The sequence below is a fragment of the Ciconia boyciana genome, chromosome 10, assembly GCF_034638445.1.
Source record: "Ciconia boyciana chromosome 10, ASM3463844v1, whole genome shotgun sequence".
NCBI classification, from domain to species: domain Eukaryota; kingdom Metazoa; phylum Chordata; class Aves; order Ciconiiformes; family Ciconiidae; genus Ciconia; species Ciconia boyciana.
In genome coordinates, this window is record NC_132943.1 from 21,083,266 (window position 1) to 21,155,354 (window position 72,089).

Here is a 72,089-nt window from a genome sequence, read left to right on the forward strand (position 1 = left end):
AAGGACTCATTCTTTTGTACAGCTTCAGCCACAAGGAGGAAAGCAGGAAGCACCTCATTCAATATCCTCTCAATTTTTTCAGCCAACTTGCTTACCCTAGTTAATGCTCTTTCCTCTGCTCCTTCTCTTTCCCCAAGTAGGTAGCTGGCATAATAGAAGGGGAAGCTGAAATACATTTGTGAAAAGTGGTGTTTCAACTTAGCTCAGAGCAAGAAGAAAGCAAGAATGGGAAGTTGTACATCTGCATCAACGCATCTCCCTGAGAACTAGAGAAATGCTTCCAGGACTGTGCTCTGCTAAGGAAGTTCCGAGGTCACAGTCTAATTTTCACACCATCAGAGGCACACCTGCTATTTTGGATAAAGAACAACAATTTTTACTTAGACTTATCCTCCACAGCGAGATCCTAGCTGTGCAAGTTCAGTGGTGATGCCAATACAAACACCTTCCTTGGGTCTCACTCTAGAAAAGGCTGATGCTCCAGCTCTACTGCCTACTATGGCCAGGGCTAGAAACATGCACTGCGCTTCACATAACTGATGCCTAAAGAATACTACATAGAGCTTGGCATTTGAAAATAAAGGCACTCTAATTTATAAACAGAACAGAAAAAAAAAGGGCAACACAACAGGTACATGACAACCTCCCCTCATGCTTTCCCCTCACCACCTCAAGCTCCCAATCTTAAAAAATTAACAATTTCACTCACTGTTCATGCTGACCTCAATTTGATGCATAACATGCCTCCTCCAAGCACACACCTACTAGTCAAGCGCAGAGCACCCATATTTATGAAGGGCAGCTCATTAACTCTGACAGTCTCCAGCCGGTGGGGCTCATCAGCCCCACCTGACAGGCAACTCCTCCCTCTCCAGGAGGCAAAGGGCACAGTAGCAGCTCCTGGGCTGCTCGTACCCTGCTGTGCACAGGGCCCCCAGGAGAAGCTGGGGCAGGCCCTCACCTTCCTTCAAGCCTCGTCCACAGCAGCTCACTCCCATGGGGTGCTGGGGGCCATTGGCCATGGTCTTCAGTGGCAGTGCCCCAGGCAGGCCGGAGACAGAGCTGGAAGGAGAGGGAGAGAAAAGTGAGCTTCGGCTCTCCCTGCTGCAGAGCGCAGAGCCTTAGGGGTGCTGCCTACCGCCTACCCTACCTGCCCTACTGGCACCGGCGCAGAGGGATGGCAGCACACAGCTCACCCCTAAGCCTCCCCCACGCCCCCAGCCTGTTCCAGCTCCGGGTGCATAGCCAGGTCTTGTCACCTGCTGTACCCTCTCACAGAGGCGTTACAAAACACCTAACACACCTCGTGTGCCCGCGTACGAGCAGATGCCAAAAGCTGCGCCCCTCCACCAGCGCTGGCTAGCGCCAGCCGTGCGGGCTGCCTCCACGCCACAGCTGGTGCTCGCCGCCTTTGCTCTCCAGGCCGCTCCTACGCTGCCATGAGGGTTCGCTTCTCTCAGGGAGGTTGAAAGCAAAAAGCCAGGCCCCAGGGCCACCCCTCTGCTCCACCTACTCCCTAATGGCAATAAAGTAATTTATTTTCTTTCCTCCATGGGAGGGGAGGTCAGGCCTGTCTCCTCCAGAGCTCACCCCGGGCTCCAGAGGGTCCCACCTGCCCCCACCCCCAAATCTGCCTAACTGCTGCCTTGGGCACAGCTGTGAGGACACAGGCTCTTCCCACCACCCACCTCACGTGCACGCACACCACCTCGAAAAACTGGTGTAGGGGACAGCCCCTTCCAGAAACTTTGCCTGGCATTTGCCACGCTGCCCGGCAGTTCCCTGGTGGCATTAATGTACCCGCGCAGTTCCCATGAAAAGCCCGCGGCTACTCGCACGCCTAAAATCCAGCACATGCTTAAATGTTGTTGAAACCGCATCTTGATACGTTTTAGTTTTTAACGGTAAAGTTTAGGGGAATAATCTGTATTATCGGCATTAATCACATAAAGTTCTGTTTTGAAAATATGACTCACTAGTGGATAGAGTTTTCCCAACTTGCTTAAAAGATTAATAAAATAATCAACTTTGCAGAGGGGAAAAAAACCACAAACTATTCCTGTAAGGAAATCACTTTATTGCCTATACATGTGAATGAGCTGTTTTAATACTCAGGTTCGCTGCCTCCTCTGCATTTAATCTCTTCTCTTTTATGTCCTACTCTGATTTTTTTTAAAAGACTTTCAGGCTTTTTTAAAATTAATTATACAAATCATTAGTATTAAAAAGGTAATATAATGGTTTCAAGAACAAGCTTCACAGACTATCTGCATATTTAATCATCTCTGCTAATAAATTTTTAATCACTCATTGAGTTCAGGTTCTTGTCTTGAAGCTTAACTTGATAACAAACCTAGCAACTGGTAGAACTAATTGGTACAGAGTAAGTGAATAATTTATAAGAGGAAAAAGCACTGGGTGTTCTGGAGGTGTGCAGAGACCACAAGTCACAGCTATTTCTGGGAGGAAGCAGGAAAACAGCGGCTGATGACAGGAATTTCGTGATACACTGCTGACATCCAGAGGCCAACAGTCAACACTGTTCACATATGTGAACCAGGCTGTAAAGCGTGCTGTAAAGCCTGATTCATTAAGTTTTAAATATTCATGCATTTCATTAAAGTTAACATTAATTGCACTACCATACACATTGATTATGCATAGACCATAAGTGTTTAACCTCTGAAAGCTTGCAAGTATATTCAAGTAATGGGGTATGTCCCATCTTCGATGATTTCAGTGAAAGCTTCAGCTATGAAGTTGAAATTAGAAACAGAATGCATTACAGTGCTAAAGAAACAGTAGTTTGAAATAATCAGAACCGTAATAAAAATAATTATTTTACTAACCAAACAGAAACGCTGATGTAAGCTGTGAGTTGCTTTGTATTTTTCTAAACCAAAGTAATAAAGGTAACAAAAATTATGTGTAAGATTTCTTACTGAAAAATGCTAGACTGATTTGCAAGCTACATCTATTAAATACGTTTAAACAGTTAAATTAATCGGTGGCTGAGTGGCTTCTATTTAGATGAAGATGACTGGCTTTAAACAAGTAACAACAAAAAAGGGCTATTCTCTTGAAATAAGCTGATTTATGTCTTAAAATTAGACACCCAAACCCACTTACACTACAGAATAATTCTACCCCCAGGGAAGCACAAAATGCTACATTTCTTAAAGCAGGATGTAACAGACAACATTTGACAGAAATTCAATTATCCTTGAAAGATCCCACTTGTAGTTAGTTACATACGTAATCCTCTTTTATTTAATGGGTTAAAGCTCTCTTTCAAAACATTTAGTTTGATGAACTGAAGACTTGCTACATGTCAAAAAATTCATTAAGTGACTTAATAAGATTGTTAAGTAAAAACACTCAGAACTTAAAAAAATGTCATTTAATGCTGCCTGTGCAACCTTAATTCTGGCCGTGTATGTATATGCATTATGAAACACCAGCGAATTAACTTTTAATCTCCTTTGAGCCAAAAAGATTTTAAGATTGGAAACTAAGGCACAAAGGGCATGCCAACAAATAGAATGCTGAGCTTTAGAGCAATCTCTGAACTAGCTCACAGCTTGCAGAGCATACCCCTGCAGGGCTAATTACCCCAGATAGAAAGATGGGCTTGTACAGTTAGACTGCTTCTGGTACCTCTGCATGGCAAGCTCAGTTCTCTCTTCCTGGCACTGCACTGCACTACAGAGACACACTCACAGAAGTATAAAATTTTAAATTTGAAGAAAGTATGAAGCATTTTTCAAGTATCATGCTTCAAACCTAGGTGCTTTGACACTGATTTTCCATCAAGAAGTTCAAGACTTTAGATTCTGACCTCCTCAAAATAAAGGTAAAAACATATCACTTCCTTACATATTAAAAAAAAGCCCTCTGCAAACAATACCAATTTCAATTATTCTTTTTTTTTTTTTTTTTAAATCAGTCCTTAAATCCTCTGTGAGGTAGACATAATATTGTCCACATTTTGTAGAGAAGGCAAACCGTTGGAGACAGATAGACTGGTTTGCCCAAAATAGTACTGATTTCTCCCTGAGCTGTTAACAACTCCTGATTAGCCAATTTTCTTTGTGAAGGTGGGCACCAGAGAAGTGTAGTATTCCTAATTAGAAGCGACAGTTAACACACTGAAATTCTGTTTAACACCCTCAAAGAACTTTATGGTCAGACATATCCTGGATGGTATCATAAAAAACCTTGCCATTTTTCTGACAAGAAAATACCGGTTGCTAGCAAGGATCTTGCAAGTCATATATCAACTACCTGTAGCATTTAGCATGTTTTAAAGTAGTCTGGGATAGCAAATAGTTTTGGTTTGGGGGGGGGTTGTTTGTTTGTTTTTACACATTAAGACTACCTCCTTCATGCTTCTTTCTTCAGTAATATTTAAACAAAAAGGTAGCCTGTTAAGTCATTTAAACACCAAAATAGATTTGATTAGTTTTACTGGTTTGGTTTTTATGGCATAGTCATGAACAACCATACAGTTCAGGAAAGGTATGCACATTCGTAAAAAAACCCGATTTTGTATTCCCAGCAAGATTCAGTTTAGATTTTAATTAAGAGAGCTGTCAAAATGCAGGAGGCAACACTTTACAGAGTAAGAATGCTTTGAATCCTTGCCAGTTAGAAACTTTCAAATGTCCAAAACCCATGCTCATTAAGCAATACTTTGTTTTACTTGGGGGTTTTTGATGTTGGTTTGTTGTTTGGGGTTGTTTTTTTTTTTTTCAATTTCACTTGTGAAAAAAAACCTGAAAAAGCAGGCAAAGATTCTTGATGTCTCTCCACCACATGACATAATCCCCACATTCTCTTTTCTTTTCTGACAGGCCCAAAGGTGACAGGTACTCACCGAGCAGTTAGCTTCTCTACCAAGCATGCTAGCAAATACATAAATACAAATAAAAATTATGGCAAAGCTTTCACATGTCCAAGTAGAAATGGACTACAGTAGACAATTAATTTCTTTTGTCAGAAGATGATCAAAACAACAGGGATGCAGAGGAGAATGTTTCTCCTTATTCTATACCAATCTCTGAAATAATACTAGGCCTGAGAAGTAATCACATTATTAAACTAAATCTGAAGAGGTTTTAATTAAAACGATGTTTTTGTAATTACTATTGAAATTATATTCAAGGTTTAAGAGTTAAATGTATTAGACTGTGAAGAGTTTTCGAAGGCATTCCTAATGTAATGAGCTTAGGCACCACATATGTTGCATCTTTGGTACACGTTATGAAGAGCTGCTTTTTTAATGAGCTTTAAAAACTGTATTTGCATACCAGAGGAAAAGGTCAGTGATGTGTGGATCAAGTCAGTAAATTAAGTATCACAGTATTATGTTATTATGATTGCTTTCCACAGACACACAATAACAAAACCATAGGCTATAGTTACCATTCTAATGCTTCCATCTACATGACCTTGTCGGCTTACGCACACTGGCGCTGCTGTGCCCCGGGTCCCATCTTACTCCGTCCCTGGCCCAGGCCTCCTTCACCTTCTCCCCCCACCAGCTCCTACAGCAGAACAGCTGGTATGTCTGAGAGTCAGAGAATCAAAGCAAGCACAGGAAGGAGGGGCCAGATTCAGTGTGATGGCCCATCTCCAAGCACTACCTTGCACTCCAGCCCTTGCCCCGAGTAAAGATACCCAGGGCCAGGTCCTGAACCCTCATAACAAGATCAAACCCATTGGACAGCAAAGCATCAGGACAAGGACACCTCTTTCAATCCCAGCCCCATTCCACTCAAATCTGTGTTCAAGGATGCAGCAGCAGTATCATCTCTCTCTTTCCAAACACAGATACCAAAAGTATTTCTAATGCTATGGTCCAAAATTTGACCCTGTCTACCTTAACAGCTCTTTTCGGTTGGAATGGTAGATGTTTGGTAATCTCTAAAGACTGGTTGACTGATAACTATATAGAAATTTTTATTCTGTGACAAATAATAAAATAAGCTAGGAACTGATTGCAAATACATTCTCACCAGGTTTTCAGCAAAAAGTAAAGTTCACTGGATTTACCTTTATTTCCAAGTATTGTAAATATTTGTAAATATTGTAAATTTGTACATATTATAACGTTACCTTTATTTTTTAAGGGCAATTGAAGTTGATTCCATCCCCAACTCTGCAACAATCCACAGTACTTAACAGGTGTCTCTCTCGCTCTCTCTGTGTTAGAAACTAAAGCACGTTATGCACTACATGATACTTTATGCATGTTTATACATATCACAGCCAAGTAAGTGACACTCCAGCTCTGTATAAAGATGTAGATTTAGTCAATAGAGAAAAAAATCCTTTAAAATATTACAACAGTAATAGCACAACTCAATACAACTCATCAGTTATAAGTAGTTTTAATGATTTTTCACTTTTTGTATATGATAATCCTCAAAGTAGCATTCAAAAATATAGTGCAAAATATTTATTCATTTTATTTACAAATAAAATGTGCAGTTCAGCTTCTTATCCTCATCACAGTAAATGTTATTCTTCTATGAGATGAATAGAAATTCAGAAACATTTGAAGAGACAAAAAGTTCATTTTAAACCTAAGAACAAAGATCTTTCCTTCAGTTATATTTTTGTAGAAGTTACACAATATTAGTTTTTTAAAAATTGTTTTCAGTTGAAAAAAAAAAAATGAAATTCCAAGACAACACTAAAGAATTACATAGGAAAGAATGTTTTTTTAAAACCATAAAGTTAATTTTGCTGTGACAATCACAATGCAAATTTCTTATCTACATAGAATATAAATTCTTTTGCAGCTAAAACATAGAATCTTTACAATGTAATGCTTTTTCCCTTCTCACTCTACAAATTGCCTTTAGGGGAAAAAGTATTCTAGTATCTTCCTTTCCCTCTCATGAAACAACAGATGCTTTGGTTAAAGAGCAATTCGTGCGCAATAGTGTTTTAACTTGCAAGGCAGTACTCCTTTATTAAGTTGGTAGAATTCCACTAGCTGGATGAGATCAGTAAATCTGGTATGACCATCATCAAGGGTATAGAATAGCTTCCCATCATCTTCCAACTGTAAAAATGGAAAAACAAGATAGAATAAAATCCTCTTTTGCTATGGTATTTCTTCCCAATTGAAATACTTGTTTGAGAAGTGTTCTTGTAGACCAAGGTAGTCATAATTTTATGACTACTGAGAGAAGGAAAAATACAGCGATCACTCACAGCAAGATCAAAAATAAACAACAGAAAAATAATGCATTCTTTAACTTCCCCTTTAAGTTAGGTACATGCCTAAAAGGAAAGAAAAGTCAAGTAAGTATAGGGATATTCTTTCTGCACTAACAATATTGCTTTACGCCTTTGCTTTGGAATGATAGCTGGAGTTAATATGAACACTGATTTTTCACAGAGTGACAAGAAACAACCAAGTTTCAACTTACTCATGGATTTCAACCTTTACTCCATTCGTATTCTGTGTAACTGCTACATCACGTATTTTGTCACTTATTTTGTAAGGTGCAATGAGGCTACCCACTAGTGCACTGGTGTACTTGCTATACAAGAAACTGCCCATCACAAAAGTAACATGCTTGATGTACTAGTATGTTCTTTGTTGTAGGGGAAAGAACTGCTGCAGCTCCAAACGCGTGTATTAGCATAGATATAGAGAAGAAAGAAGAAACCGCAAAACATACCTTGAAATACATACGTTACTTTTGACTTTTGGATGCTTAAAAATTTACAACCAGTATTTCCCTATTCTAGGTTACTGAACATCAGCTCTTGCACAATTTGTATTGCATTGGTGACTATATACTTTCTCAATTGCTTTCCTTTACTGCTGATACATCTAATATCAAGAAGCTTCAGTGCAATAGTGACTAATTAGTATCAATGTAAATAGAGGGTAAAAAACCCTATTTAAACTATTTTTAAAAAGAAAAGGGGAAAAAAGATACTTTACAAGATTGAGAGAGTAATGAACAGAAGATCCTGAAGTAGGGCTAGTGTAGAGTAGCAGATGATGTGCTAGGGAAAGATGCAACTATTCTACTTGAGGACAGGGGAAGGGAGAAGATATAATTAGTTCTCTTACCTGTAATTAAGATTTCTCATCTGAAGCAGCTGTTGAACTGCTTATGACTCCTGATTATTCTACCCCTTTCTACCATGTCTGGAAGTAGTTATTTTCCCTACTTTCTCAGACTTTGGTCAATCCAGGTCAAACGCTGCTAGTTAAGGAATTACCAATGTGTGCACATGTAAATTCCTGTGCTCCAGCCAAGAACCTGAAAATGGATTATCATCCATCGGACTTTCCTTATGCATGCAATTTTCCTGCCAACACACTGAAGACAAGGAAGAGTTGACAATTCAGATGTCTGTTGACTGGGATTTCATTTTTAGCTTATTTTTTCCCCTCCAAGTTAATCCCAAACTTTGACGTGAATACCAGACAGATTGCTAATTGTAAAGCAATCAATATTTTGCAAAGTAAAAACTCATATCAAAGTTATGTTGCTGAGGAACCTAACATCTTTCGCAAGCTAAGAAGGCTGTTATGAGAGAACATTTACTGGAAAAAGACAGTCCCAGAAATGCCTATCAATTCTTCTTCTTCTTTCGCATGGACTACAGAACAGCTAATTTCAGCATAAACTACACTGAGGTTAACTTGTATCAGTTCAGAGCATTAAGGCTGAAAAACACATTTAAGCTATCAAGTTCTCCAATTTTCAGAGTATAGGATCCCAAATGTATCCCAAAGGTTTTCTTCTCATCTTTTTACAATCAATTCCCTTCCATCCGCCTGCAATACCTGTTGCACGTTACCAATGTTAACATGATGCACCAGTTAATGTGGGGGAAGCTTGAATTGGCAGGCTGCATGCCCTATCTGAAAGGAGACATTTTAAAATGCAGTACATAACCTGAAGCAACCTAAAATGTAAGAGAAAAATAATTCACTTAGCAACTGAATGATTTTTAATTTGTAAAAAGACCTTCTAAATGCCATGTATTTACTTACATTTAGTAGGAAAGTTTATCTTCTCTTCCCAATTACTTCATTTAGAAGATCAGCAGCAACCAGAAGCAAAACCTTTACCCCCTCAAAAAATACTTTTCTGAACTCCTTATGGAGTATTGTTGTAGCAAAAACAGAGCATGCGGTAAGTCAGGGTATTGAGAATGGCATGAGGGATACTGAATGCAACTGGAAATTAAATGACAGAACGGAACTGAAATATGCCTATGTTTGGGGAACTAACAGTTTCCATATTCTCTCTTGGGATTAAGTTGTTCTCATTACAGATTTATTTTTTCTGGTAACTAGCATAGGATAAATTGCTTTACTTTAAAAACAATCAAAAAAAATTTCCTTCAAGTAAGGCAGGTTTTGCACTTCAGTGGTACAGGTCTTCTAGACCATCAGCATGGAAAAATTGACCCAAGTCTGTAGACAATCTATGTCAAAATAAAGAATCCCTGGTTCCTCCAAAGATCCTACAACAGGAGAGCAAGGTTTTAGCATGTGTGTATATGATTAATTCCTCAAATGCACTGCTTACATCTGCAGAAGAACATTAGAACTGACTAGATAATGTTTTTGAAGGGAAGAGGAGCATCATCTAGCTCAGAGGAAACTGAAGATAACTGCAGCTTCCTGCTACATCTGCTCTTAGAGAAGAGAGGATCTGTTTCCTGATAGAGAAAGAAAAAGTAGTCTCTTAAATTTGAGAGTTAAATGACATCCCAATGAAGTAGAATCATACAGTATTTGTATGGAGTTCAGAAGGTTTTCTAAACCACACAACAGTTATCCCAAAGTAAATACTAGAAGCGACCACAGTCAATAGAAGCAGAGAGATCTTGCACCTGGGATTCTGATCACAGAGCATATGCTCATGCTCGCATGGGATCCAGGGCATAGCTATCACTTTTGGGTGAAGGACTCATCCATTGTTTGTACCTAACACAACGAAAATCCTGCCCAATTCTTTTAACAAACATTGATTCACGCCTTTCCTCCTCCCAAATAATGCTTCAGTTTATTCTACAGGAACTTTTTTAGGGGAGGATATCAGCTACAAGCCCTAGGTAAGGCATACAGAAACTTGGTGAATGATCATAGCGGATCACCAGATCAGAAACAAAAAAAATGTCACTACATTCATTTCTACTGAGAAACAGAAGAATCTCCTAGAAACTTCAGTAGGAAGAAACATGGAGGCTAGAGTATTATGTGGTCTGGAAGAAAGGTTCTTGTGAAGAGAGAAGAAAAAGTCTGCTCAGTTATGTCAGGCATCTGTGGCTAAAACACATAATGCTAAAGTGTTTCTCATCTCAACAAAAGCAGCCTGTAAAGAAAACAGTATAAACCAGCTCTAGAGAGAGTGGAAGATATGGGAAAAGCTGGCCATTCTGGCAGGAGAACTGGATGATATCCTTCAATGAAAACTGATGGAAATATTATTTCAATTTAGGAAATTTCAGCTTACCTATAAGTAGCTAGACTAAATAAGGATATCAATATTCTGCTAAAATTGTCCCCCTGAAGAAGACCTGGACATGAATATATCACAATAACGTGAATCAAGAAGAGAGGTCAGCAAAACATGTTTGACTCCAAATATTGAGAGAAACTATCCTGAACAGATGAGTCAGTGAGATATACATACATGTTGTAGGCAGTCCACCTAAACAGATGACTAAAAAGAAATTGTGCACATATTGAAAAATGAAAAGGCAGTATGACCTGTATTAATACATGATTTTCATGACATCAGGGTTGCTTCTATTCCAGTTCAAATAGATTTGTCTATTTTTTCAAGATACTTTTTAGGATTTCGTAATACCAGTCAAGCTTTATAACAAATCAAACAGCAAAGCTCAAAAATGTTCAATTCTACTCAAGAATACTAATTATTTTTAGTGATACAGGTATTATGTTTACATCTTCCATATACCAGCAAAAGAAAAAAAAAATCCAGCAATATTCTAATCACAATTATTCAATTGTTTTGTTTTACAACTGTATATATAAAGTGAAAGAATTTACTTACTGGTACAATTTGAAAATGCTTTATTTTTAATCCATGACTCAATGACAATACAAATGTTTTGGGGTTACTTTGGCTATCACGTACCAGGAATACCCTAAAAGAGATTGAAAATTTTCACAGTAAGATCACTCTGGAAAGCCTTTTGTAAACATCCAGTTAAAACTGTTGTAAATTCATTACAGAAGTACTAGTGAAAAGCAAAAATAATATTAATTACCTAAGTTATGCTTTTAATCAGTGTTTCTTTGCAAATGTGTCACTGGAAACACTTTTTCTTAAATTCTTCTTCACCTTGTCTATTATGTGAAAAATATGCATTCTCAGAATGAATGACACTGTAGGCGTTAGTTTTTACACTGCACAGAATTACAATGCATCTCTTTAGACAGAAAAGTACCCCCAAAGTTTGTGCTTTGAACAAAATTTTTCTTTGGACTCTGACAGTTACCTAAATCACAAGCATTACAGGGAAAATTCAAAAGGTAGTTCAACAGGAAGTTTACAGAAAAGGTAATGCAAGACATACCAGAATGATTTTCACATCTGGCCAATATTCAGAAATGCACACTCACTTCTGCACATCGGCAAAATTCCCACTGAGCCAGAGCTACACTCCGCTCACTTTATAACATTGTTATTCAAATCACAACACTCTCAATGGCCACCAGTGTCACTGCAACTAGTTCACTGATAACTTTTGCCAGCCAGGTTATGGATAGACATAATTTTCACAGAATCACAGAATCGTATAGGTTGGAAAAGACCTTTAAGATCATCGAGTCCAACCGTATTTTACCATAATCCTGGTAGGATACTCTGCTACAGGCAAGGGATAATTACCAATAAGAGACAGCTTTCATTGAATCACTGAGTTTAGGATATCGGCAGAGAACAAGTCTGGAGGACGGAGGGAAGTACCTGATTCACAGCCTTGTAGTGGAGAGAGTCTGACCTGTTTGTACTGTGCAGGTCTGGAACAGATATAGCTAACCAATGTACCAAAGAAGGGAAATGGAGGGACAGCCATTGGCAAGCATGCTCCTCTCTCAGGACACCAAAGGAATGGACAAAACGGACTTGCAGGTATCAACCAAGTGAGCGCTAGCGGCCACCTACTTTTGCCCACCCACATACCAGGAATTAGAGCACAACTTATAGGAAAATAAAGGATTTCAGGAGAAGAAAGCAGACAAAGGCTTACAGTGGATTTTCACTGACTAACGGCATGGATCCAAACTGCTAATTTCATCCTCAAAGTTTTTAAGAGTTCTATTTTTACCAACTAAGAAAATACCTGGAATTAAGAAATTTGGAGTCCATAATCATTCAACATTTTTATCAAAATCCCCATCCAGTCTGATTTGGAGCTCTGATACTAATTCAGTTATTAAAGAAGGATAACTGCCAACTCAGCATATGGCTCGTAAAAGCACACGGCAAGTATAAGGACAAGTCAGAGTTCTCAATAGACTCGGGCTCTCCTAACAAGCTCTCTCTCACCACCTAGTGGCCTTTCACCCTCTCCAGGACATGAATGAAATTTTTCAGAGCACAGTCAGACAGACCCTTTGCATAAACTTAAATCTTTTATATGTTTGTCATTAAGGACTGGCATTTTATTTTATTCAGAAAAATGACACTATAAGAACGTACCACCTTCCAGATACCCAAAATGGGGTCTCTACACCCAAATACGGGGATCCACATTAAAGAATACACAAAGTAATCCCATTGGGTAGGAAAGAAAATGCAGGTTGATTAGGATTTATGTTCCCATTCATCAGTTCTTTTAAAGTCAATTTTCTTACTTTTTTCCTTGTTTTAACAGCAAAGATAAGCAACATTTGTCCTTCTTCATATAAAACGATCTTTACTCTTTTCTAACCTTATCACAACAGACCTACTTTAGTTGTCAAAGAACCTTTAAAAAGATCACTTTATTATGAAGAAAAGGTTGTAGTTCACAGAATCTTAGAAATCCTGGTCGGAAGGGAGCTTTTTAGACATGCTGGATGACTCCAAACAACTGCTCCCTCATAAACTTATAAGGAATTCTCTGAATGACCAGTTGTATTTTGTCATGGGCCTTTTGGTAATGCCATTATCCCATTCATCAATCAGATGCCAATCAGTTTGCAATCCTGTCAACCATTTATCACTGAAAAGCCTTCAAATGTCCTTTAGGAAGTAAAGTATGAAATCTACAATGTTGCTACATAAACTTATTTGAGAAAGTTGGTTTTACACTGGAACAGCAGACCCAAAAAACTTTATTCTTTCATAGCACACCTTAAGAATGTTGCTGTTCCTAATTCTGTTATTGGGTTATTCAAATACTGAGACTACTGTAGATCCTTTATATAATAGTTCTTTTATCTTCTATAAGCCGTCATGAACAGCATATTTTTTGGTACATATGGTATTACAGAGGTCCTACCACCTGTCATAAATGCAGGAGATCTCCCTACTTGGGATCACCTTAAAATGGTCAACGTGGATTATTTTCTCTGCCCCCTGCCCCCCGAAGCTAAAATCTTATTATTCCCACAAAAAACTTCTGTATTTCTGGTGATAATTCATTCTTTCAGCCCGTCAAAAAGCACAGCATTTGTCACATGCTGTAATGTATTCATGACTTCATTGTAACTCCTGAATATGTATCTGACAGCATATGAGCGCTCATTCTACCACGTTCTAATCAATTCTATACAGTCCACGCAAGAGTATCACCCTCACCAAAACCGCAATGCATATCTCTGAATAGATCCAAGAATATAACATAAACAACACTGTACTAAACTAATGTTAGCCAGGTATTCCTTTTCTCATTTCAAACACCATTGCTATTTACTCGTCAAATCTACGGGATTTCATTTAACTGGGTTTCATTCAGTGTACCCACTGAAATACACTGGAAGATTCATCAGCCCTAGAATGACATACTGCTCAGAAATACATGTTGGATTCACCCCCATGTCCCATCCCTCTCACGTAACAAATGCAAAAATGAATGCAGAGTAAAAAAGCAGTTTCAGGATGATTAGCCGGGCTTAAAAACAGAACCCCTGAAGTTAAATAGAAGAAAAAACACAAAAGGGGAAATCCAATTAGCCACCCTTGCTGAGTATGACTACTTTTGTCTCCCTTTCCTTCCGATCTCATTTTTTTTTTCCTAGAGCCCTTTCTGCAGATGTAGAAAACAGTGTTACAACATACTTAATTCTAAAACTGAAGGAATTTAACCAGTAATCTGATATTACAGGTATCTAACTGGAAACAGACTCAGAGAAACTTAGAGTTTTATGGAATTACTCATTGAATGAAAGAGGCCCAAGTTTATATTTAATGCAGGAGTAAGGTTAAAAATATGGAAATATGGAAAAACAGGAGGATTTGAACATAAAATACCTACTTGCTTTCTCATTTTTTTAAAATTAATATTTAAATGAGAGAAAAACAAAAGCGAATAGTCTTATCGTAATTTTTATTGTTTACTATTACGGGATAATACAATTTATAGTCATTTCATGAGGAAAAGCATACTTTTTTTCCAACAGCTGTCTCTGCATAGTTCATCTTAGAATAAGGTTAGTCAATGTTTTCAGGCTTGCTTTCATTCTTTCATCACTAATAAGAAATACAAAAGACAGTGGTGCCAAAGTTGACAGTTCCCAGAGAATATTGTGCAAATACAGAGCTCAAGTGCCTGGCTCTGAGCAGACATAAGTAATCTGTCAGTGACAGAATCGAAGTGTTAGATCACCACTTTATTGCTTCCAAAAGATATAAAATAGAAACCAACTGATCCCCAGATAGCCCTATATAAAAGAATTTTTATTTCTATTAGCTAAGTGTAAATCTTCCTTCCTCCATCTCCCCCCCAATAAGAAGTACATGAAAATAGCAGTTGTTGACTAGAAATGTGTCTCAGAAGAGTTATGTAAGAATTAACTTACCCATCTACAAGTCCATGCTGCAAAATAAGTCTCTGAGCCTCTTCTCTAGAGATTTTATGATGAAACCATGACTGAGATCTGTGTATAGCTGTAGAAATAAAGATCTTTAAAAAACATGTTGCCTTTTGAAAGAACCAGCTATTGCATTTCTATGGCAATTAACTCACACATACCCATGTTAGATATGGCAATAGGACTACCATGTGAGTTGAGTCGTAGACACCCTCTCCTCTGTATGAGAGAAGTAAAAACATGATTTCAAAGCTTTTTTGGTTTTGTTTTTTTTAAAAAAAAAACAAACAGAAAATACTATTCTGATAAAGCAACGGTGTTTATACCCGCCATGCTAATCCTTCTTCAACTGCAACTGAAAGGGCTTCTGATGGATTTTCTATAATTCTGCTTCTGTGTCCTGAGAAATCCATTGCTACTAAAGAATTTTCTGAAATGCTTCTCTGCAACAAAGAAAAATAAATTTAGTTTGTTAATTTTTTTAAAAGATCCATCATTTAGAAGTGAGCTTCTGAGAAAACATTATGTTTTGTAAGTGGTGTTTCAAGTATCTGCAGTGTTTCCCATCAGAGCCAAACTCATTTTACCCTAGGGAGCATTTGTAATTCCAGTATGCTGCTGCAAAGCTCAGTTTTACAATCTGGCAGGACAGATCATCTTTTTGCATTACTGCAATGGATGATAAATACATCACTTTACCATAAACTATTTATATTTCTAACTATAACTAGCCCTTTGCATGTCAAAACAAGTCAGGAAACTGTTATTAAGTTGTCCAAGTAACAGAAAAAAAGATAAAATACAAAATTCTTATACATAACCATCAAATTAACAAAGATTTGAAATATTTTGCTATAAATATGTCATAAATTTATATATTTTCTATATAAACTTTCACTCAAAATTTACTGGATTTAATCATTGAAAACAGTCATTTCCATGGAGTTTAACTTCTATTTTAATGGCTCAAAAGTTGGCATGCACTGAAATATCAAATAGTTAAAAGAACATTCTAGCATTCTATAAGTTAAAGTAATATCTGGAACACAAGAGGCCCAGATTTCTGTAGGGTTAGCAAAGCTTCCCAGTCCAAAACCAAAGCAGCTCTGTTTTGTTCCTGTTTGGTTACAAGCATGAATGTAACTAGACATGGAAGACAGCAATTCTGTAGTTCACTGTAATTCTTGACACTGTAGTCTAAGGTCTGCCTGAGTAACTATAACCTGTAAAGAACTTTGCAAAAGTAAAAAAGCAAGGGCAAAATAAAAGAAAATGTTTGCCTCTAGGAGAGTGGAGGGAACTGCTTGTAGCTGACATGGTTGTGAGTTATTGAGGAATGTGAAACATGGAAGTGGTTCCCCTACAAAGTATGTTCATTAGCTTGTGCACTTAATTCCCAAGTTTATCCAATTTGCTGTCTAATTCATTAATTATACACAAGTAGAAAAACAGTACCATGCTTAATACTGGTTATAGATTCTGCCTGTGTTAGAAAGTACATGAGATAAACCGCACACAACAGTGTAGGAGGAGAGAGTATCAGTAATGGCTCCCAGATCCATTATAAAAGCAGCAGCTGACTGTTGTAACAGCTACACATAACAGAAAGTAAAGACATGTCAGTGTATTAAGCAGAGTTTTGAAGCCGTGCTTATTAGCAATACCACTGAAAACTATTTTTGTGATTATCTATAATAGCAAATGCATATTTTAGGCATTTCAACAGCAAGAACTATAATAAAAGCTAAAAAAATCCACCATAAAATCACTGTCACAAGTCCCAGCAACAAGTAATTTTTGCCCAATTTAGCCAACAAAAAAACCACAAAAGTGATATAAATAATCCATGAAAAAAACTCTGAAATCAAATGACTCATAAAGAACTGGGATAACATAAGATATTAAAGAAAAGGACAACCTGATCCAATCCCAACTATCTGACTGAGGAGATGGATGTCTAGTATAGGCTGTTGTTCCTCCCAAACCCAGTTCTGCCAAATTATGGTGCTCCCTTGAAGTCCAGTCAGTATTACAACAGCTGAAATTCATCTTAAGTACTTAATATTTTATTTTTTTTTAAAAATGGAAGTATTACTGTATACTGAAAAGGATGTTATAGCTTTCTTATTCATCATTTACAGCATGTGTAACCTTAAACACTTTGCTTCTTTTTTAATGCATTTATAGTTCTGCTGCTCTGTTTTCAAAATCCTCTTTCCATTCTTTTTGACAGTGATAATAAGCCAAGGAACTCCCAAAATACTGGAGATTTGACACAGGGAAAAAGCCTGTTAACTGGTCTGAACTACCCGATTTGTATTAAGTAAATGAATTAATTAGCTCTCTAGTCAACCCTGACAGCCCTGAAGTTTTCAGCAAGCATTCGCACATACAAAGATTTGCAGGATCAGGTCAGTAGTATAACAGACACAAGTTACTTTAAAATAGCATGATGGCAGGAACAATATATTTATTCATGGAGCTACTGTGGGACATACCATAGGTGTTATATTCAAAGGGCTGCAGCCACTTCTACCTTGATATGGTTGCATGTAATTCTGATACAGCTGCATCCCATACTAAAACCAGAAAATAACATGGTTAGCATTTTAAATTATAAACCTAAGACAAGTAAATTTTTTTCCAGATATAAAAGATAACACATGCTTTTCTTTACCATTAAAAACCAGGGACAAATGCTGTTAGGATAAGGAAATGCACAACGTCGTTGTTGCTGCTACCTTTATAAATATACACTCTGCATTAAATACTACCCATTTAATACACCAACTGACCTATTCCTATTTTGTCACAGACACATTTTAAAAACATATTAAAGTTCCCTTCTTGTGTATTCTTGTAGCTTTGTTCAACATTACTCAACAATCTCACTGAATTCAACATGGTTACATATAAGCACATGCTTAATGTTAAGTATATGCAGGACTGAGGCTTCAAGACATCCTCCCACCCCCTACAATGATTCCTGTAATTTGGTCTCTCTCTGTTTGTTGGGATGAAGAAAAATAAGCTTTTGGAGTACAAAATTGATATTGCTATTGCATGGGAACCTAGAATTACATTACTTCTCTACCTCACAGCATCAAAATTTCACATAGTAAACTTAAGCAAGAAGTTAAGTCCATACAGAAAAATTACCTTAAGCAACCTAATTGCTGTCATCCAACAGGTCCTACTTTGTTCATCATCTGCACAGAGCTGTTTCAGGTCTCTGGTTCCTCCTGATTTGTTAGGCTAGAAGGCCACAGCACATTTTTTTAGCATTAATGCATATCTTGAAGATAATACCTGTTGAAATAAAATCCACTAATTCTCCTATTTTATAAAAGACAGCTGAATATTGTTTTCAAAAACCTTAAAAGAAACTTAAGCTTACCTAAAAACTGTGGCTTGCTTTAATATGTATCAGAATAATAAGCTTGTACCTTAAAGCAGAATCCATAGTTTGTTGGTGCTCCAGAAATCTTTTTGCCTGTCAAAGACATGTACATATCACTATTGCTGAATTCACAGAAAAACTGCAGATGCCTTGGCTCCTAAAAAGAAGAGCAATGTAATACAGTTAGACTATTTTTAGCCGGCCTCTCTGGATAAGAAACTCAGAAAAGTATAGTAGTTATCCTGTTCCAAAATACAGTCTTACATACTGCAGTTTAACTGTCACATCATGAAATCTAGAAAGAGACAACTCAACATTAATTTTATAATGCCAAGAAAAAACACCTCAAACTAGTCAGAGTTCATTCTTCTAGAAAGGGAGAAAAAAATAAAGTTCAAGTGATATCATTTCTGGGAAAACATCCACTAAATTCAAGCCACAATATTAGAGTAGGAATCAAGTTTTGAGACCAGTATGCATTTCAAACATCAAAATAAAATATACTTTCATAATCTGAAAAACAACATACTGTAATTATTAGTGTCCAGTACTATTTCTAACCATTATCTCCATCCCCTAAGGTTAATTAAGTCAAGGAAGCAAACAAAAGAAATTTGCTGAAGGATACAAAAACAGCTCAATTAATACTCTGGCAGTTAATACAGAAAATTCAGAACAAGAAAAAACATTGTTTTAAGTGGTGTATGTAAAAGGTCTCTCAACTCCAGTGTACCCTGTTTAACATAATCAGGTTTAAAGTATTGCCGTCAAAAAGTTCAACTAGTCAAATGAAAAACTGTCCAGTGACAAAATTTGAGAACTCCCAAAATCTTCCTGTAAAATCCTTTTATACATAGTTTTTTGTTTATTTTAGATAATGAAGTATTATGTCCACCTTTAGAGCATCTACTTATACTTCAGAATTTTAACTACTATTTGAAAATTCATTTTAAAAGGGCACTCTGTTAACTGATTGGAAAAATACTAACCAGAATGAAGCAGTTATCAGGCAAAAAGAAACTACTGTTTCTAAGACAATACTTCCCCAATTTTATATCTCAATCTCTCTCTAGATTTTATCTATAATAAATAGATTTTTTTTCCTTTTTATCATAGTAAGTTAAAATTCAAATTTTGGTTATTATTACAACAAATGATAAATACATAGACATATGCTCTAACTTCACAGTTGCCTCTCTCTTTTTTTTCTTCCCTTACCTTAGATGTACCTTTAGTGGAAAAATAAAGGCCAGATCTTCTCAAAAGAAAGTACAGTTTTTTCCACGATTTTTTCCCCTGCTCCTTTGCATGCAAATACCCATGAATCTCAGGATACGTGCTGGAGCTTAGGAACATCTGAAAGAAAATATCAGACATGCATTTTTCTTTTCATCTGAAACCAGCCTTCTGTTTCATTAACAAACTCAGGCAGGACTAAGGGGAATAAACCCCTAAATACACTATCACACCACGGTAATTCAGTTATAATTGCATCTAATCCCATTAAGCGTACCTCTGATTTAAGGCATGTAGAATGTTACACAACTCCAAGGTATGCTAAGCAAGTTATATATTTATATGGAACATATGGTTTGAAATGAGAGCATTAGTTATGCAGTATGTTGACTTCAGCAACAAAACCAGTGTAAGAAGTTCTGATCCCATGCCTTAGACCCTATTTATATAAAACTGCAAATCAATGCTACCAAAAAAAAAAAAGTGCCATCCCCTCCCACCCCTGTGTTACAAACCAGATAAGGGAACTGATCTGAGTCAAAATTAATTCAGCAAACAAATCACAAAATCTGAATCACAAAGCCATGCAGGTCAGGCAGATACTACCATTTTCAAAAGGAGGGAACAAAGGTCTCAGGACCTGAAGTGGTGCTTAAGTAGGAGCTTTAGGAGCTTTAGTTGAAGCAAAAACAGGAGAGGTTGGGCCAGTCACCAAGACAGCTCCTGTCTGTGCTCAAAGTCATATGGCATAGAGTACTGTAAAAAGCTGTATCAGGAGGAAGGAAAGAGGACTTAAAAGTCTAAGAGATCAGCCATTTTGCCTCCAGAACTGCAAGAAAAAGGTGCGCACCCTCACAAGCCATAGAAAAGGCAGAATGATATGGACAGACAGAGAAGTTAACTAATGCACTGAGAGAAACTAACTGATGCACTGCCTCTACTCGAGGTATTCAATGGCTTCTCTTTAGCCATTTCAACCAGACATTGTCAGAGTGCATCACAGCTGTTATCTTGCTAAGACCAAGTACACAGTTCTACTCAGTCTGCAAAAGTCCCCACTAAAAGCTGGCAACCATGTTAACTTTATTCTAGTTTCATGTAATGCATTCATTTTTATTATTCTTCTTCCAATAAAACTACTCAGAACCATGACTCACATCTAAACAGACTAACCTAGAATTCTTCAGTTTCCATGTATGCAAAGGAATCTGTGTTGTTACTAAACTCTTCAAGCAACCTTGCCCCAGACTGGCCTGCAGAATCAGAAATACTATCTAGGCTTACATAGAGGTAGGGAACAAGGGATTTTCTGGTTGATATATGCAGCTTTCATTGCTGCATTTTCCTCCTGTCTGCTGCCACTTCCAGAAAATCTGATTTGAGGACACGAAGCAACAGATTACCAGGCAAGAGACAGACTGGCCAGTACCGGACTGCAGCAAAATGATGAAGTGAACGTGACTTTGGAAGTACACCGAGTTCTTTGGCCACTAAATAATGCAGTTCAACCAAGATACACAAGGTTTCTTTCACTTTTATTGTTTTCCTACCTTGCAGACAGATGCATGACTGTACCACCTGTAGACGAACACGAGCTAATGAAATTCAGCTGGTGTGAATGCAGTAATATGGGCAGGCTTCATGTGACAGGGGAGTGCCCTAGCCCACAACTAGGAATGCATTATGAATAGCTTCACTATTCAACTGAATAGTTAAATTACAGTAAGACTAGGTACATCTGTCTACATGTGCTGCTAGCACACAGCTGTGTGCAAATGCAGTTTAAACTATTTCAGCCACATTGAAGCACACAAGATAGGTCCTGGTTAGGTGTTCCAGCCTGTTAATCTTCCCATTTGCCACGTATTAACAGGTTCACTGATGGTGAATATAAAGGCTGAATTGAAAAAGTATTTTAACTCCATAAACAAAGTCAAACGGAAGCTTTAGGAAAATCTAAAAGAGTCAATGTATGTAAAAACAAAAAATAGCATCTTTTTAGGCTTTAGTATCTCTGCTGAAGATGAAAGGAGTGGCTGGCTCCCAGCCTGCACAAGCGTCTTCCCCAGGATTTCTGCCATAAGAGCTTCAAACCAGAAGCACTGTCATGAAAAACGCTTTGCTTACTCAGCAGACCAAACTGGAGGAGGAATACAAAGCTCCGCTTCAACAGTCACTGTTGTACCCATGCTATCAATTAAAATAAAGTAGCAATAATGCTAGGAAAGAGGCAATCTTAGATCCATCTTTTTCTTTCTAAGACAGCTGAGGACTGTGTGAGAAAATATAACATGAACAAGCTGCAGTCAAAACCATTAACTGTCACAAGGAATGAGCGGTAAAAATATTTCAGAGTGAGAACTGAATGTCTGTAATAAACAGCTAAAACTAAAGAGAATAGAAAAGAGAACTTCCTTGGGTTTTTTTGTTCTGGATTGGTTTTCGTTGGGTTTTTTGTTGTTGTTTTGGTTTGTTGTTTTTTTTTTAATGGAGGTACATGCAAATTTGTTATTGGGGGAATAGGTCCCTCTTTATGCAGATAAGAGGTAAACAAAATAGGGCAAAAATAAGAAAAGTAAGAAAAGTCCTTAATATAGGAAGAAGAAGTGGGGAGAGTTAAATGATGGTATGCTGCAGACAGGGATTATTGGTCACACAATATGCAGAAATAAGCTTGTACCCTCTCCCCCACGCAGTGAAATATATAACATGATATATAGGGAGGTGTCAAATGTCACCATGTCTTTCAGATGCTAATATATGACAGCACCAAGGACTCGATTACCATTTGATTAGCTGTAAAACTGACCAATTTAAAACTAATCTGAACAAAAAACAAAGCAAATAAATGTCTTTTGTTGGGGGGGGAATCAATCAACAACAGAAAAAACAACAGAACAGGAAAAACATTGCACTGTCTCAGATGAATATAATAATAAAAAACACAGAAATACTAGATGTCACTGAATGCAATAAAGATTGAGAGCTGCACTCCTAACTATGCAACTTATTTGTCTGCACCTTCCACATTTTCAATGAAAGAATGGCTGCAGTAGCGGAGACGACAACATTTGCTAAGGTGGATGCTTCTCGAGCACTTACACGCTATTTTGGAGAGTTAAAGAAGCCATCATTTTCCTAAGGCTCTGTGAATCAAGTTTGAATTTGATGACTGATTTCTTCAAAGATGTGATGACACCTGGCAATGATCCAGCCCAATGCTACTGGGAATGAGCAGGATTTTCCCCTGAACCTGCTGATAAATTTTGGGGGGCACCAAGTAATTCCAGTGAAGAACTGATACTGATTCTCAGTATCATCTCCTATAGACTTCAGTCAATCTGAGGGGTTTAGACTGGGAGAAAGGCCAGCAAAACCTAGAGTGGAAGAGAGGGAAAGGCAACGGACAGACTAGAACACATCTAGGACATTGACAAGAGACTGAAATTCAGTGCATGGCTATTTCAGCCTGAAGACTGGAACGGAGTCAGATGAGAAACTGGTCAGGGAAAGGGGGACTTGCTGTGGCAGAGAGATTAAAGAAATGAAAGCTTGAATCTTGAATCCGTGAAGGCAGAGAATGGGAACAATTAAGAACACGGGGCAAGAGATGGCAATGGAGAAAGGACAAAAGGAAAAGACACTATCAGTAATTCTACCTTTCACAAAATTATACATGTTTGTCCTGGTAATCCTGTTCTGTCTTAAACTTAATTTTTGCATACATAACATTTATTTTTTAATGTTTATTTAGGAAATACACCTGCTCCCTTCTTTAACATATTCTACATCAGGTGCAAGGTTTTTTCATTGCTCTGGAAGATGGCTTGGACATGTGCTATCTACAATAGCTTTTTTTAATGTATTCACATTATACATAAAAAGCCATTAGAAAGAAGCAGCCAAATTGGTCAATACAAGACTTGAACTCTGAACTTCAAGTCTACCTACAGAACCCGAATATCAACTGCATCTCAAACAATGAGGAAGAGCGGGGGAATAGGTCTATTCTTAAAGCAAAACCAGAAAAAAGTGTAATTACCCAAGTAATTTCAACCTTCTATTTTGAAGATGTCACTGTTAAATTTAAAACACTGATTGACATACTGCATAGTGAAAAAAATTCTGCTAGAAATACAATTAAAGATTAAAAAAACAGAATTACAAAATTGGATAAATTTGAATTGTTATTCACAGACAAAAAGAAAATGAAAGAAACCTAGGATAAAATTTTGACCTTTCAAAGTAATTTAAAAAAAATTTATTGGCTTCAGTGAGGAGACCTACTAACTCAGAAGGACTCAATTCTGTCCACACTATCTATGCTGTGCAGTCTATTTATTGGAAATGCTGTCATTAATAAGAATATAAAAGGATCTAGTATGTACATTAATTCATCTAAAATAAGAGTTGCTCCAATAAGCAGATGACGTTTTAAACAAGCCCCATTTAAAATTACATTCAACCAGTTTCACATCTAATTAGACCAAGTGAATTAATTTGTTGCCCACCTATGAAAGTTGCTAATTCTCAAAAAACAAACAAACAACACACCCTAAAATCTGAAAATAATAGACTATTTCACTGCTATGGGGAGAGGCCTCAGATTAAAATCTTCATACTACATTCATTTTTAACATGTTTTAAAGCATCCAATTTGCAAAAATAACCTAAAGCAAATTCCAAATGATCTATACTGCCTACCACTAGACATGTACATACAGTGTTGTGTCTCAGAGCAGCCATACTCTAATCAATATAGTGACACACTTTTCTTTTTTTAGGCTAAAGAGCTTCATGGCAGAGATTAAACCTCTCTCTTTGGTATACATAGACATTCGGTATATGTCAGACCTAGTAATTTTACTTAGCCCATGCTAAATGGATAGGAGACACATAAACTTTTTTTTTGTTTTTGAGGCTATTTAGATGCTCTGATTTAAAGTCATCAGCCAAAATACTCACTCTTTCATTTTCAACTGAAGTCAAGAAAAACATACCTGAAAAACATTTTACTTGCTTACAGCTCAATACACAAAAAGCTATAAAAGTATCAGAAGTGATTTTTTAATCACTTGTAAGCACTGAGTTCTTAAAACTAATGTCTCTCTTGATACTTGACCAAGCACATCACAAATAATAATGCAAGCCCATTAACTTGTCTTAATGAAAGTTTCCACGGAAATAGTGACCCACTGTAAACAATTTACCCAACTGCTTCTGCTGAAACGTGCATAACAGCTGGACAACCCACAAGTGTATTCTCTACTTTGAGCCTAGTAAGTTTCATTTGACAAAATACAATTAAACAGACCATACAACATAAAATAGCAGCAGAGGAGAGTTTGTAACAAAATTTTTCAAGCTATGAAAATGGGATGTAACTATATATATTTAGAATGAGTCTTAATCTTACCCACAAGCTCTGCACACATTGTACATATCACAATATCGGCTTAAGGAAGCTCTGTGCAAGAGTATATGGCAAACAGTCCCATTATTTTTTTCAAACTACCAAATTACATTTGCGAGTGAAAAATATTAAGTTCTATTAACACAGGGGACAAGATTTTCTAAATTAAATGTTTATGTTAGACTGCAAAATCTATTTGCTATTTAGGTAGCAGAAGTGAACCACTTTTCATTAGATATGCAGCATCTTTTGAAATTACAAAGTTTTTATTTAGGTTTGTAAAAATTATTTACGGAATCTAGCATGTGTCAATTAAATTTAATTTGAAACATTTTTTACTATATTTGGGATAATCTTAACCTCCTGACTAACATCCACTTCCGTAAGGACAGAACTATTTAATACAGAAGAATGCTTTGAGAATTAGTTCTTTAATGCTTTTCATTTACTAGTGGATGCTAAGGTAAAATTTATTATACAGATCCAAAAAACATTTTGTAATTTCTATATTTCTTTTAGTTCTACCTTAAATATCTTGTGTTATTATGTTGCCTTTCCAATCATTCTTTATACCCAAAACTCACACATTGTTGTCTTAAGACCAGTGAAAATTCTTCTATTAATTAATTTTTCTAGTGACAAGCAAACAAGAATGATGTGTATGTTCCCACCTTTATTACTCATTCTTCCCCTCTTTGAGAAGTAAGACGATGATCCCTGATATGGTCATTCTGTGAAATTATTCCCACTGTAAATTAAAATCTTGTGTCCACTTAAAAGATGACTAACACTGAGTGACCTACCATATTTTTTTTCAAGGCAACAGTAGCCTTCAAGCTAACAAATCATACTAGTCAGTCTAAATTTTCTACTCATTAAGTTTAACCATTTAACTCTTTTTTTATATCCATTTGTATCACATTACCCATTCCTCAGTATTCTACCAAGGCCTGCTGTTAATTATGTGCTGAGTACTGCAGCACTCCACCTTTTTAAGGGAACAGGGTCTTTCACCTGAAATACGCAATAAAGGTATTAACCATTTTTACTGCATTTTGTCTGTTTTGGCACTTCTTGATTCTGAAAGAATATGCAAGTTTGCAACTGTGGTCATATAATAACTGTCTGGAAGGGACACATCACTTCATATCTCATAAGGAAGAAAAGTTATTAACCATGTTTTGAGTTATTCAAAACCTAGCAACAGATCCAACAGTGACAAAGAGCTATGCTCACACAACACAGACAACTGGAAATTCTGAGCTCGTCTTCATTCAAATATTACATACCTGTAATATCCCAGAGTGGCTTACAGCTGCATTGGTCTCACTTGGAAAAGATATCATATGATCTGGAAAAAAGCTCTGTAACAATAATAGTTTGTATCAAAGTTATGTAAAAATAAATATAAAACTTCGTATCTCTTTTGGACGTAAAATTAAAGTTCTCAATGCAGTGCAAGACACTGCAGATTCTCTGATCCAATAATTTAAGCTAACCTTAATATCATTCCTAAATTTGTGACATCCTATATGTTATTTGCTGAAAAACTTAGAATTTTGAGAAAACATCAATGTTCTCTGGAAGCAAGAAGTTTTCATACACCAGTGCAAGTCATATTGCAGTACTTGGCCCTTAGTGTTGCTTTTCTAGCAGTAATTTCTATTGCTGTTGACATATAAGACTTGCCTGGGGCTTCAATATGCTACAAAGTAGAGAGGATATACACCAACATGCTGAAAAATATATTGTTTTCTATTGTTTTAATTACACTAGAAACACAGTAAAATATTTTGGCATAACTTCCATTAATAGAGAACAAGTCCTCGCAGGTTTAATTGTCCATTTTATATGATATGAATATGACTTAACATAAAAATCTGACTACATCAATATGGTGTCATTAAAAAGTCCACATTTAAAGTGCCAATTTCATTATCAAGGAAAGCTCAAGGGGTGATTTATGGGACAGACCTGCAGCTGGGGAATTCAATATAGTCATGCAGATATGAACCAGCCAAGAGTTTGACCATTACTAATAAAGTTTTCTCAAGGCTTGGACAAGTTTGAAGCTAATATTCCCTTGACCATCAAATGTCTGCTGACTTTCATTTTTAATAAAACTGAACTAACTACCAGTAGGGTTAATTCACATCAACTCACTTCTGATAAAGCATGCTTGCTACACCTGGGACCAGAGTACCCAGAATAATGACTCAACAGGAACAGTAAGGACTCTGGTTAGCCACAGCTGCTGATGCTAGTCATAGCTGCATGTCTGCCACACTCCACAGCTGGTTCCACTCACGGGTTAAGCAATACACAAACATGCTTATTCTTCGAAAGCTTCTCTACTAACTGTAGATCATCTCAAGCTTAGAATTTTTCACTTGTGCAGTGATATCTCCATGTCAAGGGAGTACATGATTTGCCCAGAGAAACACAGGTGGAGCAAGAAAAAAAACCCCTCAGATCTCATATCTTTTGCTATCTTAATATTTATCTCTTCATCCTTTTCACAGGTAGATAATTTGAATTCCCTTCCACTTTTCACCTTTCACCTCATACATTTCTGCTATTTCTCCCTTTGACATCTGAAACAAGCTGGCTTTATAAGAGACAGCATTAGGAGTGATGCAAATACACCATGCATTTGAGCAACCAGATGGTGAGTTTCTCATGCTGAGCTAGGACTGCTTCCATGGCCTTTGCCATCAGCCAAGGTCTGAATCAGCAGAATTAACCTTTGGCAACACCCTTGAGTTACAAGTTTTCTCTGCTCTCTTTCTATTCCTTACATCCACTAACTTGGTCTTCACTTTCACTTACTCTTCATAGGATATGGCTGCTCATGGCCTTTTGTGTCAGTTGTCATTTAGCTGCAGCTGTGAGAAGCTGCCATTGGGCAGCGCTAGGCCATAACATTTGATTTTCACTTTAACAATGAAATAATCTTTGCTACAGATGCCCCTCCTCACACTGCTTCATTTTATATTTTATTGTCACTTGATGGAAAATTCACTCAATTTCAAAAATTATATTTTGTCGTAGGTCCATGTGCAAACTTCAATAAAGTTAAACCCATGTCTGCCCCCCTCACCCCCCCCAAAAAAGTAAGAATATTGATGTTTTACAATTGCAACAAAGGGACCAGCCAACAGTTACACACACTACAATATATTCCTATGTCCCATATACTCCCTCACAATTATTCCTTTTGATTCATGTTACACTAACAGCTTTACATTCTGCCTATCTGTGCGTAACAGAAAAGACTATTTTGCAGCAACAGCAATTGCACCACTTCACAGATACATTGTTAGGACTTACCAGTGGATTTTTAAAAAACTCATACTTGGCATAATTTTTTCTAAAACACAGTTTGTTTTCCTCTTCCATTACCCAATTTGACTGGACTTCCATCACTAATTCATGATCTTCTATAGCTCTTCCTGTAAAAAAAACCCCAAACAAATTAAAAAAACCCAATACATAACCTGCACCTAAGAGCCTAAGAGTAGAATGTGAAAACACAAAGCTCAGATAATAAAAATATTATTAAATTAAATTAATTTAAATGAATACAAAACATGAAACAAGCAATCTGAACACAGTCCATTAATCAGGTCCATGTTACACCAAGTTACTGTTCCACCTCAGTAGGGCCCAACTTCTGAGGTAGGTCACACGTGGGGTTTTTTGCTCATGTTTTGTTGTTGTTGTTTTCTTTTACAGGGGCAGCTGAGGGCTTTATTCCATTTCACGGCCAAATCCACGTTCTCCCTGCAGAAGCCAGGCAGCTCCTGCTGTGTGACGCATGGGGCAGCAGGCAGCAGACCACTTCAACCATTCACTCAGCCTGTCTGGGGCGTCAGGAATGTCTTTCTAACGCTCCTTTCTCTCATGCATCATTCATACGGTGCAAGTTATCTGCAATATAGAAAAGCATTAATTTGTCGTCTTCTCCCCAGGTCCCTACTATGTCCTGAAGCATTTCTAAAACTGCAAATGAACTTAGGGCATTTCAGTGTTTTGATGTTTTTGCACAAATGAGGGATACTGAGAATTTTAGCAGCCGCAGAACTAGCATACGCAAAAGGAATGGTAAAAGTAAGCCATGAAAAAAACCTAAAGAAAACAAAACAAAAAAATAACCTACAAAGTGAATCCTTATGTGTAGTTTGGCTTTGCAGTGGGGTGAGGGGAAGAAAAGGCAATGAATTCCGTTATTTGTACCACAACACCAGCGTTCAGAATCTGTATTCTCACTGCTTTAGTCTGCTTCTGTTCCTCAGATTCTTGAGTGAATTTTTTGATTTTACAGCAATATGAAATGCACTTATAGGAAAGATATAGTATTTAAGAACTTTCCTGTAGATGTCTTGTGCATGTTTATGTGTTGCATGCTCTGAGTAATGTAATGGGACTACTAATAGCGCAGCAAGTTAAGCATAAATCCTGAAAGACTATGGATAATTTCTGTACAATATTATTTATACCGCCTTTTTGGGTTTTTTTAATAAGTTTCAGCAGCTTATGAAATCATGTAACAAAAAAAGGATGAACATGCTTCCAAATGAGTATAGAGTTTTTGTGGCCACTTGTACTTTATTGTGGACTCAAACTAACGAGAACAAGATGGAGTTGAACAAAGATGTAGATCTCATTTAAATGATCATTGGCACCTCCAAATTTAAATTACACCCCAATAATGAGTTATGGGTTAAGAATAGGTTTGAGATCTAAACTTATGTCTCCCTGCCATGGGAGTTTTAACATCCAATGGGGTTTTAACATCCAATTCTGATCATGGTTTCAAAGGGAAAAGGCAATTAAAAATATATTATAAAAACCATGTAACTCACAATTTTCTGATCACATTTTCTACACTTCATTGCATTACCATAAGGGATCTTATGATGTACTTTAAATGAATGTTGATGCTCTCATATAACTGCAAGTTGTTAGAAACTTTTTAAAAAATCGTAGCAGATAAAAGAGTTGTATAGATTTTTTAAAAAACTTAATTAGGCATAACATTAAATTAATATAAATGGTAAATTTTTGCAAGTGGTCCTGGCTAAACAAAGAGCCTAACTTTCATAAAGTATAGCATGCACAACCTTCTAAAAGATAAAAATCAAATCTCAAATTTGAAATCATTAAAACCTCTTTAGAACTACAACATCTTTTTATTGATCTTCTCTTGCCACCTCTTTCGCCAGTCACTGCTTCATGTTTCCACACTGTCTCATCATGTGGGTAACAGCCTTATCGTAGCCTGCAAATGTATAAGCTTCTTCAGGAAGTTTTCAGCTAGCAAATTTAGTGACAATACACTCATACAGCTAAATTTCACCTCAGTAGGAAAATATCAAGCCCTCGACTAGCAGAAGACAAAGCACTCTATCTACAGATCAAGTAGGGAAAAGTTAAACTTCCACTGAATTTAACTCCTTCTTCATTAAATTTAACTCATTCTTGAGCCCATAAAGACAGAGATTAAGGATGCTACATGAAACTCACATTTTGTAACCAGATCAAATGAAGTAAATAAAAACATAAAACAATTTAGAAAACAAAACATACCCCAAAAATACTGAAAGAAAAGTGAGCATTTTAAAATCTTGTACAGGCTGCTCTACTCCAAAACACATTCTTCAGATGCAGGAGTAGAGAGACACTAAAGAACTGAAGCTCTTACTCAAAACCATCATTTTTTTTCCTTTCAGTTTTATAGAGAGAAAGCGCTCCTCTGGGATGACATTTAAAACTCTTAAATGCTTGGCATTGTGACATTTAAGAAAATACCATTTCCTCAAGACTTGCTTCTTGGTACAAAAATAAGACATTCTGCATCACCCCAATGCATGGGTAAGGATGCTGGTAATTCTTTATTTTTAAGGTGTCACATCACAGAGTATTTTACAATTGATTCAACTTACTTTCTTGAAGGAACTGGAACACGGAGTTAGTGCCCTCCAAAACACAGCCCTGTAATTAAATCCCTAAACGTTGCAATGAAAAAGCTGCACTTCGGTTTAGTTAGATCATTTTTCTCTTCCAGCTAGACTGGAGAGTTTCTGCCTTCCTCTCTACCATCTCTTTATTACTACTAGCTCTAACATAAGGAGCACCTGCTACAGTCCAAAACAAAGTCTCCTTAACTATGGAAGGTAACTAAAGCGCACGAAAGAAGATTTCATATTGAAGTGCATGACAGAACACATTTCAAATAGCCTCCTCTCTAGCCACCCAGCAGGGGAAAAAAATTTAAACTAAATAAAAACCAGAAAAGCCATCGCCCAGTACTTTTGCACAGATGGTGCTTTGTGAGCCTTCCCACAGGCTACCTAAAAGAATGCAGATAGTGAAATCAAAATGAGAGACTGAAACACAACGATGATGTGCTTGGCCAAGGCACTATCGCCTACTCAAAGAGGAACCCTAGAACACCTGTCTATTGAGCTGCAGAAGCAAATGGAAAATTGTTTACAGTCAACACAAAACTTTCTCACTAGAAAAGGAAACATTTCAGGATGAAGACAGTATTTTCCATGAAAAGGAGAACAGCTATGGAAAACTGATCTGTTTTCACAACCTGGCCTGTACAGGGGAATTGCAGGGGAAGTATGGGACTCCAACACCAAGGTACCTGGTGGCAGGGATGACATGGCATCATCCAAATCTAGGAACACCTCAGCTGCCTTCAATAATCTTAGAGAAGGTGAAAGATGTCCAAGAATGTCTTTGAATTCAATAGCTTGGGACAAAAAGGATGCATACCAGAAGCACACAGTTCTGAAATATACTGTGATTTATAGTGCTGTAATAATCGTACTTCAGATATTTGAAATAGAGCCCAGGCCACTGCAAAACTTTGCAGGAAGGCTGAGCGTCCCAGGTGGTAAGGCAACAGCAGTGGGCTGTGCGCGTGGGTGCCCCACAGCAGGCAGATGGGGTGCACTGGCTGGCACCCAGGGGAAGCAGCACGGATGGAGGAACCATCTCCCCTGCCCACTCGTCCCGAGTCAACACCACCTGGTCAGCATTTGCCATTCAATGCAGTGAGGACATGACCATGCTTAATGTTCAACAACATAGTTCCACACTAAAGAGCATATAGGTTTGTGAAAACAGGAATACAGAGACCACAGTTTTATGTTTTCTTTTGGGTGGGATTTTTATTTTTTTTTCTTTTTTAACCTTCACATGCAGATACCTCCACACAGCAATGAAGGCACACTCTGGTGATGTAATTAATGTCTGTCTTGATTAAAAGCAGAACGCTGTGCTCAGCTCACTAAGATTCATGCAATCATATCTAATTCAGGGGTATTCAGACAGCTGTTAGATATTAAAGAAAATGTTCACTAATTGATGAATGAATTATTAATCCCCATCATACTGGAATTTATACAGACATACACACTCACTCACAGTACTTCTCCTTTCTATGTCCATTCATTTAACTTGGGAGCAGAAAAAGCTGACAAATTTCCATGGGTAAAACATACAACAGAATAATAAATAGCAAACAGTCCAAAACTAAATCATCATTTGAAAAATATTTGTTCACACTACTCATCCAGTACTTAAGAATATACTTAATGCAAGTCAAGATCAGTATGTTAAACCTTTCAAACAAAACCAGATCTAACAGTATCATAAAAATAAATCCATTACTATTCAGTATTATAAATCTAAAAAAAAAAAGGATATCTCAAGTTGTTCCTTTCTTTGGCTAGTAATGTTGAATTGCCATCCTCATCACCTAGGAAATAATTTTATTTTGAAAATGAAAAATTCACCTTTTTCTAAAATTATGGCCAAAGCAGCTGGAGCAATCAGCAGACTGTGGTGAATGCAGGTCTTCAGACCTGCACGCCAGCAATTTTGAGAATTTCAGAATCTTAGGAAAAGCAACTTCACTAATGATTTGATATTGAAATCTTCCAAGAAATCCTTCAGACTGAAGCACTATTTGACAAAAAGCGTATCGTGCAAATAAATAAACCTGGAGAAACAATGACACTATTGTTCTGGCATGGTTTGTCAAATGTGTCTGCTTCAATAGTTACCAACACTACTTAAACACCAGCCACACTATAAAATACAGAAAACACTTCTACTGTTTATGTAGTAGTGTTGTCTAAAGCCATTTTTATATCTCCTCTTCTGTAGCAGTCAGTCATTTACAGCCTCGACCCAGATTTAACTCTGAGCTGGAAGCATCTTACAACTGATACATTCAGTGCAAAAGGTTATAAATATCTTTGAAATGTTACAAAGCAAGAAAAAAATTTGAAAAATGTTTGTGGCTGCCTTCATAGGATAAAGGAGCAGAAAAGGGCAGAAAACAGTTTTAGCTTTTGTAGTTCATCTTTAAAATACAGCTGTTAAACATAATACAGTCGGAGATGCACAGGCAAGTTTATTTTACACAAATGCATGAGTCCAGATTCCCTAGATACATACACAGAAAGGGAGTTTAACAATAGCTTTTAGCCATATATAAATATCCATGGTGTGTGTATGGGGGGGTGTTTGGCTTTTTTGTTGGTGGTGTGTGAGTTTTTTTTTTTAAATTGACAGTACTGGAGTTACCAGGTACCAGTGCAGTCTCTTCTGAGAATTAAGGACTCCAAGGAGTTTTCTACGTATTTTAGAATGCAGGAAGGCCCCCAAAACGTCCTCTTTCTCAAGCCACACTTTGCACTAGCAGCTGGAACCGCCCTTGAGGTTGCAGAAGAAGTACTACCTTTGGTAACTCTAGTACAGTGCCAAAGTTCAAGAATAAATAGAAACTTTGACTGACATGAAATTAAAACCAGATTTTTTATAGCATTTGTCTTCTAGTAGATTTTCCTGATATAATTCCCTATCAAGACCAAACACAATACAGTACTGAAATGTAGTGCTGTAAAAGGAAGTAAGATTGTCTGACTAGAGTATCAGTTCAATACTACGTCCTAGCAGTGGGCTTTTAAACTAATTTTTTGGTGAGTGAAGTCTTTCCTCTGTTCTGCATTTTCTACATGCCTGCAAACATCCCCTTTCTCCCTATATTAAATTTGTCTTAATGTGTTTTTATACCACAAAATTACATCTATACACTACAAAAAGGAACAGAGACCAGAAGTTAAAATTATAGTTGTAATCTGAAACCACAGATTACACCTTTTAAACTGTATAATAGAAAAAGAGGTTTTTCTACTACACTAGAGGAACACTGATGATGTGGAAGGAGTTCAGAGCGTTTCATTTCCAGCAACTTAAAATACTAAGCATAAAGTCACTTCAACACAGTTCATTGGTCCATAACTGGAAGTTTAGAAGAATGGTTTTGGTTTGCTTTTTAAGTAGTCCTGTCCTAGAGTTCACAATAAATCTAGCCAAACTGATTGTATTGAAGGAAAATACTGGCAGCGTACTCTGATTTTATTTCTGAAGACTGAGTCCTATTGTCCAGATAGAATAGCGCCGTGTAACCGCTTTCTGTCCCTGAAGTCAGAGATTTCACTCAGGTGCGTTGGGAACAACAAAGATTTTAATTGCAATGAAAATAACCCAAGTCTTGCTAGAGATAAGCAGGAAATACCAGTAAAAGAGGAATAACTTCCAAAGAAAAGCAAGGAAGAATTTGCAGTGAGAACCTTAATGGTCAGTGTCTTCCAATCACTCTTACAGATGGAGATCAAGCAGTGTGAGGCAAATGTACTATGAAAAAATGTACTTTATAGCTATGTTTTCAAAAAAAGGGAAACAGAAACAACAAACCCCCAAAAGACAAATTCATACAAGCCCTCTCATCATTTTGTTTCCAAGCCTTTCTATTACAATTGTACTTCTATGTGAAAATGAAAACCAAACACCTTATTTACTGCCATACCATTGTATAGCATTAGTCTTACCTAAACCTGTGTGGGTAAGTTGTTCAAACAGAGTCCAGCTGTGGTCATCAATATAGTGGTTCTTCAATATCAAGAGCTGACATACATCCCTGGCTGTTATATCACTTGGTACTTCCAAAGCTCTGCTAGTATCATCTTCACTATACACTTTAATTACCTGCAATAAATAACACAGCTAAAATATCCATAAGTTTAATCTTTGATTCAGTTAGTCCAAATATGTTCCTCTCTCAGCTTCATGACTGAGACAAGAACCTATACACACAGGATGCAATACTAAAGGCAGCCATTTGTCTGTAGTGCAATGGTGTAACTGAGAACAAAACAGCTGAGCAAAGCATATCCCACTTCTAAATTTGGCTACCGGACATCCCTTGCCACAGGACACTGGACAGATTGGAGCATTCACTTTAAAAAAAAAAGGTAATGGAGAGGTAAATAAACCCAGTGCAACTATACATTCTTTTACAAGCTAAAGAAGAAATCATAGAGGATAAACAGTAAAACTCAAGACCTCTATGACTGCAAAACTGTAGAAAGATTTGATAAAGTTAGAGTTAGTTCAGAGAACAGCAATCAGATTTGAGATGCTCACAATTCTATAGACAATAAAAACAGGAGATGCTACAGAGCTACTTCAAATTTTGACAAGCAGGAACTGGAGTTCTATGAGTAAAAAAAGGCATATATACATACATATAGAATCAAAAACGTCTTACATGGAAAAGAATTACTATCATATGAGGACCAGGAAAGTAAATAAAATGTTCTAGAAGATGTACATGTAAAAAACGTATCACAAAGTAGACAATTTTTATCATGTTTTATCTCAATAGTTTTTCCAAGTTTCTTTATTCTATTAAGTATGTTTGGGGGGTGGGGGGAAGGAGGCAATATAAACTCTCATGACTTATCCTTGTCATTTTTGCTTTTAAATTTCAGCTTAAAATTTTATTTTTCAACATTGATACACATTTTAGAGTCCAGAAGAATGGCTGACCATTAAGTTCTTGAAGAGGCGAAGCTAAACCTGCTTACACTTAGTTTCAAATGAAGAGGCTAAGGAAGTCTTACTGCATACCGACTGTTTGAAAGAAGGCATGATCGCTTAGGTATTTTTTTCTGTATTTTCTTCTGAAGGAGAATGAATCAAATGAATCAGATGAATCAGTGAATTGGATGGAATTGATGCAGATCACTAGTGCCCTGTCTTCATAAGCTCTGCACAGCAACTAATCCCATTAAAGTCAACACAGAAGGTTTTCTTGTATAAGAGTAGAAAATAATTTCATATTCCTCACAGCAGTCAAGAAACTCAATACTCTGTTAAATTTCCTCTATTTCTCATTTTTTAAAAGTAGACAAAACACAAATAGTGAAAAATATTGAGGCTCTTGACACAAGGATCAACTCTTATCTGTGGTACTGTATGTTGGAATAGTAACGTAGTTCCCAAAATAACACAGATGTTTGACATTTCATTATAAATACAAACAGGCAGGTAAACATGAGCAGTAGGTACAGAAGATTTGATGCAACATTAAGCATGCCATAAAAGTCTTCCAGGTACTCAGAAACACACTAAGTGATCAAGTCTGGAATGCATCTTTTTTACTCTTTGTATTTTCAAACAAGCATTTTCACCCAATGTCATGAGACTGGGAAGTGAATGCATTAATTCATCTTTAAGAATGGGATTTATTCCCCAATATTTAGATTTTCGAATAGTGTGAAGTAACACTGAGCAACATTACTCCCTCTCTACCAAAACAGTAAGAGCCTGAATGTCCATCCCCAGCGCAGTGCCTGCTGTGTACTGTGCCCATGGAAACACTAAGCAGCTCACTTGCTAGTGACAGTCTGGCCACAATAGCAAGGAACTCAGCACAGGTTAAACTACCCTGCCTACCCTGTCTGTGCCAAAGCACAGACATCCTCAAGACAAAGGGCGTCCAAGACGTTTTCAATTTATCTCAAAAATCCTCCTCTCGGTTTATTCAATTTATCCATATCCATCACAATACACAACACACCTCGCCTAAACTTTATGCACAAAAACCTAAATACCATTGTAAACCCTTCATTAAACATCAAGACACAAGTTCTTACTTTAAAGACAAACAAGCATGTTATTGTCAGTCAGTCCTTAATTGCTACCTTACTAAACACATGCTCATTTCAAGCATCTAATGAGCAATCAGCAATGTACCGTTGCCCTAACTTGTTATAGCAGCTCCTTCACTGGTTTGTGCTGAAGTACATTGAAAAGTAAGCAAGGAGCTGCAACTGCATCTCCTGCCACCCGCTTCTCTCCCACTAATGGCAAAAATCCAAAAATAAATTAAAAAAAAAAAAATCAGGTCAGCTCACCTGTGCTTTCCAAACACCAGAACAAGGAAAAAGGACTCCATTTGAAAACCACATAGAGATTAAAGCACACTGATGGCCTTACTCCTGTCCAAAAAACTGCTTTTCTCTGTGGAACTACATATACAGCAGTTCTGTTACAAACTTTGGCCCAGCATATTAAATCAGCATGAAGTCCCTGATGATTTGCTTTAATATTTCAGCTAATAAATTATCACAGCTCAAGAGTTCCACACGAGGTTCAGCCACCCTTGCCATGATACCAGTCTCCAGGATATGGCAAACATTAAAATCATGCTTCTAAAGTGGTGAAAATCTCTCTCTACTCATGAACCAATCACCTCAAAGCAGAGTCTTCCAGGGAAAACAGGCAGACCTTGGAGAAAGTCAATCCAGAGTTTCACGGGCCTAAGCTACAGCCCAGTACTTACATTTAATACAAAAAGCAAAAAGACCACATTGATATTGAATTCAACGACCAATACTGCCAAAGCAGCCGTGGTTGACAGCTATGGTTGGTTTTATAAGATGTCTATGCTTTGGCAGCGTTCCCACTGCTAAGCAAGTGAGACCAGTAGCAATGCAGTCCGACTGCAGTATGGTCTTGTTCCACACACACAACTTACTTAAACTCCTACTCCAGTCACACAGAAATGATGTTTTGCAGTTCAGGATAAACCGGCATTAATTATTTAAATTCCTGCAGTATTGCAAGGATTCAAAGATGAAATTAAGAGAGGTGTCTGGCAGGGTGCACTGTGAATGGGATGGAGGGCTGTACAAGTGAGTAGATAAAAGAGCATCCCATCACCTTGAAACATGTCCTACTCTGGGCAGCACTGAAGGTCAGGGACAGCTTCATTAGCCTCTCCAGTAAGTCTATGTCAGGCTGAATCTAAAAGATTTTACAGGCTGAAGTGCCAGAAAGGAGACAGTGTAGAAGGCAAAAGGAAGGGAGAGAATTAAAGCGACTTTCCTACTATTGGACTAGATGATCGTTGTAGGTCCCTTCCAGCTGAAATATTCTATTCTATTTCTCAATATTCTCACAATAAAGCCAGGGTGAGAATCCACGCCAGCGCCCTGACTAGGGATCCTGCCAGCACATACTAGCAACTACAGTCTTCTCCAGGTACTCATCAAGTTAGGCGGTGTACTTGTTTTACAACAAGAGCACGTACAGCCCATGCTGAGGCCCTTGATAGACAATTTTTACAGAAATTCTCTTTAAAAGGGTTAAGAGTCACAGTGCAGATGACTACACTCTTACTGCTACAGAAATAGAAAAAGACTTTTTAAAATGCTGAAGAAAGCAACACAAGTCATGATAATGAGCTGCCTGTGGCCATTCAACTCGGGGACTGGGAAGCCTTGGAGGTGGCTTTGGACTACAGGAGCACAGCTAAAACAAAACAAAACAACACAACAAAAAAACAATGGAAGAAAACCCCAGAGTTTATATTCTCTGTGAGTACTCTCACTCGGCTTTCTCAGTATAGGGAAATAAATCCTGCGCGAGACTAGGACAACGAATCACCCCAGCTCACAGCTATGACGCGCTACCTTATAAAACACAAATGCTGTGCCCTTTTTCTCCTCCTTGCAAGGGATTCAAATACAGCAGGAGACAACAGACAGGCAGTCAACCTAATAGACCCTTCTGAACTTCTGTTACAGTTTTAGTTTAATGAATTGAATGTGATGGCATAAATCTCATCAGTTGGAGTGACCTTTGAGGGGTTTTTTAATTAGAAAAAGTTGCTCAGTCTGCGATTTCTGCTGTGTTTGAAGCAAAGTCTCTTGTAGGATTTGCTGGGAATGTGTTTGTTCCAAGGGGATTGGATCACATGAAAAAGGATAAATTCAAAAATCCCATTTTTCCTTGGAAATGTGTTGCAATAAATATTTCTCTTCCCAGAAGTAGAGGATGCTCCAAGAATTTAAGGGTGGCAGGATTATGCTAAAGATGCAGTCATGCTGACCTCCTATAGAGGTGAGGAAGCTTGAGTGACCACTTCTTTATTTTTATTAGCAGTTATCATCATGCATTAGGCTGGACAGTCATCCCCACTCTCTTCAATTTTTTCCCCTGAAAATTTGTGTGAGAAGTAGCACCCAAGAAAAGAGCTGCTAATCGAGAGCAAACTGTCATTACAGTTTTCATTATCATACACTCTCAAGCTTTGTTCTAAAGCAAGCTATTTAACTTCCCTTGACTATACCTATTAGTAGACAGAAAAAGTTGTCTCAGTAGTGCTCAAATCTTCTTCTTTCCTGCCTAGTTTATAAACACATGGAGATTTTAGTTCTTCCGAAGGTCAGAAAAAAAACCATCTCAATACCTTCCATTTAAGCCACTGGAAGTAAGAAATTAGCTGCTCCAAGATCTTCTTATAAGGAAGAAAGCACCAAGCTGAGTGTGACAAGCATTAATTATTTTCATTGCCTATTGGAGCAGGCAAGGAGGTACAGCTTTCCTACACATCCTCTTCCCATTTTTTAATATATTAAAAATCAGCAAAGATCACAGAATTATGTGAAATGCATCTTCATCCCTCAAAAAAATTATTTTGATAAGAAATATTGCTTCAAAATAAAATAGGTTATTGCTTGTATTTCACTAATCATCTGAACTCAGAGTGTAAAATCAATGTTGACAAATATAACCTAGTATTTAACACAGAAAACGAAAAAGGAGACCCTACCTTTTATACTAAAAAATAGTCAGAAGGAGCAAAAAAATCAGAAACTGTTTAAAAGAATAAGTAAAAGAGCACATAAGGTAATCAGTGTGGGAGGAGGGAGGAGCAAGAGAAGGCTGGACTCAACTCCCCCGAGTCTTCTTCCACACTAAACCGTCATCTCCACTACAATAATTAAATAATGTGTTTCATAGACTTTTAAGAGAGGGTGTCCAAGTCTGATTCTTCAGAATCTTCAAGCCATCTGTTTTGGAAGTTCCAATCTGCAGAAACAGCACAAACATATGGAAAGACCATACCCTGCATTGAGGAGTTTCAAATTTCAAACTAAGTCCTGACGTGTGAAAAAAGCCAGGTAGATCCAACAGAAAAAGAACCACTTAGCACATGGAGTCCATATTTAGATGCCTACATCAAAATGACCTGACATTTACATGATTCTTAACGCTCCTGTATAGCCATTAAGACAGCGGACGGTCAGCACCTTTAAAAAAAAAAAATCAGGCCACCCTTATTTATAAAGATACAAGCACCCAACTTTAGCTTATCATTTCTACAATTATTTTTCCCCCATGAATAAAACATTGCACATTTTGTACTTACATTACAATTTCAGTCACATTTATATTAAATGAACAGTTATTGTATGCAAAACCAGGCCTTAAAAAGTCTTACGCTCCAGGGTGCCATACTTCCCCTGAGATCCTGCTTGATACTGTGCTAACCTCTGTCTTTAGTGTTAACTAACAGGCTATTTGCCTGAAGCATTTGTTCTCCAACTTCCAACCTTGCCCCCTGCTAGGCAAAATTTTTTGCTTATTGATATTGGCAGAGGGTAGGGGAATTTGGAGTGTATTTGAACTACAATGGAAGCACTTGGAAATTTCTAGCATTTTGAACTATTTTATGACTCCTAGCAATAGTCTGTGTTGGTTTTAGAGAGAAACAGCAAAATTCTGCATTCATAAAAATATTTAAGGGCAGGTTAATTCACAACTAGTTTAAAAAAAAAAAAAGGTGTGTTAGTAAAGTTTACTGTCTTCATTTCCAAGTGTGAATGCTGGACTTTCCCTTTAAATATCCAGTCTACAGTTAAAAGGGCAGCTTCCAGTATTTCCTCCAAAGGGAAGATTTCCAGGCCAAAAGGATTCTCACAGTTTGCAGAAATCTACATGTCATTAAAAAAAAAAAAAAAAAAGTGCGCACAATGATAAACTGTAGCTGCTCGTTGTACAGCAACTATTTTCTCAGTCGCCACAACAGCAGCTTTCAAAAATTTGTCCTGTACATGTCCTTGCAAGGAAAGAACACAGAGAACTGAAGCACAGGCACCGAACAATAGAGGATTCATTAATATTTTAGGCACCCAAATCCAAAATGGTGGTCATTAAGCCTGTGAACCTCTCTTCTGAAGGAGGGTTCACAAGGCACCATATGATTTCTGCACAGACTTGTCAACGTGTATAATTGGGCAGGTAAGAACTGTTGCCTAGTATTAGGGACAATTACCTCTAAAGCCTGTCCATGGGAAAAGAGGGCAAGTCTGAGTTCCAGTTCCAATCCAATCCAAAAACCAAATTTATGTAAAATACAGGTCCCAGTGAATCCTAACTTCTTATTTGGAACACAGCATAGCTTCAAGAGGCAGAAGGAACACTGCTCCCATGCAGAAAAATATGCAGGATATATATACAGTAGCTTAGGTGACACAAGCATTAGACTTAAAATCCCTGTCATGCACAGACTCCCTTTATTCCTATCAACTTCAGGAAGGGAAATTTTAAGATCCTGTTGCCAGCAACATTTTCTGTTCTATGGCTCCAATGTTCTAGAATCAAGGTATTCTAGATACCATTCTTCTCAATGTACAAACCAGAAAATATATTAAAAACAATCAAAATAGGCAGATTGGATACTTTAGAAGTGACATGAAATGAAATGAAACTGTCATCTTCTTCAATAAGACCATCAAGGCTATTACGGAAAAGTTAAGCACCTTGTACAGCTTGTGAAGCCATATATTGAAGACTTGGGAGATCAATTTAAAGAAACTGAAGGCAAGCCAAGTCACTGATTACAAGGACAGCAAGCATCAAAGAACGAAGTAGTTGCCTGAAGAAGGAGGAGCTGTTCTTCCAAGTGACCACAAGTGAACTTTCCATACACTTACCTATTATTGATAGATTGAGGTATGGTCCCATAAGCACTAAAAGATATAAAAACACTAATAATCAATTATGTCTGCCTTGAAACAAAACCAAAGTGCCAAGAAAGTAAGAGCAAAGTCTAGGAAAATTGCCTTCCTTTCCTACCACAACCTAGAAAAATCTCATAGTTTCCAAAATCTAACCATTTTTAAAATGACATTTCAAAGAGCAAAAATAATGTCAATTTCCAGCCTTTATTCAAATATAAGACCACTGACAAGAATGATTTCTCTAGCAATTAATGAATTTGTTGCCTCAAAACACCATGAATTTTTTTAGATCCAAATATTCTGTTAGCAGTTATTCAAAAAAATGTTTAATTTCACGGTAACAGTGTGCGTACATTATCAACTAAAACAATTTCTACTCATTTTCTGTATTAGTCTTCTGACAGTTTACTATGGCACTATGGCAACTGTCTATATTATACAGCCTGTACAGTCACTCCCCTCCCCCAGACTCTTAGTATGGCCCTACCTAATCCAGCACAAGATTGACCATTCCATGAATGGAAAAATCACACAAAAAAAGGAACTAAATAGCAATGTGAAGAAGTAACAAAAAATATCAGAGATTACCTACAGGCAAAAAAGGTCCAATTCTTACTTTTAAAATATGTATTTGCCATCTGACTTTGGGCAAGTCCGTATTAGTCCCTCAGTTTCCTTTTTGTAAAATGGGGCAGGGTAACTGAAATCTGTTTCTGTACAGCAAGGTAACAGATTGAACTCATTAAGATTTGTAAAGTACTTAGACTTGCTCGTATGACTACTGCTTTAGATGTGTAAATATGTTATATTACAAAAAGGGAGGTTAAACTATGAAGATCTCCAAATTATAATAAGCTATGTGCAAAAATATACCAGCAAAGTTCTTTCAAACGAAGGTTATGACAATCACATTATGATGTTCCAAAAAATGGCAGAATGAGGACAATGCTGACATGCAATCATCTCAAAGACAACGTCAGTAAAACTGAAGAGAAACAAGGTTTGAAAGACAACAGGAAAGTTAAAACATAAATATTATTTAATCCTGGATTTCATCCATTCACTTTTTCAATATTGGTCAACAGAAGCAAAATACAGTTATAAATAGTAATAAAATAGTTACAGAAGATTCCATTTCTCTGTATAAAACTGAACAAAAGGCAAAGTGTAGACAAAGCAACTTCTACGCTTCAGACAATGAACTCATAGTACAACTACTTTTAGAGCAGAAAGTGAGATTATTGTTAACTATACGATAACTGTATGATACTTTGCTCAAAAAGTTACTATAATTGGAGAATTAAATAACAACAGCTACATTGTGAAGTTCAACATACTGTAAGAATTGCAGTAATAAGTAAAATGTAGATTAAAGATAGAAAGTTAAAGATTTATCACCATCAACAGCCATTACCACAACAAAGGACCAAATCAGGAGTAAGAAATGCAAAGGGATCTATAGAAGTAAAAACCACAATAAAGTCCTTAAAAAGAATGCACATTATTTCTAAGGAAAGGTGGGGGTGGATGGCACAATTTATTTAAATAGAGAGTCTCAAATTATTCTGCCTTACCAGAGATCTTTTTCAGACTATGGAGATTCCAAACAAAAGCAGCTAAAGAGGCATTTCAAGTACAACTGCTAAGATGTGTATGAATAACTAGAAAGCTGTGAGGAAATTTAAACATCATTAGCAAAAATTTCAAAAAATACAATTACATGGAATAGCAGAAATGAAAGAAAATTAGCAGGTTTGCTAGTTGATTAAGCAGTCAAAGGATCACTTATACAAGATAAACACACTGCAGAGCAGCTAAATTATTGATTTGCATTAATTAGTGACAAGAGATATGGAAGAATATGTTCTCAGATCTACTCTTTACAGGTGAAATAAAATTGCCAGTTTAAAAAGAGGAGACACTGGAAATGAAAAGGCAAAAAACAAATAGTTAAAAGAAGGTTATACAGTCTAAAATTTAAAGAAACTTAAATGGCAAACCTCAATCTCTCCTAACATCAATAGAAATGGAGGTTTAGGCTCCATCTATTACTTCATCTGATGTGCACAGGGTATAAACTTCTGTTCAGTCCTGAGAAAGAGGAAAAGCCCAAGGGCTATTTCAGCAGATTAATTTTGGAGTGTTGCACTGTGAATTTGTGAGCCACCATTGCCAGGTAGATAGGTAATAATTCACTAACATTACCTGAATCTATCTTCCTAGAAGAAAACCCACTCTTAAATTTATGAAAACTTTTCCCCAGCTTGTTCACAGCAGTTACTAGAATGGTTTAGAGTAATCACCATACTTCTGAAAAATCTCAGTGGGGTAATGCAGTTCACATTGATTGGTATCAATAACTTTTCCCAAGTCCTTCAAAAGAAGAGCTATTATGAAGATTAAACACTCATGGAGTAAGAGACTGCAAAATAAAGATAAACTTGTCATGAATGTTTCACTTGTAGAACAGCTGGCTATAGTCAAGTAATTTCAGACTCTTACTCATACTAACCTCTAAATCAGAGTGGAGAACCCATGCCTTACAAGCCATGACAAAAATAAGCCTTAGTTACTTTTAATTACATTATTTAGTAATGCTAAGTGTGTACATTAACATCTGACACAAAGGTATCTGAAAAACCTCTTGGCCCTGGGAAAAGTAAAAGGTTCCCTATGCCTGTCTTCCATGTACCCCTTACTTACAGACAGCTAATCAAATGTAGGTCACTTCCCAACCTCAGTGCACAGTACGCATGGCTCCCCAGTTAATCTAAACCCAGTACATAGACATGTAGTTCTCAATTAGGAAGACAAGAGAGTTTTACATCTTCCTATCCACTAAAAATAAATAAATAAATAATGACAACAATCCAGTGAAACTTGGGTAAAATTCTTTAACCACGGGAAAGTAATTGGAAAACTCCGTGGAGAACATAACATAATCCAAGTTCCAAACAAGTACATTTGTACGCAAGCTATTCTCCCTTCCAGCCACGCAACGCCACCTCTTAGTGTCAGAATCACCACACTCTTTCATGTAGTTCAGTATGTCCAACCAATACAGCTCACAGTAAAAAGCTTAAGTTATTTAGGCTAAATGTACATGTTTTATGAACCATTATCTTCACTCGGAGCTACCTTAATATTTCTCATGAAATCCATAGAAAATTGCTAAAATAACTAGGAAGGTACAAAACGCATCTTAGTAGTGGCTAAGAGTTTCGTATTTTACCCCCAAACCAAGACCTTTATGATAAAAGTTCAAAAGCCTTATTGTTTGATTTAAAGAGATCAATATTCAGACTGGACTTGATTATTGCATTAAGGTTAAGGAGAATATACTTCCACGTGAACTTTTCTTCGTGAAAAGTTAATTTACTGGAGGTGAACAGCTTATTAGCTCTATTAGTAAACTTATGTTATTTAGTATCTTCAGTCCTTTGCTGCCACACTGCCTGCTAAGTCTTAACTTTACATAGCTTTTATATATTTAATAGTAATACACAGCTTTACATTTTACTATATACAATAGCAATATTTAGAATATACTTACCATATACTGATGGAAAAATATCCAGTTAGACTAACCTGACTTAAAAAGAAGGATGGGATGGAAAATCATACTAGAGGATTCAAAGAATCTGACTTGAAGGAGGAACTTCAGTATTTCATTTTAAAAAAAAAAAAAAAAAAAGTTTGTGAAACAGAAAATGAACAGGAAATGAAAAAAGTTCCAAGTGCACCAGTGTTCTTTATCCCCCAAACTAGAAATATGGTAGAAATTATCCACATACTACTCTACTTTCCAAAGAAGTCATGTATGAAGATCGGGGGAGAAAGAAATTTCAGTATAAAGCCACTAAAAGACACTTCTGTTTTTTGTTTTCTGTGTACAACAAAGTTAAGGGCAGAATGTTATCAGCCTCATGTTTGAATAGCTTGTCCCTATTTATGTCAAAGCGCTAACATTATTTAAATGAGGCTTTCTGTATTTAATAGAGCAGTTTGTCCAACATATCCTTCGCTTGTCAGAGATAAATAGAATGCTATGTTCCAGCACAAGAGAAAGCAAATCTGTTACTGCCATGTTCTGGCTGCACTCTATGTTTCTGAAGAGATACCAGCTATAAAAAGAAGTACCTATTGTTTCTACCAGGTTTTTCATACTATGTTGCTGGTTTCTCAGTAGACCAGATCTCTTGCTGGAGCTGAGATAGACCAAGTCTCTGAATAACACCATTAAGAGTCCAGTTAGTTTCCCATTTCCTTTGCAGCAGTCCTAAAATACATTTTTTAAATTAAAAAAAATAAAATATTTTTTCTTAAAATGTTCTTTCACTTTTACAATTTTATAAAGAAGTTCTGGCTTGAACTACAACACAGCTTCAAAGCGAAGAATGCCTTTGTCATCACCTTTATCACCTATGTATGCCCATGGAAGTCACTAGAGGAGAAAAGAATGTAGACTCCGTAAAACTAAGCAAAGTTTAGATTTTTAGCTAAACAAGATATACTTTGGAAATTTTCTCAGAATTTCTGGCATGTCCAGAGCAAATATGACAAAGATTATGTAATTTAACCCACTATAATAAATAGTTGGTTTAGAATGCTGAAGCACTTTGCCATTTGGTATAAGACAAAAAAACCTGCTTTGCTGGGTCAGACTACATCATCCTTCCAGCCCACCACTGTCTCTGAATATCTGTTTCTAGTCTCTGGTGGTATATAACAGCAAGGTTCAACTGCTGTAGAATAGTTATTCTGACAGAACATTTTATCCCTCACCACTTTTCAACTTGTATTTCATTTTATTCACATAGCATTGTTCCCTCCGGCCAATGCACAAAATCCAAATAAAGAGTAAATCCTGCAATAAAGCTAGTAAGTCTACTCAAACCGTGTAAAACCTTCAACTATGCGCTGTCACGTTATCACAGATTTGTCAACAAATTTTGCCGACAAATGCAAACCACTACAGGAACAGAAAAAAAAGACTAGGAGCACCTGAGCATGGAACTCAGGCCCTGTAATTGTCAGCAAAAATGTAACAGTAATCTAATGGAGGAGACACTCACTAAAACAAGTGAACAAAGTGGAAAAAAAATATAATGTTAAGTGGATAATGTAGTAATAAGGAGAGACTAATCATTTCAGAAATTCAGTGTACTTTGACAATATTTACCTCTAATCATTTGTTCTAAAACAAAAATGAGGTATGTAGACTGAACAGCCTTCAGTCATACAGGAAAACTGAGAAGTCAGTAGCACATTTCTCATCTCTACACATGCTGTGATACCCTGCATTCAGAGGTCTTCTGGGTTGTCTAGCTGCTGCTTCTCTTCCCCACACAGAAGCCATGTTCATATCATCATAGGAGTATGTATTTTATTTGTGTTATGATCATCCTGAAATCTTGTCAAACAGGATACCCAAAAAGATGGTGACAGACGCCAATCCAACAAGTTACAATCAATAGGACCAAAGGAAAAATTACAACATCGAGGGCTTGCATACGCAGCTGGTAGATAATTTGATGAGCTAGTTAAGTCTGGCTGTCAAGCTAGTACAAGACAAGCAGAGGGCTCCAATTGCTATTCAGTCTAGATACCATGTAATTGCTAACCTCTTGGAGAAGGGAATTAACCGGTTCAGAAAAACAGTCTAAGTGGTCTAAGAAAAAAGCACGATGTTATGTTAGGGCAAAGGTTGGAGGTGGAAATGATACAATATGCAACAAGAGTGATGACAAAAGACTGTGAAGAAATCAGAGTACACTGAGGAATAGTGAAAAAAAGAGGATTCTAGTAGGAAATAAAGGAAAAGCATTAAGGTTGTGTCCTGGTTTTGGCTGGGATAGAGTTAATTTTCTTCCTAGTAGCTGGTATAGTGCCATGTTTCGGATTTAGTATGAGAATAATGTTGATAACACACTGATTTTTCAGTTGTTGCTAAGCAGTGCTTACACTGGTCAAGGACTTTTCAGGTTCCCACGCTCTGCCAGGCGCACACGAAGCTGGGAGGGGGCACAGCCAGGACAGCTGACCCCAACTGCCCAAAGGGCTATTCCATACCATATGGCCTCACGCTCAGTATATAAACTGGGGGAGTTGGCCAGGGGGCAGCGATCGCTGCTCGGGGACTGGCTGGGCGTCAGTTGGCAGGTCGTGAGCGGTTGCATCACTTTTTTTTTTTTCCCCCCGGAGTTTTGTTCCTCTCTCTCTCTCATTATTTTCCTTTTCATTACAATTTATTATTATTTTATTTCCACCATTAAACTGTTCTTATCTCAGCCCACGAGTTTTCTTACTTGTGCTCTTCAGATTCTCTCCCCCATCCCCCTGGGAGAGGGGAGGGTGAGCAAGAGGCTGTGTGGTGCTTAGTTGCCGACTGGGGTTAAACCACGACAGGGTGTCAACTTAACACGTCCTCCCAGGTCTCAGTCCTTCGTAAGAATTTTAGTGGTGCCAAGCAGAAAAGGTATCAGCAAAGACACAAACAGCAGGAAGTTGTAACCTCAGGGATGTGCAAGGCATGGGAAAGAAAGGGACCAAAGATGTCTCTCCCAGTTAACATTTTTTATGCCCAAGCATGTGTATTGGTAGAGATATAGGTCAGCAGTCCAAGACAGCCATTAGGATCTGCCAGAGAGAGGAGATTAAATATGTTATGAGAAATATGATGAAATATGAGAAATATGACGAGAGCCTATCAACTCTGGCTCAAGAAACTGGATATGTATTCTTGGAAGGCGTGACTTGGGAAGTTTTGACTCACCTTGCTTTGTACTGTTCCCCAGGCACCCATTATGCTCTGTACTGTGCCAGAATAAATCTGTTCTCATGTAACTACTTTAAACTATGTAAAACAGGTTGCCTTGAAATAATGTAATCATAAATAAAGGGTTGAAAGCAACTGAATAAGGGCAACTTCAAAAAAGAAACTTTAGGAAGTCACTACCAAGTGTAAGCGACTAAGATGGACTAGAACCAGGGTAAAATTTCCAGTGTTACAACAGAATTATATTGGTTCAGAAGTTTTGATCTTATAGTCATAACTTTTTTTTTTAGGTCCTTAAGGCAGCTGGTGTTTTGTTGGGTTGGTCCTGCCTCTGTTCCTGACCCACAGGCAGAAAAACAAGGAGTGGGGGAGCATGGGGCATGTCCAGTACCCATAGCAACAGCATGAAAATGAGGAAGAAAGCAAGCTTAAATATGAATAATTCCTTGGTGCAAGGTGATGAATTTTCTTTGTATACATTAGTATATCTTCAATTTGTCAAAAGTAAATAAAATCTTCTAATTTTTCAGGTACTTGCTTATGTATCGTAGCATGTTGAAAGTAACACAGAAGACATACAAGTAAGGAAAATTTGATTTTTCACATAGGACTGACGCCAACACCTTGTGTGCAGTGTGTTGAGTTTCTCCCATCATACACAGCAATGCAGCATAATCAGTACGGGGTTTGCCACCAGTAGAAATAACTATTCAGCAATAGCTCTTGATATACTTCAAGGCTAGATAACACAGTCTGAAGGTCAAGTTCTGGCTTCTTGAAGCCTAATTTATTCAAGAGGAGACTAAAGTACTAGAGCTAGAAAATGGCTAAGCACTTTCTTCAACTGATGAAAAAGCTGGTTTTTCTTCCAAGGGATTTCTGCCAACAGAAAAGATTATGAGCAGAGTAGGGCAATAAACACTGCCAATTTCCTTGGTTACTGTATGAAGAATGTTAGATGTTCAAAGAAGGCAAGAAGAAACTGAAAAACATATCAAAGATTTGTTCAAGAACTGAAGACAGAGAGGAGACAGAGTGCAACGTTAATTGTGCCACTAAACCTTGTCAAACTATACAAGGGACAAGTAATGACCAAGTGTATTAAACCATTGAGATTTTAAAAGACTTTTTAAAAAGCTCTGTGCACTTATTACTCACTGTCTCATACACACACACATCCCTATCTACCTTTCATGATAACTATGCAGCATAGTGCTATACATTTTAAATTCCAAGATCGCTGACGATTTTGTGTACAAAATATTCTGTAAAATTTTATTGCTTGTAGAGACTGGAATGTCACAGGATAGAAAAAACCTTCCTCTCCATCCCAGTAGCTGAACCATAGGGATTGCTAAAGTTAGTTCCATTTTGATTTTTTATACATGTGGCATCATTTTTATACACAATAAAAATGGTAGGAAGCTTTACTGGTTTCATGTTATTCAAAGCAGAAAATATGACCAACTGGCCAACTGGCATATGACTGCTACACCAGAATCCATTTTTAGGTGCCTGCTTGAGTATAAAGTACATATTCAAAGCAAAAATTGGTCCCAGAATCCTTCTCAAGTATAGTATCAGATCTAGACTTATTTGGCCAACATCATCAGGGAGGGGAAAAGTCCTGCAATACCTTCCCCTGAGAAGATCAGGTCAGTAGCTCTCTCCTAAATACTCCCTGGACCTAACCAGATCTCTTCCACAATGACAGAAAATGCTAGTCTGCCACCCACCTTCTTCCTTATCATCCACAAACTGAATCTCTAGCATCACGTCAGCCTCTATCATGAGTAGGTAATTTAGTATCTGGAAGTACGGTATGACAGATGACTGAATTCTAGGCAGTTCATGAATCTTTTCATAGCTAACATGAAAGTTGTATGCCCCCTCAAGTATCTGAGGGAGATACTTATAAAACCAGTTTCACAAGTTTTTATGTATTATCTCCCCAAACAAAATGCAGCTATCTTAGTACTTAAATACATAAAGGTGGCAAGACCTTTCCTTGAGTCTACATACTAGCTTGGCCTTCTAGCAATTTTAAACATAAACTTCTTCCAAAAAACACACTACCAGTCTCCTGAATTCAGTTTGGGTCTCTGCCCATTCTCATATATATTCTTCCCCCTCAACCTTCCTCAACTCTTGTTCTGGCTCAAAACCTTTACTATTTGTATCAAACTCTGCAGATCCAGCAGCAACATATCCTGATGCTTTATCCTAATAATTTATCTCTAAGATCTAATTCTATACTGAATTTCCAGTCAGGCCCATCTTACTGCTTTAGCTGTGGTTATCCCCATTATCTTCTCTCAGACCCCTCAGTAAGTCATGAAACAAAACATTCCATTAAGAATAAGACCTTACAGTGACTCAAATAATTCACCTCAACCACTACAGATTTTCTGACCACTGTTCCTAAAGTATTTAAAGTGCACTCAAGTCCATCCCTCACTTAAACCTCTCATTTGTTTTCAAATCTTTGTGGGATGCTACCCTTTCTTTCACTTTATTATTGTATTTATTATTAAAATATTTATTATTGTATTTATTTTATTTTTATTACTGTTCAAAACACAAAGAGGGCACGGAGTTGTTTATGCATCTGTAAATGACTATTTTTCAAACTGTCCTTATGAAGAGATGTTTCATACATGAATGCTTTGTCTGCCTCCAGTTATTTTATAAAAGGTACCATTTAATGACACCATTATCATGTCACTTAAAGTGCCTTATGTAAAATTCCTGGATTAGCACATTGGCCTTTCATCTTGGGGAACCCAAATGCAAAACTGAAAAATTACTTTCACGCTCTTAGCCTTGCAGACAGACATTACTAATTCTCAGTACAATTTGGCTTAAGTGACCATTTTTCCTTGGGGGAGGGGCAAGTGTTGATTAAAGCAGCAGGTGATTTCAGGCCAGAAAAATAGATGGAATAAAGATGCAAGAGAATCTTGAAATTTGCATGCTTATACCAGTCCTAGATTCGAGCAATCTAAACCACATCCTCATTTTCTAATCAATATTTCTTCCGTTTAAAAGATACTATGCAGTCTCTTCAAGAATCACTGGAAATTATTCAGCTGCAATACATACCGCCTATGTACACAGGGCTTTTTAACATTCTGTGACCTAGTATGCTGTGAAGTTCCCAGCTGCTGTGGAAAAAAACCACAACTCTCACTGTTTATACACCTTGCATCTAACATCAGGTGCATAAGTACTCTTTTACTTACCATATAACAAGTCTAGTAGACTTGTGGGTGTTTATCTTGAATAAATGATTGGTCTTTAACTGACTGTAAAACAATGTTTTGAATGCATTATGACCTTTTAAATCTAATTTCTTAAAAACATTTTCAGAGGAGTACAAAGTTATTCATACAAAAGATAAAGAAGACATTTACTCTAACTGTGTTGGATTAATTATATGTCTAGTCTATATACATACTATAAATCTGATTTTAATAGTATTCAATATGCATAATTCCCCATGCTTATTAAGCAAGTCATTTTTCTGCCTGTGCTAAAAGACCCCTTGGAATCTAAACGAGGCCCTGTAGCTTTAGGTTAAAATATGTTACTTAAGAATAAAACACGTCAACTGTGGTAAGTACTTCATATCAGATTTTAAAACAGAAAGAAGTATGAAATAACTTTGGACAAAGCACATTAGATATTTGGAATGAAAATGAGAAAAACCCATGTATTCAAGAAGCTGGCAGAACAGCCAGATTAGCACATTGATAATGCAAAATTTTACCTTTTGTGAGGGAGAAAAAAAAAATGAAAAAAAAAAAAGACTTGCAATTTTTGCAGTACCATAATTAAACTATACTTCTTACACAATTACCCGTTGCATGAATTTAAGAAATAATCATTAGGGATGATTGATAGCCTAAAATAATAATTTATGAGCTAATGCTTAAGTTTCTCTTGACTATGCAGTGCTAACATAACATTTTTACATTTCCAGGTCCTTCCTACATTACAAAAAATAGAAGTTGCACTACTTTCAGTCAAAGGTGATGTCTAAGGTTCTAATGTCCATGAGAAACAAAAACAAATTTACAAATGCACATGCATGCACAAATGTTACCCCTTACAAGCAAGGCTCTTTTTTGCCTGCCTTCCTACCTTCCCTCCCTGCAGTATTCCAGTTCGAGAAATTAGGGTATTGCTATAGAAATAACAAAAGCACCTTCTGAATAGAGAGAAGAGGTACTTTCAGGAGGAATTCTACATGCCTAGATACAAACATCACAAGCATAAACAGGACTATTAAATTTGGCATACAGTGAGCCCTCAGTGAGGGCACATGCCTTTGAGAATTTTTGCAATTGTGTGTAACCCAATACCTACCTACCTACGGCAACATCCTGTGCTGCTTCTTTTTCCTACTTCTATTATTTTTATTTTGGGCTTACAAAGTGCACAGATAAAGAGAAGTAAAGCCGGTAACTGTTAACAGCTAATTCGATAGTAGTGTGAAAATATTTGTGTTTTAAAATAGGAGAGAATGCACAGAAAATGATCTTACTCACCATGCATTTGTCAAAAGAGAAAAAAAACCCTTAACTTTCCTCAGAGAATGATGCTCACCTCTCAACAGCAAAAAAAGAAAAGCAAACCATTAAAATATACAGTAGTTAAACCTGAGTTTCCTAGCTTTCTGAATGCTAGACTGAGCAAAGTTACACATCTCTCCCCTCCCACATAGCACCAAGTACTGCTGCGTGCATACCAGAGGAGTCCAACACAACTACACGCTGCAAGAACAAAGACCTTCATCTTCTAACATACAAATAACCAAAGAAGAGCCAAAAATAAAATAACTATGACAACTGAAGATTTGAGACCGGGTGGGGTGTTGGGGGGAGGGAGAGAGGAAGGGGAGGGAACCATAGGATTGAGAGCATTAGAGCTGAGAAGTTAAATTTAAAACACAGTTTTTAAAAGAGTATTTTTGTGGAGACAGACCAAATTATTAGGATAAAACTGTGTAAGAGCACATCTTGCACACATCTAAATCTGAAAGGGAAGTTACTATACCAGAAAAGTAGTATATGCTCATGTTAAGACAGTAGCATAATCTAATCTGTACCAATCAATCACACTAAAATTGTATGTTCACAAGCTTCCCCTCCAACTCAAACAATGAAGTAATCTGAAAGAATACCATACATCCCAAATTAGTAAGGCCTATGTGTTCATATACTACTTTAGACCCACTGGACTTATGCCATAAGAAGTACATGCTGTGTCCTGTGTAAATTGCTCATGAGAACCATTTAATACTGTAGCAATATTTCACTGAAATTTCATTTTCACATTGCTGGTATATTATAAGCCTCTGAGTAACAGAAGAGTCTATTAACAGTTATTCAGGCACATTAAGCAGCAATGAATTTTTGAAAAATATCTACACATTTACAAAAGAAATCTAACTAATGAATTACAGTTTGTTTAAACTAACTTCTTAGAAGTCAATATATCTGGCTTAGCAGAGAGTCATATTTCCTTACTTCACTTCCGTGTGTATTTTCAACTTCATCGATACCCCCAATGCATAGAGTTACACTAGGCAATCCTAGTGCACATCGGCGTTAATGATTTTGCATTGCTTCCACTTTTTAGCGAGATAACAAAAAAAGGCAAGCTACAGTGGCTACAGAGAAACACTATACAGTGTTACCCTGATTCCCAAAATACATGATGGACCACCCACTATTAAGGTGTTAGCCAGAGAGGGTGAGGAAAAAGTATGTTGTGTTTAAGGCTGATCCAAAGCCTGTGGAAGCAGACTCCAATAATCCTCCATTAGGAACAGTACCATAGCCTTCTACAGAGCCATATTTTAATATTCTGAAATGTAATTATGACACTTTATATTTAAAAACTACATTAATCTGTAAGCAAAGCCTATTTCTTGCACAAGGTACAGAATTACAGTAACAGAGAAAAAAGCACAGTAACAAATATTCAATTATGTACACATATATATTTATGTAGATTATGTAAACATATATTTCACATAAAGAAATTAAAAATCTGCATTTGTCAGAAAAGAAAAATTCTTATTACACTAGAGAAATTTAAAAAAATTGAGTGAAAAATTAAATATAGCCCTGTTTATTTTAAACATTTATTTACACTAAGCAAATGTATTACCAACCCATACTAAAGTCAGAATTACAAGGCTGATTTAAATGCCATACCCATTTCTGCAGAGTTACTGGCATAACTGCAGGCAATGTTACTCTTCTTGAAGACAAACTCATGTCTGCTTTTCACATAAGTCGCCAACCTTCATCCAGGTGATAACATGAAGCAGAATAAAGTAGTTAGCCTAACTTCTCATAACCCAAATATTGGAGAGTCAGTGCAAAGAAAAGACTAAGGATGTACTAAATGTCACTCTGTTTATGGGAATCCAGTCCTACTCAAAGCCAATTACAGAAGACACCAGGGTAGGACTAACTAGAAAACAACCAACCAAAGAGCTTGAAAATTTGTCTTCCGTCCTTGGAAAGGCCCACACTGATATCTCTGGCTATAAAAATAAGCAGAACAACATGCATTTCTATCACTCAAAACCCTGTCTTCACTGTCAAATCAAAAACAAAAAACAAATCATTAAAGACTGTATTCTAGCACTTTACACTGACTGGTTATAATGTTGTTGGGTATTTTTTTTCCCGGCTTTTTCCAGCAAACAAAATATTCTTCAGTGCTTCTGATCTTAGGGTTTCAGGAAAGTAACTGAGCATAAGAATAGATGCACTGAATCCATGGAGTTTAATTCTGTGATTCTTAACTACCTTTATTTAAAGCAGCAGCAAAACTCCCCTTTTACTTAAAGTAATGCAATTTCTACCTTTGCAATGCAACAAAGGCCTCAAAATGTGTCATGTATAATGTTACAAGCAAGTGAAATTTAAGACTGTTTCATGAACTCAAGTTGTTGATCACCCCCACTCATGTATTTACTTTATGTATCAAATATCTACATAACAAGTCTGGTTTCATTAACATGGTTCTACTAAGGAAGCCAGGGTTTTTTCTTTCCTTCTTTGTCAAAAAGAGTAAGATTTTACATTGCTTATATGATAAGGCAAGCTATAATCTTTTTTTAAGGTCTCATAATGTGCTTAATAGCAGAAAAAGAGTTTCCTGTTTTTATGCAGCATGAGCAAGCAATAATTTTCTTGTAAACCAAATAATTAAACAGATGTTAGAACTGTGATATTGGATATTTCTTTTATAACTCTTGAACAAGCAGTTTGCATCAGAAACATTGTTCACCATAGGTGAAGACTGCAGACATTCTGCAAAAATTATTCTATTAAGTATTTATAACATCTCAAACAGATATGCAGACTACTGCAGTTTCATAGAAAGTTACTGCAAGTGTATTATTTAGCACACATCTGATGTATATGTGCTAGCAGCATTCAGAACTGACTTGGAAAATATTATAATAATCCATGCTAAAATTCACTAGAACATATTGATAGTGCTTCTTCCCTCAGTAACTGGAGATGAGCACAGTCTGTAGTAATCCCAAAATGTCTAGAAAAAAATCTTGTCTCCAGGACATAAGAAACTGTATACTGGCAAGTTAAAGATAAACAATGTGATTTCATGTGATTTTCTGTTTTGAGAGTTTTGTAAGTGGCAAAAACTACATAACAAAGTCACTGGCACCAGTAAGATATTTCAGAATCTATGGATTCAAAGCATCTATTTTCATGCTAAATTACTTTCCTGAAATCGTAAAATCAGTAGGGCTTTGGTAAATTCTGTTGATGAACAAGAAGAACAATCACTATAAATACAAAAAGAATACAGCTCCCTCCCAAAAATTAAAACCTGCAATGCACTGGCATTTTACCTGCAGCTCTCAAATTTTAATAAAATACTGCCAAGGAATAGGAAGTAAAGACAAATATTTTCCTAAACTTTCAAAGCCTGTTGTCCTTGATTGAGACATACAGGGTGGAAAAAACCTGATAAGAAACTGATGCCAAGTCACAAAGAGAATTTGTTTGGAGACAGACATTTGATCCTTGTTCAGTTAGCTTTAAAACAAGAGCTTTTAGTAAAGCCATAAAGCCAGTTAAAATATAGCAGATATTAGCCATTTCCTTGGCTCAATAATAAAGGTTCAGTTTTAACTTTGACTCATTTTACATTGAGTCTATAGCACCAACAGATGCATAGCAACTAATCTTCTAAGTTTAAGGTACTATGTTTATTTACTTTTATTTTGCTCTCTTAAGCTCCAGTCCAAAATCCTTATGACTGTCTTGAGAAACCAGAAGAATAAAAAACTATTCTAGAAGTCAAGTTTAAAGTGTTAATTCTGTAACATTTGAAATGAACATCCTTTTCTACTAGAGATAGCTATGATAAATGTCAAGTGTTTGCAATCAGGTTTTTACCTTTCAGGCACAAAGTTTTTATTTCCTATGGGAGCATGTTCTCAAAATTCTGTAACATAGCTTCGAAATTTTGCTGTAAGATTCAGAAAACAACTTGTGGTACCAGAGCCTGCTCCTGTAGGTGTTTTACTCCCAGGAATATTAGACATGCATATGTTTGCAGCACCAGAACAAAAAACTCTCTCTACAATCTTTTTTTCTTGGATCTTACGGAAAAGTGTTTGGGAAACAGTAACTGTAAATCTCAGTGCATTGCATTAGTGGCTTTATTGGGAAAGAAACAAAAATAACCCAAGCCATTTTTCCTTACCCCTGAGTACTGAAGGTCCTTGGCTCTTGAAAAGCATGTGCAGCTTTTTGTTCTGTGAATAATATTGACCTATTTGCCTGCAAGGTGAAGCAGAGGATTATTTTCCTCAGTGAGACTATCTGTATTTTATCTTCCCCAGTCAGATATACAGACCAGACCTATTTAGAAAGTAAGCAAACACTTAAGTGTTGTGTTTGACTTTGTAATAAAAATCCAATATTCAGATCTGATTTGATTTTAAACAAAAATACTACAGTAATTTACTTATACTAATGAAAGTATACATCAGTTGCACCCAAGGGTACTAAAAATTACATTGAGGAATACCTTCATCTCTTAAATTTCACAAACACTGATTTAATAAAATAAAATAAAATAAAATAAATGACATCTCAACTTCTAAGTGCAAGCCTTGCAGAATCACTTCACCACCTGAAAGCCAAGAGGAGTGCTATTGATAAATGTGAGATACAGAAAGACTTTGAAAGCCAATCATGCCTTCAGGGAAACATATATAATCACTTTTTTTTTCCTACAGGTAAAAGATTTGACTTGTCCATGGCAGGTTTGCAAAGAATTTTGCTGGTGCTGGTGCACAGGAAGGAAATCTCATCCAGCTCACTTGCTTGAGAGCTCTGTAAAATGAATATGTTCATGCAGCTTTTCACTCCTATTTTTGTCACTAAGCTACCAGATACAGTTCTGAAAACACTGTGCAGATACTTTTTAGATACTTCAAAAATATAAACCACTTCTACTTCTTGCCACTAAAGAAAGCATGACTAAATTGAGTGGGCAAGAATTGAAAAGCTCTTAGAGTTAGTAGCTCCAAGTAAGGGTTTTATAACAACATATGGAATAGAGATATCCCGCTAGTAGAGGAAGGTCAGTGATGTACTTAAGGCACTGGATATGGAGCCACAACAGCTGATCTATTCCTGGCTCTGCCAGACATAATGCAGGAATGTGGGCATTTATAGGTAACAAGAGCAAATCAGACTCAGCTTTCGCTTCCGTAGATGAAAAAAAATTCTAGAGAATATAAATTCATTAAGGTTTATAAAAAACTTCAATGCTATTTTTTGTACTTGTTTTTTCTTTAAGCTAAGGCAGGAGATTATTACACAAGACCAACATAAAGTCAGGTAAGTTATTTGTGGTACTATCTGCAGTTCCTTGAGAGAGTGCCCTTGTCTGCTTGGCACAGACGGTCACTTTGTCTCTTTACTACAAGAGTCAGTTAATACCATCAACATGACTTGGAAACACATATAGGGTATTTTTTGCATAGGTACGTTTGCATATGTTTAGCAAATAACTATTTTCTTTAAAACCATCCCACAAAAGAAAGTGATTGAGTGAGTTGTCGTCTTTCTACTCCTATAGTCCCTTATACAAAGAAACGTAACAAGGTCTTACTCCTCAAACAGAACATAGGGTACACCCTCTTAGAGGGTTGATAATGATTGATTCCTATGCAGAAACAGTTGCACTAAAACAGACTGTATTACCTGTAAAGCAACATACGTATTATAACATACCTAGGAACTTCACAATGAAGTTTGAGCCATCATGATCTCTCTTCTTCTGTCTCTTCATACAATTATCCACCTATTAAATGCTTCTATTTTAAGAGTCTAATGCACCACAAAAAAGAACCGGCACAATTCATAGTTTCAGGTCTTCCTCTGCTAGCCTTTCCATGGATGAGCCAGGCATTACAAACAACACACCAGGCCGGAGCAGTTTAAGGGCAAAGCAAGATAACCCTAGATCCCAACCTCTGCATTGAAAAGCCATCTCCAAGTATGTCACTTCATAGTTCTCAGTGGATTGCTGTCCTTTTGCTGGCCAAGAAACATGTACCACATGAACTCTGAACTCCTCCTTTTTAAATGCTATCCTTGAATTACTAACCCATGTGTCAGCTTCCTTCTTTCCCCTGGTTATAGCTATGATATAACTGGGTCAAACTGACCCTTACACATACTTGAAACAAGATTCTTGGATAAAACTTCTCAGCAACTGTCCTTTCTGACAGTCAAGATTACAGGCTGGTTGTATTAGAAAACAATTTGTTATCAAGTGTTAGTTTTCCACAGGAAAATGTGTTTAATAATACACATAGAACCAATGCAAAGAGAAACACAGGTTGCAGGAAGAAAGTGAGCAGACAAAGACACATAAGGCAGCTTCTTGGTGCCACAGCTGAATCACGGGCTTCAGTTTTACTGTCTCCATACATTTGCTTCTGAAGGAGCTAGTTTCATTTGAGAAAGAGAAGTCTTTCTCATGTTAGTATTTCTGTTACACAGAAATCAACCAACCACAGCTGTCAGTCAAGCAAGTATGAAAGCTCCACAAACCATGTATTTTCCTCACTGCACGTTGAGACTGCTTGGACTGAATCGGTAATGTGTTTTATCTCGGAGTCACAACAGTATATATTCTCTTAAATCTTATTTAGAGGAGTCTATACGAATAATTTCCCAGGTCATGATTTTTGTACTTCGGTAAGTACAATCCCTATTTCAAAACTGTAATTCTGCTGGAATAGTTTAGGAAGAGATTAAAAGAGATTCCTATAAGGTTTGTACCAATGTATAAACCCCGAATACAAAGACTGGGAGTATTTTTTCATCACTTCTCCACAACACCTCTATAGAAAAAGCCTAGACTTACTCAGTCCTTTCCTCTCCACTAACTTACATACTGCTTATTTGCAGTTATCCTACAAACACCCCTCCTTTGGGCCTGAAAAGCTGAGTAGTTTCTGTTTCATAAACTCATTCAGGATTTGGGAAGTCTCTATCCCAGAAGAAAAATAACACCCGACCATGATGAGTTCATCATTCCAAAGACCTCTTACTTTAGAATATCTCATGTCTTCTATATGGCTTGGTTGACACAGCAGTTACACATTCCAATTTTCCTTAAAGTCTATTCCTTACATAAGTTTTTGCCGGCTACTGCCAAAGTGTTAACAGGAACATTACAAGACTGACATTATCCTTCATACCTATGAGTCTTCTATCTGTTTGCCCAACGCCTGCTAAAAAAGAACAAAGCTACAAAACTCCTAGTGGATACTTAACTTATTTCAAAAATGTATTAATGCTTGATCTTCAATGTTATTAAATAAGGTCATTGTCTCACGGGCAGAAGTACAAAGGACAAAGTAAAAAACTTACTAAGAAGTAACTTAAGAGGAACCGTTTTCAGAAATCCTTTCAACTCACTCTGATCTTATGTTAAGGAAAAAAAAAAAAAAACCACCACAAAACCCACCGCATATCCTTTTCATGGTTGCTCCTCATTTCCATGAATTAGAAGGATATTATCCTAAGATCATAATAATAAGTAGTTATGTGGACACGGGTAAAAATGAATCTCATTGCCCAGTGAGCTGCCCAGAGAAGACAACACACAAACTTCCTTTGAAAGCTCCATGTTCTGAAGTTACCTGAATACAATAAACTCAAAGTAATTTACTATTACAAAAGTGACTAATCATGGACTAGAGCCTATAAGAATACTGCCAATTAAAACTTTTAGCTGTGAAATATATCTTTTTTTCAGAATTACTGGTTATAAAAACACTAGGAAGAACCAGCTTTGCCCAATTCAGAGCAATGACTTGCTATCCAGATCACTTCAAATTGAGGAAAGGATTTAAACCTTCATCTTCAGCATCACAAGCAGGACCCTTAATCTTCAACTCTTTCAAATCACTTATTTTTCCCTATTTGAGAAGTCTAAATGACCTTGCTCTCTCCCGGGTCTATCCTAACTGAGCAATTCATATTTTACCTAGAAAATTAACATCTTAACACAAATCTTAACACAACACTACAGCAGAAGTAAAACAACTTTCCAGGGCAATCTGAAATTAGACAGCTGTTACCTCCTGAACAAGTCACACACACACACAAACACCCCATACTTTGAGAAAATTTCAAAGACGACAATCACTTTAAAATAAAACTTAATGAGAACAATCAGATTTAAATATTAAGTGCAACCAGTCAAAATTACAGATATGGGAACTAAGTTGAAGTATGAAAATCAGGATATGGACACTTTTCCTTTAGCCCTAATGAGTAATTATTGTACTAGACAGAAACTAGGCAGATCCTGTCTGCTTACCAAACTGGAAGAGACTATTCCTGTGTCCTAATGCTACAACGCACTAATCAGAGAGGGGTTGATGTAAGAGAAAAGCCTAATAATGAAAATCACCAGCCTGGAAAAAATCTTCTCTTACCAGATTATTCATCTCCCCTCGAATGATTACAGAAGGGTTCGCATTGAAAGAACAATGGCAAAAAGCTGAACACAGCTCTAAATTTTGCAGTATCAAAGAGCATAATGCAGTTTTCCATCCTTGTCAATTCTCCTCACAAACTTGTGGGATCTTAAAAGCCTCGTTATGTGCACCCCTTGCAAAGCTTTTCAGCTGCCTATTTTCGCAATCAATACGTTCAAGCCTGATTGAAAAGCATACTGATAATAAAGCTCTGTCAATTGAGTTATAAGGAAACCTGCATATTGCATGGGCTTCCCTCTCACTACATAGCAGTAAATTCTAGCAATTATGAGAAGAAATTCTTGCAAACTTCCAGTCTGTTTCTCAACAGTTGATACCATTTCTGTGCTATTATCGAGTGCTTGCAGCTAGCTGTTCATAAACTCCAGGTCTTAATGTAATCAGTAACAGGAGTTATCATAACATAACTAATATTAAAAGGCTATTTATAGCCTAAGAATGCACTCATTGAAAAATCCAATTCTGATCACAAGGCAATCTACTGTATCTTGTTTTCCTGTAGCTATAATATAAAGTTAAGAAGCAAACAGATAGACATACCAGTATGTAGCATACGCATACATACCAGAAATAGACAGGAACAATCCATCAGTATCCTAATTAGAAGCACAGGCACACCTCTAAGATACCCGATATACATTTCTCTCTCGAGATTTAAGTATTAAATATAATGTACACTATTGGGCTAAAATATGAGCTGATTAGCTGCAGATGAATGTTCTGTGACTGAAACAGGAGAAAAGAAAGTTCACGCTGTTACTAGAGCAGAGAGGTCTAATTTCTTCTCCCTCCTAATTCCTCCTCCCACAATTGCCCTTCTTGAAAAATCTTCTTTGGCCTGATTAGCATTTTTTTTTAATCTTCCCATTTGAGGTGACTCCCATCAGGACTCTAACATGAGAGGCACACTTAAGTACACTGTCTTGAAGGTTTCCCTTTATCTTCGTTCCCAAATTAAAGGCAGTCATAAAGGTCTACGTTCCCTCAGAAGTAACAGCTTTAAACATGTTCAAGACAAACAAGAAGAATATGGCAAGTAGTCAACTGTCATCTCCCACTACTGCAGGATTTCACCACTTGCTAGAGATATATCCCATCTTGTTAATAGAAATAATCAGCTGCTAGAAAAGTTTGGAATCCCTGAGCCCTGAAATCCCCAACTGGAAGCTGTATCAGTTCTTGCCTCTGCACATACACACAGGAGATCAACATCAATTGTCAGTAACAGGATTCTGATGCCCTTCCACTGCCTGGCCATCATGGTTCCTGCTATACAAGCACCAAACAGAGGACTACTCTTATCCTAAAGATACTCATCTAAGTAATCTGCAGATGTCAAGACATGGATATCAGTTGTACACTAGTATACTGTATGAAACAGGGTGGTGAGAAGGGTGGGAGATCTCAGGTTTATTGTCAGTTTCTATACTTCTTCTTACACAAGGGAAACTTGGTCCTGAAAGGAAAGGCAAGTAAAGCATGGAAGAGATGTAAGGAGGCAACTTAAAAAATGAGGAGTCCTTTTTCTATCCTAATAGTCCCTATCCAATTGGTCCAATTTCCATTACAATTCTAGCTACATCTCTTAAATACATTGGCACAGCATAAAGATTACCACTGCAAAGAGTTAAAAAGATCATGAAGCAAAAATTGGGAGGAAAAAAAAACCAACCAACAATACTGTATTAGTGGCTCTGGAATTACCATGTGAAAGAACAAATAAGTCCTCTGCTATCTATTGTAAATAACTTACAAGAAGATACACATGTATAATAAATATATAATTATTTTACCAATCACAAATATTTAAGACTATTCTATACGCATGATCAAGTTAATTCCACCTGGTGAAAACTAACCAGGTTTAATGTTGATGTTTACATGGAGGTATGTTTTGTTTATGTAAAATCTAAATTATTCTTATTGTGGCAATGTTTATGCACAGAAGTAGGATGTGGATACTCCTCTGCTTGTTTCTATAGTTCTCAAGTTCTTATTTGAATAGATAATAACTCTCAGAACATCAGAAATGCAACAATCCAAGGATATGCTAAAAACTGCACCAAAACTCCTAACAGAAGTCAATCAGTTTGAGCTCCATTCTTCAGTTAATGCCCCAACAGTAGGATAACAAAGTTTTACTATGATAAAATCATAAAATTTCTGATCATCTTATGTTAGTTATGTACTGTAAAATGTATGGTAAACTACTTGGTATTTTCTCCATCTGTTGCACAGCTTTAAATTCAAAGGAGGTGAAAGTTGTAAGCCTTCAATAAGAAACATCTACGTTGCCAGCTTTACGAAACCTGTAGCATTTCAGGTAATTTGACTATTCATCATTGACTACTCTCATCTCATTCAATACTATGCAACTACTAAATTGTTTACATTATAAAAATAGCAGAACATGAACTAAAGCAGGTGTTTACAATACTGGTCAATGAGATTACAAAAGTAGACCAGAACATGACCAAAGAGGTTTTATAAGACCAGAAAAGAAAGTTGAGGAAAAACAAAATGGAGAAAAAACACAAGGAATACAAAAATACATAAGGCTCAGTCACATTTTGATCTGGTTGAAAATGAAAACTGCTGTGGCAGCAAAAAAAGAAAATTATCTATGGAGCTCTCACACACATGCAGACATGAACTTTAATTCTAAATGTACATGCTTAAAAACACTGTCATTTAAGTCTTTTAAGATTGTAAAAAACAATCCTTTAGGGAACAGGAAAGCTCTCAATACTTTGGGAAGAGTACTGCTTCAAAAAGCAACAGAATTCAGGTCTTCGAGTTTAATTATGCCTTTAAACAGCAATCCACATAATTTCTTCAATAAGAATCATAATGTTAATCTAGAATAAATGATACAAATTATGAATGTTACTAAACACTATTCTGATTAATGTAGACTGTGTATCCCTGGAAGTCAGATGGGAATGTTTACTTGTTTTGATCAAAAGACAGTTCAGACAGTGGTCCGTAAAGGGAAGATGCCAATAGTGTTCTGTTGTCACAATACTGACATCTTGCATGCCCCACTTACCACAATATCACTTACTGACAATGCCACCAATGAGAAGCCACCTAGAAAAAGATCTGTCAATAAAATATTTATTTAGTCATGGATCTGTCTATGGCAGGTATGGAGCTGCTGCAAAATGGCCTGAACTTCTCAGTTCTCCAGTCTAACCCTAAACAAATGCACCCATCCTGGGAACAATTACGAATAAGAACAGTGTTAGTATCCATCACATCTCATTCCTTTCTGAAAATTATGAGGATTAAAGCTCCATTCATCATCTTCTAAAGCCAAACTCAATAAAACTAAGTTATCAAAAGTGACTCGGCAACATTAGAGCAGAAGTCCCCTGCAGTTTCACCTGGCTTTAACTGTCAAGTCTCTTGTATATTCAAAGAAATTGAGACTGTTTTTATCATTGTCTGCTCCAGCCACCTCGTAATTACATAGTACTAGAGAGGAGTCACGGGACCAAAATACCAGGTAGCCAACTCAAAATTCAAGAGATGAATATTAAAGAATCGCTTTTTGGAGAAGCAAGGTTTCCAAATTTACAGAGAAGGTTTTCTACACAAAGAATTAGATCTACTCCAATGTACCAGAGGTTTCTTGTTCCAAATATAGCTTCCCAAATGGCAAAGAAGCAGCAGTTTCTTGTATTGAGAAAACAGTCCTAACAGAAAAGATAAGAAACCTCACTTTTGGCTTTCAGGCTGATGAAGCCCAAAACAATCAAAATCCAAAGAATTATTAAAATAATTCCAATTTGACAAGCATTGGCAAAATGTCTACCAGAATCTTTTGACAGTACTGATGATTATTTTATTTTATATAGCTACAAATAGTAAAAATTGAAGCCTAACATTTGCCTGATGTAAGTGAATTAAACAATGAGCTTGCAGAGGCAATATCTTAGTAACCAGAAAAGTTAAGAGTGACCTTGTTTAGGAGCTGGAAGGAAAAAAGGTTGAGAACTGATAAAGGAGGATATGTACAACACTTTCCAACCTGGAAAGAAATCTGGCAAGAAATAGACAGACTGGAATTACATTGTAAATTTAACTAATGCATCTTTTGGTTGGAAAAGATATTTCAACCCTTGGAAATTGCTTGCAAATCCATGAATTATTACATTTCAATAAAAAAAATCCTTTCATTTTTGCATTGTTTAAAAGTCAAGAGAAAACAGGTATTTCAGCCAAAAAAAAATCTTTCATGAAAAAGTCTAAGTACCAGATACTTAGCCATTTATGTCTGCTAATAGAATTATGTGCAAACTTTTGAAGAATGAGGTTTCAAGCGGGTATGCTAGAAGACCCCAAACTATAGCTGTGAAAAAAAAAATTGGTACTCCAATTACAACAGTCAATGTTCAATATTATTCATGAACTTAGAATAGCACACATCTAAAGAAGCATCTGCTCTTTGTCAAAGTTCCTCTCAGTTCTTCTTTGTCAAAGAGCTTTACATTAAAACCTTTGTTAATGCAAAAAGAGAAGTGACGTTCCACTACAATCAAATGTGTATTTGAGGTCTCTTTATACAATTGATTTCCTGGAAAGAACGTTGTGGGAGTGTATTTGGATTCTAAATGATAAAAATATCTACTTGTTTAGAACATCAAGAAAGACAAAAGAGGCAAGATAAAATTCCAAAGATTTGAGTGTTCTTCACCTTGAGATTTACTTGAGTTTTATTTTTGCACTTCTAATTTAATTTAAAGAAACAAGGCACTAATTACCTTGAACTACTTTTGTGATGAAACACTTTTTGGCTTAGCCTTGAGCAGGGCAAGAACTGTCACTCCAGTGCAAATGATTCAGGTTTTGTTTTCAGAAAGACTTAAAAACTAAGCTCTCATAAAACTACAGTAACCTCTCTTTTGAGTTCATTCAACCAAAGAAAACCAAAAGTATGCTAAAAAAACAGAACATGTTTTCTTACAGTTAATATTTTTCCCTACTAATATCCATTTTGATCATAATTAGAGACAAAAGGACAAAGTGGCTTATATTTTCAGTTCCTTGTCACTTCTTACAGAACACAGACTCCGAGACACAATTAGATTTTCCACACGAGTTCACATTCTCCACCTAATAACAGCAAATGATTGATTCCTCAGAGGAAGGCAACATTTCTCACCGTGAACCTAGTTGACCATACTGTGTTGGACACAAGGGGAAAGCCAGGTTTTTTTGCCTTTTCAGATAAAAGTCTTCCACCCTGAAGCAAGAAATTCAGTTTATCTGAACATATATAACATTATTCATGCCAAAAGCACCGAACTCCCTCCTGCATTTCTTCCAAGGATACCAAACTTGATGATTTCTTACAGAATGGATTACACAATCCACAAAGTGGTCTTGCCATCCATACGTTCAGCTATTGAGTTCATCTCCATACTATTCCCTTGAGGATGAGGACATTAAATACATAATACCACTCCCACTTGTGAAATGTCTCAAAGTTCCACCTTCCCAAATGTGGGTGTGATACTGTAACATCAGCTCCACAGGGTCACCTCCATGAAATGCTCCACTGAGAACAGGTCATCTGAGGCACAAGTCTGCATGTTCTCAGCAGCTCAATGCAGGCCTATTCCGTCCATTCTCCCAGCTCCCAGTCCTCCCTCTAGGGTAACAAAATTTGTCACTACACTGACTCTATACTTTTACTCCTTATTTTGATCCCCATCATTCCCCCTCCCTTCATTTTTTAAATTAAAAGAGGAAAAAATAGTCAAGGTTGCCTCTTAAGAAAGTTTGTTCTAATTACTGTTAACGTGTCACAATTATGAGTCTGGGAGGATATAACACAAAACTCTTCCAAACTGCAGGGGAGGAAAGGAGATGGACAGCTGTGTTGATGAGGCAGACCGAATAATGTTCAGACACACAGATGTCCTACTTCCCAAGCACAGAGGCAACTCACTATTCTGCTATGTGGCTTTTACCAATTTGCTTTTATAAACTTACTTCCAGTAAGTCAACCCCACAAACAGACATGCTGTTCAAGCAGCATGTTCAATGTTTTGAGAGTCTTATGATAAAAGATCATCAGAAAACAGTAAGAACTTCAGCTTAGAAAAACAAGAATTCAAAATAATGTTAATAATCTATTCAGAAGAGGAAAGACTTTAGATGTCACAGGTGCTATGAATAAGAGAGTAGATATTTGTGACAACTTCTTTTTTGCCTGGAAGTAGAAAATCTTTTCTGGAGAGAAAAAGAAGACAGAAGAAGCATAACTTCTTTTTTTACTTTTAGAAACACCTATTTTGATAATAGTTAACTACTAGACATAAGTAGAAATTCACTCTGTAATTTTTCTTTATTATGCCTGAAGTTAAAAACACAGCAGAAAAAGAAACTAAATCAGAAAGAAAGCAATCTAAAAGAAGAATCACTGAAAACGTATGTAGATCATCAGAGAGGCAACAGAAAAAACTCTGGTAGCTGTCAACACTACTGAAAAAAAAAGTGCTTAAGTGTAGCTGGTTTCTCTTAAGTTAGGAAACTATCAAACTGTAACAGTTTGATGTCATTCATGACCTTGGAGGCTTTGTTCAATGAAATCTTTGTATATGGATTAGGTATTTGCAGACAGAGCTGTTACAAAGTTGGCAAAATAAGAACACGGGGCGGAAACACGACATTTCCAAGCACAGCCAACTGTGGGAAGTCCAAGTCACAGCCAGTTCACTTCTCCTTTTTGCACACCTGCTTAGCATTCCCTCTCTCTCCTTTTTAAACCTAAGTAATTCGGTTGGTGAAAGGCTTTTTGACAGAAATCATGGTCTTGTTAAAATGCCTCCAGAAAATAACAGGAAGACTCCTCTCAATTTTTCTGGTAACTGGCAAATGGGTCAGGCCCTTCATAGACACTATTATTATTTTAGCTCACTTCTGTCAGTAAACCAGTTGTTCTTGATCCTGCTTTTACCAGAGAGAACACTACATTCTTAAATGGAAAACCAGGAGAAATGGAAGGACTGTGAGCAGAAGTTGTCACAAAAGGTATGACGAGCCTTTATGAAGAAACAGAAGTGAAATCAGTGAAGCTACGAACTTCAGCTTCTGAGAGACTGAAGCTAACACTTAGCTGGCTTAACTGATCAAGCCAGTCAGTAATTTTAAATATGACAGGCCACAAAAGCAGATAGTTGACCTTTGTATGTTAAATCATGCTTGGGAAATCTACTTTCCAGTTGCAAGCACAAAGATTACCACAATGAGTGCAATTTAAGCCAGCAACATGAATAATTTAAACTAATTTTTTTTAAATGTGACTTCTAGTCCTTATGTTCTGAAAGCTAATGTTACCAATTCAGTGTTTTTCTTGCCTCTGCAGAGACAGTCAATGCTTCCACCTTGCCCAAGCACAAAACAAGAACAATTTTACCCCACTTCATTAGCAACGTTTAGATACATACTGACCAGAAATGCTTCAGATTAATATTGCTGTTGTAGGAAAGAACTAAAAACAATAAAAGTAGTCCAGAAAGGCACCATAGCTATTTTTAGAGAACATGCAAAATATGGCAAGATAGAATCAGTGCAGTTTCCCAGACACATACATGTTTTTCACTGGAGAAGGTGGGACAAGGTTCCTCCTTAAAGTGCTGGCCAAGACTTTGCTAGTAAAGTTCTCTGGCAGGTGCACAGAAACAGCCATGGCTGGTCAGCTTCAGAAAAGTTAATACAATTACAAGAAACTTCAACTTCCAGGCAAATTCTTAATGCAAATCTAAAAACTGAATAAGCAGCAGCAGTGTAAGTTCTTACTCCTCCAATATCACCCCTAAAACTGTTAAGACAGGGATCTCGCAGACCACCAGAAAGGAGAATGTGAAGGAGGTAGTACCCTTAATCCCACAAGTGTTCCTTGTCAGAACTCTTTCCAGTCTCAAGAAAAGAAAAGAGAATGAGACAGGTAAGCTTTCAAAGAGTGAAACAGATCTTTGACACCAGTAATCTCCATTAATTGGAAACTCTTCCTCTTTAACCTCTGCCCCTGCTCAGGATAACAAATACACGGTGTGTGAGCAGTACTAAGAGCACTGCCAGGTCTGTCTGCCCACTCAGAACTTCCCTTGGCTTACAGTTTAAGGTATTTATGGAAATATAGTAACCCCAGCCATACACAGATAAATAAACATGCATATAAAATATAGCCATGTACACAGTATTTGCTCCTTCCCCATCGATTTTGGTTTTATGCAATTATCTTAGCAAAATTAGACCTTCAGACAAAAGAAGCTGCTCAGTGACTGTTGAAATCCTCTGTGTTATAGCACTGATGACAGTAATTGGAGGCGGGGAGGAAGGGAAGAAAGAAATTAACTTCTCATTTAAGGACATAAAGTACTGCCTGCCTGCCCCTGGTTCTGCTTTACCCAAAAAATTTGCACAGTCACATGCAGACTCTGTGAAAGAACAGTCACGTCTTAAGTCACAGATTCCGAAACCTCATTTTCTGCAATTGTCAATGACCTACAGAGAAAATTTCACCAAATTACAGAAATATGGAACACCTTTATTAGAAAAATAACTTAATAGGTAACTGGGCTTTTCCTCAAGCTTTCATGAAACCAATTTAGCATTTGTCAAATAATAACTTATAAATCTTACCTGCTTTTTTCTTGAAGTTGCCTTGGGCAACAGACTGGCTGACAAAACTGATGCAAACGGAGAGCAACACAGCTCAGGAAAAGGATTTGGAATTGACGGGATCTCCAAAATACTGTCATCTTTCTTTTTTCTCCTATTTCAACAAAATATATAATATCAAGCAATAATTGTAACTGCTGTTAAAATTGCAATATCCAACTACAATGCATGAAATACTAAGGCACTAATACCACGATACTTCCTGGTTGCAGCAATTAGCTTTTTTGTGCAGTTATTTTTTTTTAATCAGTAGGCTGAATCTATTAACATACAGTGCTTAACACTACTTGAAAGCAATCCAAGTATTCAGCTCTGAATATAAAGTTGTTCGAATATGTGTCTTTGCAGAGTAAGAGCACAGATATATTTATACTGGTTCCTAAAGACATTAGTAAACATTTTGTTGTCCCTGTGTTCATGCCATTCCCTGTGTACACATATTACAACAGTGGATGCATGTAACTTCTCAGTAACACTTCCTGAGTACATCACAACTGTATTTTAAGCAAATGAAAACTTTTGTCCCCCAGAATTAGGAGTCAAAGTGACTGACAAGACAAAATACTGCAAAGCAATACACTCATTTCTGTTTTCAATTACTTTTGTATTTGAATCTCCATAGCTCCATCATAAAATAAATGTCTCAGTAGTTTCTGGCTACTTAAATCTGATTGTGTCGCCAATATCACCAAGCAGCATTACTAATAGCAAAGCTAATCACTACTGTACTTGCTGAAGAGCTCAGTTATGCACTGGTTTAAAGTATCACATTAATAATGTGGTTGTTTAGACTGCTGGGTACATTACACTGCACGGTTTTCTCACGTAAAATATTGAACGGCACTTTGTCTACTTGATTTCATTTGGAGAGCAGTACCCAAAGCACCCCAAGTATTTGAGTCTGCCAACACAGAAGCAGATTTTTCTACATGTGTGAGTTGATGGCTCCAAGCTTAATATTTAACTTTATTACCGTCACTATTATCATTCCAGATTTCATATACTAATTGGTACAAAGTGGGGAAAACCATCATAGTAAGGTACCAATGCAGAATAAAGATGCTTTACTTTCTGGAAATCCTCACCAAACATTCATGTAAAGTGATATTTAGCATTAAGGAGTGAAAAATTCTGTATGCAGTATTTTAAGATTTTCTAAACTTCAGTCTACCAAAACTGATTAGATGCTTCAGGAAAAACCTAGCTCACGGTTTCCTTTACTAAGAATAAGGCTAATGCCTTTAAGAACAGCCTGAGAGGTAACAAA

At 36.8% G+C, this 72,089-nt stretch overlaps 1 protein-coding gene across 1 annotated transcript; it reads right to left on the reverse strand.

The window, feature by feature from the left end:
* Positions 1-6,925: 6,925 nt before the first annotated feature.
* GRB14 (growth factor receptor bound protein 14) lies at positions 6,926-55,328 on the reverse strand. Its single transcript, XM_072874405.1, has 13 exons — positions 55,266-55,328; positions 34,998-35,154; positions 28,414-28,535; positions 26,373-26,447; positions 19,653-19,790; positions 18,481-18,591; positions 18,194-18,289; positions 17,533-17,613; positions 15,361-15,477; positions 15,196-15,253; positions 15,023-15,110; positions 11,067-11,160; positions 6,926-7,072 (listed from the first exon to the last, which is right to left on the reverse strand). The coding sequence occupies exons 1-13, from the start codon at positions 55,326-55,328 to the stop codon at positions 6,926-6,928; spliced, it is 1,347 nt and encodes a 448-aa protein (XP_072730506.1).
* Between the last annotated feature and the right edge of the window lie 16,761 nt (positions 55,329-72,089).

Excerpts from the sequence above, each read along its gene's own strand:
- GRB14 (XM_072874405.1), bottom strand. The coding sequence starts at position 55,328 with ATGAGTTTGTCTTCAAGAAGAGTAACATTGCCTGCAGTTATGCCAGTA. Across the intron at positions 18,592-19,652 it reads CCACTAAAGGTACATCTAAG|GAGCCAAGGCATCTGCAGTT; the intron begins GTAAGGGAAGAA and ends TCTTCTTTTTAG. Across the intron at positions 15,478-17,532 it reads CTTTGAATATAACACCTATG|AGAAGCATTTCAGAAAATTC; the intron begins GTATGTCCCACA and ends TCTTTGTTGCAG.